We start from the raw sequence: 72,089 nt of genomic DNA on the forward strand, positions 1-72,089 counted from the left end.
GACCATTATGCATGAAAGGGTTAAAATCTCAGAAAGTTTTATAAATTCTTTGTAAATCTGACTAACAGAGGACTTATATTCGGATGTGTGTATCAAATGGACGTTATTAATTCCAGGTGTTAGACAGGTCCCTGTTCCCGTTGTGCCTGGTCTCCCCAAAGTCGTGTGGCGCGTGTTGATGGGCGTGTCCTCGTGGTCCCGCCTCTGTGACGTAGGGTGCGGTTAGCGGCGGGTACGCGTCTTTCATTCAGTCCGGTCTCAGTCCGCTCCGGGTCGGGTCTATCTCATCCACACCGAGCCGGTTCATGTAAAACACGGACCCGGGACCATGTATGTCCGGTCGCGGTCCACATCCGCGTGGATTTAACTTGAGAAAAGTCCAGTGGAATCTGCCGGCCCGTGGTTTTGCAGAGTTTGTGTACAATGTGACCTGTTGTCTGGATCCTGGACTTTTCCGTGGATTAAAGCCGTGAAAAGCTGCTGGACTCCGGGTATAAAGTTGCTCGTGGACGTGGGTTCTTTTCCGTGGACGATGCCCGTTTCCTGACGCTCGTGCTCGTTTGGTGTTTGCGTGAATTCAAACGGGTTGACCATGATTTCAGAGGAGAGAAGCGTCAATAAACAAGCCCTGAACTTCCCCGTGGGTTTACTCATCCGCTCCCCCAAGAAACGACTGGCCAAGCTGGGCAGGAAACCCAGCAACGGATCCGTGCAGTAAGTCCACCGGACCGGGACCAGGGGGGACCGGACCGGACCTGGGTCTGGTCTGGTCTCCACACTGAAACTTAAACTTTATATGAGACGTTTAGAAGGAACTGCACCTAAACTGACATTAAAACCCTTTCATGTATAGTGGTCACTGCAGTGGACAGTTATTCTGCATCTGTTCTCTTGTTTATTCATGGGTTTTGTTGTTTTAGTTCTATATCAGCCAACACAGTGGACACTTATGTATCATCTCATACACTGACATTCATACAATTACAGTAACTTTGCTGTTCTTGATAAGGCAGATTTATTCATATAGTACAATTCATACACAGGCTTTACAAAAATGGAAAAGAGACAGGTTAAAAACACACAATTACAATTAAAACATAATCAATAAGCATAAGTAATAATCAAATAACATAAAAGAGAAGAGTGCAGATAGAACACTTACAGTTATGAAATAAATCTGATCTGCAGTAACATGTTGAGTGTATATCAATTGCTAGTTGTTATTAGACTTTAATTAAACGTTTTCTTAAACAAAGAGTTTTTTTTTTTTATATGATCTCCATGAAGTGAGTAATAACTAGTATTAGAGTATGATCAAATGTGAGCAAACATTAGATTAACTGCATTAAAAATAGTTTTTATTTCATAGTTTTCACACAGTTTCTCACTTTGTGTTATTGCATTTTAAAGACATGTTTCTTTGCTTCAAAAATTAAATGTATGGTGTCCAGCTGAGCGGACATTTTTGTAACTCCATAAAAAGTAGGTTCATTAAAAAAATATTCAATCACATTGTTTTTTTGTTTTTTTTTTCATGCCTAAAGAGGAATAAAAACACAAAAAAATCTTGACTAAGGTTTTCATAATTCATGCACCAAAGGGTTAACCATCACTGATGATTATTATAGTATTTAAACTAAAGCTCAGTGATGGTTTCAGATCATTATAAATCATGTTAAATCACTATTTGGGTTTTTGATGATGATGATTTTTTTTATTCAGTCATCATATGACACAACCACCATCAACTCTACAAACATTACCAACAGGTTAGTGACTGAAAAGGCACAGGCAGAAGCATAATGCTTATATTAATGATTGCCCTACATAACAAATTAAGCTACCCAGCGTTCAATACCGGAAAAAGAAAAAAAAATACAAACAAACAAGCAAAATCATACAAAAGTGAAACTAAAACAGAAAACATAACCAACCAAATTAATGGTAATTTAATGTAGAGTAGAAAAAAATTATTTACTTATTAATTATTAGATGTTAAACAATTGTAACCTTCAAAAATTAAAGTTAAAGTTGTTAAAGTTGTTGCTGATTCACGATTTACTGGAGATGTAACAAGCTGGAAATCCTGTAAATGATATAAGAATATGAAAATTATGTGAAAAAGGTGATGTTAAAGGTGAGAACTTCATGAGAAGTAAAGAGAACATGAAAAATACAAGATCTAAATTATGTAAAACATGTTAAAAAGTGCAGCAGGAGGAAAGTGATTATAAAATAAGTGGGGAAAAAAACAAAGTAGAAGACAATAAAATTGTTAAAAAAATAATAAAATGAAAACAAAGTAATAGACAGATGAGCTGAAAATTCCAACAACGTGAAAACCTTTGAACACCAGATAAAAGGCACAAAATGAAAATGACATAAAAGGCAAATAGAAAAAAGATGATGGTGATGTAAAAATACAAAATAAAAATGATATAAAATAATATGAAATGCTTAAAAAATGTCAACTAGCTGCAAAAGATGAAGACACAAGCAATGTAAAAGCTAAACTGTTAAAGATGCAAATAAAAACTAAGGCACAAATAGATGAAAATGATGTAAAAGTTGACAATATAAAATATATAAATGATGCAAAAACACAACCCCAAAATAAAATGACGATATGAAATGCATTAAAAAAAACTTTAACTAGCTGAAAAAGATGCAACAAAGTGCAAACAATGTAAAAAAAAAAAAAAAAAAGTTATAAAAGACAAGATGCAACGAGAAGAAAACGTAAAAAATGAAAACTGTATCAAAGAAAGGTGAGCTGAAAAAGGTGTAACGAGACGATTCGATGCAAAAGACACAACAGGACAAAAACTGTTTAAAAAATATAAATGATGAAGACAATGTAAACAATGACAATGATGCAAAGATGAAAAAAGTCCAAGACCAAACTTTGTGACGATGTATTTTCCAGTGAATCAGTGAAAATGATCCCACTTCATCTTCACTTTATCATAAACTTGATGCAGAGTTTTATCTGGAAGGGAATCTAAATCAGAATAGACATTATTGTCATTGTATGTGCAATGAAATTAGGAGTGCTGTTCCAGTTCAATGCAAATGATATGAATAAAAAAAACAATACGTCAGGAAATAAGAATATAGTGAATATAAAATCGCAAAAAACTAAAAAATAAAATAAAAAAATTTAATATGAAATTTAACAAGAAGTCAAATAAGAATAGAACTAAAGGTAGAATAAAATAAAAATAGACCTAAAATATGAATAGACACAATATTTACAATATTAACAGTATGTATGTCTATGAATATTAGTAATATTAACAGTGTATATGAAAATCTATAAAAATAGTGCATTTATGTTTGGAAAAAAAAGAGGATGAAAATCTGTAAAAGGATCCAATGATCAAATGTACTGGAGTAAAAAGTCTAATATTTACTATTTATTATGTATATATTTATTTATGATAAAGCTACAGAAATAGATAAACTCATGAAGCCCTGACATGTTCACCATCTTCTTCTTCTTCTTCTTCTTCTTCTTCTTCTTCTTCTTCTTCTTCAGGTCCAACACTTCGGACAGCACCGTTCGCTCTGCAGAGAGCGTTGGCGTCCGACAACCCGCCAAAAGCAAAATCCGCCGCCATAACAACCGGCTTTCCACCGTTTTCAACCACAGCCCCAATCTTCGTGATGGGGGGTGCCGCGGTCCGACTTCGGGGGGTGTGGACCTCCAGGCTGCCGATGACCCTGCAGAGCTGTCCAGCCAGAGGTCGGTGCCCGGAATCCTCAAGATCTTCGGCAGCGACATCTGTCAAGGAACCAACTACAAGAGCGTGTTGGCCACGACTCAGTCCAGCGCCAAGGAGCTGGTGAAGGAGGCGCTGGAGAGGTGAGGGTGGGGGTGGAGGTGGGGGTGATCTGTATTGGTCATGTGATCATTTTCAGGAGGGGTCATAGAGGTCACAAACAGTTAAGGCTTTCCTACATAGGCTTTCCTACATATTCTCCATTAATTTTAGATGCCTGCTTAATCAGTGTTTTACGGTATTTTACTGTTAGTATTGATGCTGCTAGGCTAACATATGTATAGCGATTCTTTAGCATCTTTCTGCACTAATTTGTTTGGTTGTAGTCCACTTTAACCTGCAGAGTTTGTCACGTGTTGTTTTTGAAGAAATAAATTACAAGAAATGACAACTTCAGACAGTGAAGAATTATCAAAAATCTCTGGTTCTGACCTTTGACCTCTGATGTGCCAAGAGTCTTATTTTAGAGAATGCCCAGGGAAAGCAGGCCACAGTCTACAGTTAGAAATATGTGGACTAGTGTTTACTTCATCAGATAGTGTCGAAATATTGTAATAGAACAGTGTGAAATGATGATGAAGCATCAACACAGACTAAACCTGCAGAAACCAGAGGAAACTGGGCCTGGTTTGGTCACAGGGGGCATGAAATTGTGGTTCACATCATGGATCATGATTCTACGTCTGGAGATCTTTAGCCCAGATCATCCAGATCTGTTCGTCAGTTGGCAGAAGAGAGGAGGTTTGTGGTTTAATTGATTTGTAGAAAGAAAAGATAATGCTATGAAGGGCAATAAGACATAAAATAATGACAGAAAAAATTAAATTAGTCCAAAGTCGCCCAAACGAGTCACATAAAAAAAGATAGTGTAAGAGATTCGTGTAGTTGAAATAGCAGAGGTGATATGAAATTAAAACAAAGTGATAAACAGTCCAACCTCACTGGTGTCTTAAATAATAAAATATAAGGTTATGGACTTTTTCGTATTCAGTTTTAAAAGAAAACCAGTGAAAATCAAACCATTTGTTGAATTTCTCATCATTTTGGACATTGAAAAACAGACTATATATAAGCTGGTGGGTGTGGCCTACTCCGGCATCTGTCCGTCTACCTGTCTAAACGTGGTCTTGTGTCGTTCAGGTACTGTCTGGAGAAAGAAGACCCCAGTGACTACGTGCTCTGTGATGTGATTGGCCAGACCAACACAGACAACCAGTGGAAGCGGGAATGTTTCCGAGTCGTGGGCGACAACGAGAAGCCGTTGATGCTACAGTCGCTATGGAAACCGAAGGAGGGTTTCTCCAGGCGTTTTGAGATCCAGCGGCGAGCATGTGTGGAGGAGCAGAGTCTGAAGGACCGCGACACGGTGACGGCAGGTATGTGTCCACCAACACCTTCACGTCCTGGGTGATCGGTCGGGGGCGTGGCGAGCCTTTAGCCGCCGTTATTGTGGGGCTTATCAGCGGCGGGAACGGGGAGATGTCAGGCATGTGACAGAGGTCAGAGGAAACAAAAGCTGCCGTGAGGGCCACAGGAGGTCAGAGCGGCCCCTCTCTTATCTTTGTTTTATGTCAAGGGCCCATCAGGGTCCGGCAGAGCACCACGGCACCAGGCGGAGCTTCCCACCGGGCCCTCAGCCGCCACAGAGTGGACGCCGGACGCTCTGTTATTCTTTCTGTCACAGCTCACTTCCTGTCCACTGTGGATCTGCAGCCTGTTGACTTTGGCTGCTGAGGCTGATGGGACTTTCTAGTCCCGTCCATGGAGGCCTTTCAGGAAACGTGGCTCAGTTTGTGACATGGAGTTAAGTTAGTGATTATCATGGTATGAGCTCTGGCAGTTAACAGGCACAAACTAAAATGGAAGAAAGTAGATCTGTGATTTTCAATTATTCATAAATGATGTAACGGGACAAAAAAATCGCAAGATGTAAAGTCACTGCAGAATGAAAAAGACAAATGTTGTAACAAGATGAAACAAGGTTAAAACACAAGAGAAAATGTAAAAAAAAATGTAAGACAGAAACATTTGAAAAGACTTAACAACATAAAAGATGCAACAAACAATGTAAATTACACAACAATGTAAAAGCCGCAACAAACAATATAAAAGATGCAAAAATGATGTAAAAGATGTAACAAACGATGTAAAAGATGTAACAAACAATGTAAAAGACGCAACAAACAATGTAAAAGATGCAAAAACGATGTAAAAGATGTAACAAACGATGTAAAAGATGTAACAAACAATGTAAAAGATGCAACAAACAATGTAAAAGATGCAAAAACGATGTAAAAGATGTAACAAACGATGTAAAAGATGTAACAAACAATGTAAAAGACGCAACAAACAATGTAAAAGATGCAAAAACGATGTAAAAGATGTAACAAATGATGTAAAAGACACAACGATGTAAAAGACGCAAAAAATGATGTAAAAGACACAACAAATGATATAAAAGATGCAAAAAATAATGCAAAAGACGGAACAAACAATGTGAAAGACGCAACAAATGATGTAAAAGATGCATCCAACAATGTAAAAGACATCACAAACAACATACAAAGAGGCAACAAATGATGTTAAAAATGCAACCACCATTAACCTCCTAAGACCCACTGTCCACATTTGTGGACAAGATTTTCACAACTTTATCAAAAAAAAAAAAAAAGAAAAGAAAACTGTCCACCACAAAGGACATTCCATAAAAATTTTAAAAACTGCATCTGAAAAAACTGTTGCATCATGATGTTTCCAATATAGGCAGTTATTTAATAAAAAACAAAAAAGCTTGTACTTTGCTGATATTTCCTGGGTCTTAGGAGGTTAAAAATACAACAAATGAAGTGAAAGAAGCAACAAATGATGGTAAAGATGCAACAAGACAAATGCAACAAAACAAAAATGACAAAAGACAACAGGATGAAAACACGGTAATAGAACCAACAAATGATGTAAAAGATGCAAAAAGATGAAAATATTGTAAAAGTCAAAAACTACATAAGTTTCAACAAGACAAGCAACTTTAATGATGCAACAGGACGAGGTCTCCATAAAATCTGGTCTGAATGTTTGTCTTTGAACGTGTCCATGAATCTGACAGGACACGTGTTCTTCCATCGTCCACATCGTTTATAGTCTGTAAATATTAGTCCAGGTCTTGAAAATCTCACACGAGTCCGTTTGAGTCCCCTTCGTTGACCCTCCTGAAGCCCCTCTACCTCCTGGTTTTCGGCACCGAGCCCGGCCTGTCACCGTGGCTCTGAACAATGTCAAAAACACCCATTTCCACGGTGATAAGGGCGTCGGGCAGCGGTGTGAAGCCGGACTCGCTGGACATTCCACGGCGCTTAATGGCCTCAATGAGCTGAATGGTGTTTGTGTTCCATCAGACTGTTTTATCAGATACACGAGGCCACATCGCACTTTCCAGCCTGGTTTCCTCTGTTTCCTCTGGGTTTGTTTCATTTGACGTCCAGCCAGTGGACCGGACCCCGAGTCCACCGTTTATTTACTGAATTCTACTATTACACTGACTCCAGGTCAGTTTTACATGTTTATTAAGGTGCGAACAGGACACGCTTATGCAGTTATCACAGTGATTGTGCTTTTTTGTATGTTGTCAGAGACTGTAGGAGCTTTTGTTGTATCTTTTAGGTAATTTTCTTTTTTTAATTTTTTTTTGTCTTTTACTTTGTTTTCATCCTCATTTTATGTCTTAGATCTTGTAACTTTCCTATTTGCAAACAACCAGATGTTTCAGATCAGTGAAAGACAGTACATGTTTTCTGTCTTCCTGATTTTGAGGTTTTTTTTGTTTGTTTTTCTTTATTATCATGAATAAAGAAGCTGAAAAACATCAGAGGATAGAAAGCATGATGCCAGTTCTGATTTATAAAAGCATTTTTAAAAGTTTAGTGTAAATGTTTTGAATAGAGCTGTAAAAATGAATGGAGTTGGTGAATATTTAATTGATTAGATATTGTATTTAATGATCAGTTTGAGTCATGTTTTAATGAAATCCTCTGATCGCAGCCTCTGAAATCTGAATATTTTCTGGTAAATATTAACATTGTGTGCTTTAGGAAAAAGTTTTCCCCATTTTTGACATTTTAGAAACATCGCTTTTTATAAACATTCTTCTTTTTGTTGTCCTTCTACTCTTCCTCCTTCTTCACCTTCTCCTCTTCCTGTTTCTTCTTCTTCATTTCCTCCTCCACATTCTTCTTCTCCTCCTTCTCCACCTTCTTCTTCTCTTCCACCTTCTACTCTTTCTTCTCCTCCTGCTTCTTCTTCTCTTCTTCCTCATTTTTCTCTTCCTTCTCCTCCTCTTCCTCATTTTTCTCTTCCTTCTCCTCCTCTTTCACCTTCTTCTCCTTCTCCTCCTCCACCTTCTTCTCCTCCTCCTTCTCCACCTTCTTCTTTTCCACCTTCTACTCTTTCTTTTCCTCCTGCTTCTTCTTCTCCTCTTCCTTCTCCTCTTTCACCTTCTTCTTCTTCTCCTCCACCTTCTTCTCCTCTCTCTTCTCCTCCTCCTGCCTCTTCTTCTTCTCCTCCTCCTTCTCCACCTTCTTCTCTTCCACCTTCTTCTACTTTTTCTCCTCCTCCTCCTGCTTCTTCTCCTCTTCTTCCTTGTTTTTCTCTATCTTCTTCTCCTCTACCTTCTTCTTGTTCTTCCTATCCTCCACCTTCTTCTACTCTTTCTCCTCCTCCTCCTGCTTCTTCTTCTTCTCCTCCTCCTTCTCTACCTTCTTCTTCTCTTCCACCGTCTACTTTTTCTCCTCCTCCTGCTTCTTCTTCTCCTCTTCCTCCTTATTTTTCTCTTCCTTCTCCTCCTCCTCCTGCTTCTTCTTCTCCTCTTCCTCCTTATTTTTCTCTTCCTTCTCCTCCTCCTGCTTCTTCTTTTTCTCCTCTTCCTCCTTATTTTTCTCTTCCTCCTTCTTCTCCACCTCCTCCACCTTCTGCTCCTCTACCTTCTTCTACTCTTTCCTCTCTTCCTCCTGCTTCTTCTTCTTCTACTTTCCCTCCTTACTTTTCTCTTCCTTCTTCTCCTCCTCCTCCTCCACCTTCTTCTTCTACTCTTCCTCCTTATTTTTCTCCTCCTCCTCCTCCTCCTCCTCCTCCTCCTCCTTCAGGCATCAACGCTCAGGCTCGTAAGCTGCAGAAGAGCCGTTCGCGGGTGGCGTCTCTGTTCGTGGACGGCAGCGGCGACGATGTGGATGGGCTGGGGATCTGGAGGAGTCTGAGTGAGATGGATCTGTCAGCGATGGGGAAGGAGGCGAACCGGGCCCGACAGAGCGCGCTCAGGGAGGACCCGGAAGCCGAGGCCGACAAGGAGGTCCTCCGTCTGGGGATGGAGAAGGAGGAGACGGAGAGCAGCGATGACAACACCACCCAATACTCCATCCACCCGCCCTTCGACTTCCCCTACTTCCTCCTCCTCCAGGGCTACAGCCACCGACAGGTAAGGACAACGAAGGGTTATTGTAGGAAGAAGTAGGGTAGAATCTGTCTGATCAGTCACTGTTTTATTTATTTATTTAACCTTTATTTAACTAGGTAGGTCAGTTTACAATGGTTAACTGGCCAAGGCAGAAGCAGCATAACAGGCAGATAAAACAGTAAAAACTAAACAAAGAAACAACTTACATAACAAGCCTTAATAGCAGTAAAAGAGTGTAACATAGTGTAATACTGAGGTTGGTGATTCGGCCATAAATCCATTTTAATATCGTTCAACCCCAATGATTATAATAATGGATGTCAAACCATCGCATCTTTAATGTTTAGAAACTGATTTTGGTCCATAGTGAAAGAATGAAGGTTTTTAATTATTAGAAAGATGTGGAACAAGATGAAAACAACCAACGATTCAACAAAATGTTGTAAAATAAAACAATGTAAAGATGCCAAAAATGTGAAAATGGTATAAGAGATAAAACAACATTAAAATATACAGGAATAAATTGAAGCAATGTGAAAATAAGTGAAAAAACTGGCTATGTTTTAGCTTTGAATGTGAACTAATGACAAAATAATGCATATCCTGATAAATAACTTTATCACCCTTTCAAAATATATCACGATAATTATTATTTTATGTTGATTTTCTGTCATATTCAGTGTAAAGTTTCCCACGTCTTTGCGGTGTTTAGTTTAGTTTCTAATATTCAACAAAATAAGAATAAAAAGGAAACTAATTCTTGATATAAATGAATAAATATCTGTTTCAACAACGTTACACATTTATCTTTTCAAATACATCTGTTTGTCCAACATCATGTCTCATTTTCATGGTTTATCCATGTGTGAAAACATTAATTTATATTATAATCCACTTCTGCAATCGGAGCCTTTTCAATCAGCCTAAATCTGACTCACTGGTTCTCTAATGGTTTGTCAGAACAGTCGTAGGTGAGGTTCTTTGACCTGAGTTGGTTTGAGAGTCTCCCGATCGGTTCCAGATGGACCCGGGCCAACACAGGCTTATGAGACCAAACATGGACACAAACAGGTCCACGACAGTGTTGGATTGAACATCTTACACTAAGACGTAAATCCCCGATTCAGAGAGCAGGCTTTGGATGTCACCTGTGTTATGTGAAGCCAGAGAGACGGTGTAAACACTTTCTCAGAATGGACTCCTGCTGGGCCCGTGGACCTTCAGCCGGGTTCGAGATGAGGATGAGGACGAAGATGACCTCTCAGAATCACAATATTTTATTAATCCCAGGGGAAATTTTTATGTGTTACAGTTGATCCCTGCAAGTATAATTAAAATAACAGGGAAGAAATGATCACTACAAAAATATATAGATACATATACATACAATATTGGTGTTTATAAACTATATGGACAAAAGTATTGGAACACATCATGTCTACAGCTGTAAAATGTCCTGTTCATGCTGATTTGAGATAAAAACATAAATATTTCCTGAAGTTTAATTGGAGATTTTTCTTCCTAAGTGAGATGTGAAGATAGTGGATGGTTAGTTGTTGTAGAAAATTATTATTTACAATCAGAGCATGAAAAATATTTTAGAAATTCAGAAGTAGAACATTTAAAATCATGCAAAATGCAAAAATTAGACTGAAGATATTAACAGTCAATGGTGTTGAACTGGTTTTAGTTCAGGTTCCACATACAGACCCGTATGATCTCAAGTAAGATAATAACATAATAACCTATAAATAACTACTTTAATGTTTCTTCTTGTTTAATGTGAAAAAAAATTACATCATGCCTATAAATAATGACAACTCCAAATTTCTGTCTTTATTTTAGTGCAAAAAACCCATTAAATTATAGAAATATTTACATTAAGAAGCTATCCTTTTACAATAAAATGTGAATAACCTGAACAAACATGAACAACCTGAAATGCCTAAAGTAAATTTAGTGCAGTTTTAACAATGTTCTGCCTGTTACTAAATGTTTTGTGCCTTTGTAGATCTGATCTGTAATGCATATGTATTAATGATAAGTTGAGGTAGAATATTGTTAAAATTGCACTAATTTTTCTGAAGAAATTTCACTTTTTCAGGTTATTCACATCTTTTTTGTTTAGATAGTTTGTAAATGTAAGTATTTTCATAGTTTAATGTTTGTTTGTTTTTTTGCACTAAAACAAAGAGAAAAATTTGGAAATGCCATTATTTATAGGTTATTATGATAGTATTTTACCTGACATCAAATTGGTCTGTATGTAGAACCTGAAAGAAAATGAGTCTGACATCCCTGTCCAAAAGACGCACATTATTACATCATGACCTCAGAGACACTTGATCATATGATGGGTCACGTCCTCATGTTGTGACCCAGCACTTCTTTGGAACCATTTCAACTGATTCTCGCCTCAGATTCCGAGTTCACCTCTCATTTTTTTTTACTCTTGAAGCCAAGGCTGTTTGAGGCTGTGGCTTTGACTCAACTCGTTCCCACGAACAGGAAGCCTCTTGTGTTTGTTCCGCTGCTGGAAAGTGCTGACCACGCAGAAACTGGCAGCAACACGGCGAATCAGGCCAAAACGCGCTGCGACGACGGGTCAACGCCTCGCAACTCAGGGCCTCGTCAAATACCCGAAAATAAGGCATACATGAAGAGAGGAATGAGACACAGGGTCTTAAATATACACTATATGGACAGAAGTGTTGGGACACATTGAATTCAGGTGTTTTTTTTTTCTAACAGGGATCTAGGATACAAAACAATAATGACCAATCTCCCATTAAACTTTAAGGAAATATTGAAAGAAAATTCAAAGAAAACTTAAGTCTTAGTCCAAAGGGGGTTTTTTGTCTCAGAGCAAAACACTGTCTGTACTTTACAACATATTCACTTTACAGGTTTTTTATACTGGAACATGTATGAATCTATTGTACAAATGGACATAAACCAATATATATGTGGAATTGAAAACATCAGATAAACAGCACTTTTTTCATTTATCTTCATCTGATTAAGGTATGTAAGATTTAGCACCTTTATTCTCTGAGGCAGATAATTTATTAAAAAAATGTAAACCAATGTAGAAAATAGTGATAAACAACATACAAATGAAGTAAAGGTTGATCTTGGAGAAGTCAGATTGAGCTTCAATGATCTCCAATTATTTCCTCTTTGTTTTCGCTCATAAACCTTTAACTGTTTTTACTGTAAAAGTCGTGTTTTTACCCTATCGGTGGAAACCCTCCGTCTTACCAACGCTGACTGAGCCTCTCAGGCCGCTCGGCTTCGTCCAACACCTCTGATACCGTATCATCCTCCACTAATAGCCTTACGGCCGTGACCCCAGGGTCGTGGACATCACCAGCGTCTCGTTCATAAGCCCTTCTGTTCCTGTTTGGCTTCTCACTGCCAGTACTCACCTTTTCATCAGCTCATCCTGATGGGTGATTTCCAAAATGTTGCGTAAGGAAATGAGTGTGGCTGACAAATTAACCCTCAGAGACCAAGAAGTGTTTTTGTGGTTCCTGACCTGTAGTAGTTGAAGTATTTGTATAGCATTGGTCAGAATCAGGAGTCAAACATCATCTGAAGTAAACAAACAATTATAGAGATAGTGTCAAAATGTAACTCAAACAGAACCAAAACAAGTTGTTTGTTACATAACTGGCTGTAGATGTTTTCAAATTCCACATAAATTACTGTTTCCTCCAATTTGCCTCAGAAAGGAAGCAAATTAGAGCCATTTATTGGCTCAAAGTAGGAAATAATGATGAATCAATGGACCTGTTTACGTGACCATGAAAATCTGGGAGTAATCGGATAAGTGTAATAATCAGATGGGATGTGTTTACATGCACTTCAGGAGAACAATAGTGGAAATAGTGGTTTCAGTCCATTATGTTCGTTAACCTTTATTTAACCAGGAAAAATAAACTTTAAGGTTGTGTTTATCTCAAATCAGCATGAACAGGACATCGTACAGCTGTAGACATAATGTGTCCCAATATTTTTGTCCATATAGTTTATAAACATCAATATTTCCATTAAGTTTAATGGGAGTTTTTTCTTCCTAAGTGAGATGTAAAGAAAGTAGATGGTTAGTTGTGGTGGAAAATGATTATTTACAGTCAGAGCATGGAAAATATTTTATAAGTTTAGAGGTAGAACATTTAACATCATAATCATGGATAAAAAAAATCAAAATCAATGTTGAGAGAAATTAAATAAAAACAATCTCTGAGGCCTTTTGGAAGCAAAGATAACAATTTAAACCAAACTAACCAATGTAATTATGTTTATCCAAATATAAAACTATATAATGACATTTGTCATTGTTTTGTATCCCAGGCCCCTGTTAGAAAAGAAACACCTGAATTCAACGTGTCCACATACTTTTGTCGATATAGTTAATGTAGTGAAAGTACTTCCTGTCATTGTCTGATATTCACTGTGATCAAGGACTGTTTTTCTGTAAATTATGCTGTAAAACGTGTTTTTCTGTGGCAGGACTTCGTCATCTACTTGATGAGCGGGACCACCACCATCTTCGGCTGCTGCAGGGAACACTGCAACGGTGAGGACGAGGAGCGGCTGAAAGTCGACATCCTCCTCTTCGCTCCGGACGTGTTGCCACAACACTGCTGCGTCAGACGCCTGGACTTGAACGGCCCGCCCACCGCTGCCGGAGACGCCAAAAAGACCCAGACAATGCTGAAACCCCTCCACGGGGCGCCCGTCACCAGAAATGGGTCCCTGCTGAAGGACGAGGTGGAACTGAACCCCGGGGACCTGGTGGGTTTGGGGAAACACTACCTGTTCATGTTTAAGGATCCGACCAGTGCGGCGGGGCCCGTCCAGACCCCCCCGTGGATGACCAGACTCTGTCCCAACACGGATCCGAAGGGGGCGCCGTCTTGTTTGTCGTGTGGTTCTTCAGTTCCTGTCAAAAGGTTACCGAGGAAACCTTTACCGCCACGTTGGAGGGATCTGGAAGGTACAGAGGCAACACTAAGCTATAAACTGGAACAGGAGGAGCAGGTTCTGCAGAAGGTTCTGGACATGATGGACCCGTGTGGGAGCGAGCCTAAGCTGAGCCCTGCCTTCCTGCTCAGCCTCTGCATCCAGCACTCGGCGTCCACATTCGAGCTGACACACTTTAGGCAGCTGCTGCTCCGGATCGCCAGTCAGATCCAGCTGGTGATGTGGGTAAGCTTCGCTCTTTGTGTCAGGAAATCTCACACAAACCTGGTGCAAATGTGTCCATTCAGCCTCCAAATCCCCAGAGTTCGAGGAAGAATGTAACACAATCAAATGTGCCATCAGGGCCGCAGGTAACGCGCATAAGATGCTTGATATTTGCTGCGAACGCTCTTATGAAACAGATGTATTCTTCATGTGCCCCCTCTCTTAGGAGAAGACAAAGGACCTCGCAGCGATTCAGCCAGAAACGTGAGTAGTCCAACCACAAGTGTTTTCGAGAATGTCCCAGAAATACACGACAATGACCTGCCACCGGGCCAAGAACGGCAACGGGTGATATATGACACCTCCAAGCCGACCGTCTGAACACTGTGGTTTCACAACTTCAGAAAATCCTCAATACGGGCCTTCTTTCTATTCTCTAAGACTCATTTAAACACCGTCCTTCTCTTGATTCCAGTGTTTTATCCTCAGGGTAAAGAGATTGAAGGTGTTTATTCAGGAGGTGATGAAGGTTATCATAGTTTGACGAACTCTGAGTGAAGGCGCAAAGGCATTCTGCTGATTTTCAGAAACTCAAGGGGAAGTTTAAGTTGATTATTCAGGTGGAATAGAGAATTAACCAGACAGTTTGGTTTTGTGATACTTTTCATTTCATTATTAACCCTTCAGTATCCTGACTGGGGGGGGGGGGGGGGGGGGGCTGATCACCTTAATCACCTAAAACGTATAATCTGTGCAGTACCGTACTAGTCAAAATATTTTTCATACAGTTTGTTTTAAACTTACTTTTTAAACACTTTTTTGTGTTTCATCAACTTGAGCCACAAACAAAAATACCAAACACTCAATGAATGTCATATTTTATTTCAACCCCTGAAATGCCATGTTGTAATGTAAACAAACCATATTTTTTATGCATAAAGTGCAAAAGATGAGTTTTTACAATAACCGACATAAAAAATAGGATTACTTATTTTTTGATTTTTGCAGCCTGGCATATGCCAGTGATTAACAGTAACATTACATAATATGCATGATTATTTTTTGTGCTGTAAATGTTCTAAAATGTGTCTATGTGCAGTTTTTACTCACTTCGGAGACGAGTGCTAGTGCAGTAATTTTCTATTGTTTACAATGTGCTGATTTTAGTGGCTGGGTCAGAATTTTCAGAATCACGCAAAAGCCTCCCAGATCTTAGGTTGTATTATTTAGGTTTTTAGATGGCCAAAATAGCAAGATACTGGCAAGCTACAGAGGATAAAGCAGCTTGGATGGACGTAGACAAAGGGATATGCTCACCTATCCAACCCATGGAGGTATTATCACAAAAATCATGCAAAAATGAATAACTTTTGAATTCTGACCTAAAATAAATTATGAAAAATATGACCTTTTATAACATGAAGTGCAAAGTGTGCATAATATGCTCACCTGGATACTGAAGATATGTGATCGAATGTACATGCATTAATATTTTTTTGTCCACAATGAGAGAATGGAAAACATTGTCTTTTACATTTGATCTTTAAATATTAAAAAGACAAAACAACAGAGCAGGGAAAATCAGGGTTGGATAAAGTAAATCACAGTTATGCCATGTCGAAAAAGTAAAAATTGATCAGTATATCATTATATCAAGAAATGTTTCATGTTATTATGTCAAAGTTTTCATGGTGTAAGTCTGTGATTTTCATGTTAAAACAACATAAATTTATAATATAACTTATCTTGTGAAAATGTGACAGTGTATCACATTATAATGAGAAAATTTCCACATTATAACAAGATAGTGCTTGATTTTTATTTTTCTGACTTCTGTGTCAATGTTGCTTCTGACATGGACATAAATACAGTCCATAGACACCACATTTGTTGTTTCAGTTTGTTGCTGTGAGACATCAACATGTTCACCAAACAGGTCTGGTCTAAACTCTTCTGTAAACACATATAAATAAACAGGCCAACTGTGGTTTCCCAGTAAAAATCACAATGTCTGCATTTCTCAACAGGTTTTGGGGTTGTTTATGTACTCTGATAAAAAAACTGGTTTACATTTCAATCCCACCCATCATCACAGTGTGACTTAAAATAACACAATGTCTTTAAAACTCACTTTGTTGTTACAGAAAACAGTGAAGGAAACAAAAATACAACAGAAACTCCCACCGCATAAGTTTTTAGGAGAAACTGGAGGGTTCAGTAGCCTATATTGAGATTTGTTAGATTTGTTGTTTTCCTCGAATGTTTAACTCTACAAGCTTCACAACTTATATAAATGACAAGTGAAATGTAATTTTTTTTTTTTAATTTTTCAGTTCCATGTTAGATTGAGTTTCTGACACCAACTGTTTTTTTGTCAGTGTCCACATAGAAGTCATAGTTTACTGAAATCCGTCTGATGTGGTCTAAGCTGCAGGTTTTTAGGTCTTTTATCCACAAAACCACAGCTCCCAGTTTACTCATACATGTTTGGAGGATGTCCGATCCATTGATGAACACAGTGTCTGAGTTTATGTAAATGTCTACTGTCTGGGTTTGGTGTTTGATGGACAGTGATTGGTCTTTACAGCTGTCAATCATCTGTTTTTTCCTCTGAAAAGATGTGTGATTGGCTACAGGTTTCTATTATTAATTCAATCAATCAATTTTTATTTCTAAAGCTCTTTACAACAACCAAAGCTGACCAAAGTACTGTACAGTAGAGGAATAAAGATAAAGGCATCACAAATAAAAAACAATAACAACAATACAGTGCATTCTCCTATTAAAACAAAGTAACACAGTACTAAGTGTCAATGGCCATTCCGAACAGATAGGTTTTAAGTTTTGCTCGAAAAGTCTGAACCAGGGCTGTCAAACTTCTCATAATTTGACTAAATTCTGAAAATGACCTGAACAAATATGAACAACTTCAAATTTCTTAAAAAAATAAGTGCAATTTTAGCAATATTCTGCCTCAGTCTATGATTTACAACTCAATTACTGTGCATTTGTAACTTACAGATCATAGTGGATCTACAAATACACAAAACATTTAGTAACAGGCAGAATATTGGTTAAATTTTGGAGTTTGGTGTTGTCATTATTTATTACCTCTGCCAAGGAGGTTATGTTTTTGCCAGCGTTGGTTTGTCTGTCTGTCTGTCCGTGTGCAAGATAACTCAAAAAGTTATGGACGGATTTGGATGAAAATTTCAGGAAATGTTGATACTGCCACAAGGAAAAAATGATTACATTTTTGTGGTGATCGGGGGCAAGGGGGCACTGATCTGCGCTCTCCGAGTGCTTATCTAGTTGATTATATTATAATTTTACTGGTCTGACCCACTTAAGATCATATTTTTCTGTTTTTGACCCCTGAACTAAAATGATTTTAACATCTTTGATTGTTAATATCTTCAGTGTACTTTTTTGCATTTCACTAATTCTTCCCACGGCCCAGATTGGTCCCTTTGGCGGTCAGTTTTGGCCCACGGACCATATGTTTAACTCCCCTGGATTAGACCTAAAGCCTGAAGGAGTCACACACTCTAATAACAAGATGCTGAAGCTCATGACAGCTTTAAATCCAGGACAGATTTGTCATGAGTGTTTTAAAACCTTCCTAAAACATGTTCTTGCTTTTCGGTTCCGTCAGGAGCTCCGATGATCAGCCCGATCCACTGCAGCTGCTCAGCACCGACGAGCTGATCCCAGGTCTGCAGCCGCTGGTATTCTGGATGGCCAACTCCATTGAACTGCTGCACTTCATCCAACACGAAGTCCCTCAGCTGCTGCCCTGGAGGCAAGACCAGGAGGACCAAGGTACACGAAACCAGGACCACAGGCACCTGGGCCCATCTGTGGTCAAAGACCCCAAAATCAGAACTGAACCCGGGTCATGGCAGGGCTTTACTTTAACAAGAAGTTCATGGGAACCAAGATTGGACACTTTAGATCCAAGATGACAGATGTCTGTAACAAATAAGAATAATAATGTTTATGTGGTCGGTCTTGGTGTAAAAATGGAGGTTTTGTTACAACATGAGGTTTAATTTACATTTATTTCTTAGAGTTTTATCTATGATTTGAAGCATTGTTATGTTTTTCAAATTTAATATTAAAATCATTCTATTTATTTTACTTTAAAAAAAAAAAAAAAATTTAATTCAGTTTAATTTAATTTTGTTTTACATTTATTTTACCGGGCAAGACGGATTAAGAACCCTTACTTAACTACTGCTGTGGACTGGTAAAAGGCAGGGCCATTTGAGGAAATAAAATAAAAACAAAAACAAAACAAAAAAAGGAGATTAAAATTAAACAAATTAAACAAATAGTATGATACAATGATTGTATTATATGTCCTGCAACATTATTATTATTTATTCATGTCATTATTTACCTTCAAAGGATTTTTACTTGTACCAAAAAGGTGTTTCTTTAGTAAAATGGCATCTAGAACCTCAAAAAACATATTTATTGCACAAACGCAGAGTAGATCCACTGTTTTTAACTGGAATGGATTTACTGGAATCACTGGGATGCATTCAGTGTTTGTGTAAACATGTGTGTGAATTTTCGCCAATCTACTCCACTATATCATGTGTTTTCAGCTAAATTTCCTCATCAACATGAACTCGAAGCCTCACTAGTTGCTTCTTTTCCACAGAACTGAGTTGAAATCTGCACCGAACATCCCAGACACACTAAGGATGTGTATGTTTTCCTTTCAGGTGTGTTAGATGCTGAGATGTCGTCCACTCGAACAGCCTGTGAGGAAGCCATGACGGTCCTGGAGGAAGTCATCATGTTCACCTTCCAGCAGTCGGTCTACTACCTGACCAAGGTAGGATCGGACAACCGCCGTGTTTCACATCCTCTAGTCGGTCGGTCACATGTGAAGCAGGATATCAGACTGTGTCAACATCTCTTTGTGTTTTGATTGAGTTGTTTCCAGACAGAAAAGGCAGAAACCTGGTCTGGAGCTCGGACTCAGGAAAAGGCCTGGAGATAGAGCGACTTTTCCACTGAGTCAAACATAAACAGACGCAATCTTTGTTTCCAGAGCGAAGACCAGTTTGTGGTGAAGGAAGTACTGAAGCTTAGTAATTAAGTAAAAGTACAAATATCCTGCAAAATGTATACTCAAATAAAAGTAGAAGTACTACATCAACAACCTTACTTAAATAAAAGTACTAAGTCCTTACTTTAAATTTATTTTAAACTGTTTTTTAAAGTAAAACTACTCATGCAATGGGTAAAGTATGTAGATAAACTGACTTATGTCTCTGCTGATGTCACTGCTATAATAATTACAACCAGCTATACAGTATATGTGTATTTTAAAGGTTGGTCTACTTATTGTTCATGCTCTCTGCAGTACTGTATGTACTGTAACTTATAATTCTGTGGATGACAAGTTATCTACAAGGTATTACCCACTAATTTACCATTAAGTTCAACCAATTAATACATAATATATCTTTAAATCATTTATTTACTGGCAAAACTATTCAAAACATTGTGTGTTAAGAGCAGTAACAGCGTACCACACACTGATTATACAATCAAAAAACGTTAAATATGCACAAATCTTGAAGATCCATAATCCTATTTCTGTCTCTTTTCCATCATCCACAACTTTCCTGGTCACACAGCTACCAGATTACACGCAATGCAGTATGGACTTCTCTGATTGGTCCGTGTGATGCACTTTTCCACCAATAGAAATGCAGTGATATGTTGTCTTTCATGCAAGCACTTCCTGCTTGCAAGAAATTCCCTTAGAAGCCTGTTTTTACTGTCTACAGTAAGTAAGTACAGTACAGTACAGTAAGTACTGTTTACTTCCTGCACCGAATGTGCACTAAACGCAATGACACTATTGACGAAAAATGTTTTTGTTGTTAAAATCTAAAGTACACATTATTATTTTTACTTAAGTAAAGTACAGATACACAAAGAATTTACTTAAGTACAATAACAAAGTACAAATACTTTCTTACATTCCATCACTGGTTAAAAAGCAAAATGAGCAGCCGCTTCCAGACCAAAGACAAAGCTGTGAAACGCAGAACTCTCCCAGATGGGATTTATACGAGTTTCCCACGTTAAAGTTCCCCATTAAAAGCGTCTGGTTTGCGCAGAAACAGCCTCTTAATGTGTAGAAGGCAGCGACTGGAGGATCACAACATACATGTGGAAAATAGCTGTTAATTCAGCCCAGTTTGAACCACGTCTGTTATGTGGCTTTGCAGACTAACATGAACAAACGCCTGCTGTAATTTCCCTTCTCAGTGTATTATTTACGTATGTGTTTGGTATCTATGTTATATTTTCGGTGCAGACTGTGTTTCCTGTCATCAGTGAAACACCCAGAGGACGACAGGAAGGGAGGAGGATGAGTATTTTTGTTAATTTCCTGTATCATGACTGAACAATTGTCATGTACAGAGGCCTTCGCTTCTTCTTTTTCTGTTTCTGTTGAAAAATAGAATGGGTATGAACCTGGGCCAAAGAGCAACAAAAATAACTATTGTAGTAAAAAGAGTGTTAGTAAACCTAATATGTTTCAGTATCTCAGCAAAATTTACAATATCTTAATGAAACTGTGATTATGTTGAATCATTTAATTTAACAGCCAAAAACAGTCTGACTAGAAAGACGACATATAACCATAATAAAGTAAATTATCTTGTTTTATGGGGAAAAAAATCTGGCATTGGGGATTTGGTGTCTGGATTTCTTAAAACTAGAATAAAACTCATGCCAATAAAAACCTCTGTGATCAGTTATTGGAGTCAAGGTTTATAAGGTACAAATATAATTATAGCAGTATATGGTTCACTTTATTATCATTTGTGCATGTTGACACGTGAAATAACAAATTGTGACTCAGGTTCTGCAGCGTACAATAAAACAGTGCATATTGCAATTAATAATTCAATAGTCATTACAAAATAGCTTAAAATTTGAGATGTATATTTTGTAAATCATGCTGTGTTTTATAAGTTTTATATTAAACCATGGCTTTATGTTGAATTAGAACTCAAACTGCACTAATTGAAAATACAGAAACTTAAAAGAACAAGGACAAAATCATCATATTTCAGGTGTTTTTTGTGGTGTTTCATCTTTTATATACATTTCCATGTATGCTAGCTTTAACAAAATCCAATCAAAATACACAAAATGAACAAAAATAAACTTTGAATGAAAAAATTAGAGATGTCATTTGTATTTTTGCACTGTAGTGTGTTTTATAAACATTGTCACAAAAAATGACCGTCTGCTTCCTTCAACCTTGACTCAGAACTAAAAGTGATTTTTTTAGTGAAGTAGAATATCTCAAAATTTACATAAGTAAAAGTAAAATGATGTTATTATCTATGAAACATGAAATATCAAATTTTGTGAATATTGCATCTAATAAGTCATTAGTCACTACAAGATAACTTGAAGCCTGAGATTTATTTCTCATGACACATAATGTCACATAGAACTTGATGATTTAAAAGTTAAACCACACGGATTGAAAATAAATGAAAATGAATAATAAGGACAAGATCATAAATTTGAGGTGTTGCTTTTGTTGTTGTTGCATCATTTATATGTATTTCCGTATATGCTAGCTTTTGCCGAATTGAGTCAAAATACACAGAATTAACAAAATAAGCTTTGTATCAAGAACAGTTAGGGACATTATTTATGTTTTTGCCTCATAGCATTTTTTCCAAATAATTTTAAGCCACAAAAAATAACTCAGTTTTTTTCAGCTTTGACTCCGCGATTAGCATTAGCTTTAGCATTAACATTAGCATTAGTGTTAGCATTAGCATAATAGGAACAGTGAGCTGCCATTGAAGGAGCTTTGAGACATTTTGTGATATACTTTTAAAATTTTCCCTCTGTCACCAACCAGGCTAAATCTAGCAAAGAAAAACTTAGATATGTTATTTTAAAATGTTAATATAAATATGAATAAATATATAGTATCTTAAACTGAGATTTCTTCTGTAACGACGTGCTTATTATTTTAGAAGTCGGACACAGGGCTTTTTTACTTGATTGAATTTCCCCTCATGCACTGTAAAATGTGCCTGTTTTCCTGGCATTGTATAAAGTCTTACAGTGTCTATTGAACCCTGTGTGACCTTTAACCTTTCCCAGGTCTATAAACCTGCTGAGCTCTCTGTGAACAGCTGACCTGCAGCTTACACTTGCCTCTACTCTTTCTTATTTGGTGGGAGGTCTCGGCCTTAGTCATGGTGTACATATCCAACAGTCGACGTCATGCACCTCAAACAATGGTACCATGAGTCTGAGGGAGTGGAGATAAGAGCCGGATCTGTGTGAAAACCTCCTGCTCAATAAAACCGCTTCCAGGACGAACCACAGCGTTCACACCACTCAGTCCTCTGTTGTTTAGATGAGCATTCAATCCTCATTTTCTCTGTTAAATACTTCCTGAGCTGTTTCATTCAGTAGATTTTAAGCCACATGAAGTGATTTTCAGTTCTATAAACATACTTTAACCCTTGAAGACCCAAACCTCTACCAGCGACCAAAAGCATCTAAAATGTTTAATATCTGTTGATCCATGAATATTATCAATCCATGTAAATAACTGGTGTAAAATGCAGTTTTTCGTCTTTTCATGGTCATCAGATATGACCCATTTGGACGTTCAGAGGCTCCATAGTTACTGTGGAAACACCGCCATCTTCTACAACATTGATTCAACAGTAAAACCCATAGAGTTTGAGAAATAACAGTGGTTAGAGATGCTTGTTTTTACTTTCAGATATTGATATCTTTGCTGAAAAAGTCACTTGATCCTCAGTTTTTGCTGTTTTGGTATAATAACCACTGGATTTACTCATTTTCATGAACATCTAAATTTAATGTACGGAACTAATTATAGCAAAATACATGATTTACAGTGAAAAATGCAAAATACAGAGGATAATATTATAATAAATGACTTAAGAAAGGTTAAATAGAGGTAAAATTTAATTTGGGAACTGACAAAAGTAGTGCTAGGTCTTTATGGGTTAATATAAACTCACTGCTGCAGCGTTAAAAGTGTTATTTAACAGGTTTTTTAAAAATAATTTCCCACGTGTTTGCATCATTCTAGTAAATCTAACATTCAGAATTTATTTCCAAGTCCGTGTAGTTTGTTAGTTGACGGAGTCCTTTCGTTTACTTTGTGTCTTTATCTCGTGTCGATACTGAGGAATTCAGAGCAGTGAAAACAGGACTTGGCTCCAGACTCGGTGTTGATTTTCTCAGGGTTTGGCAGCTCTGTCATTAGATTATGGTTCTGGCGATGGTTAGACATGTTTTCCAGACTTCCACTGACCACATTTCCCATGAACATTGCTGCTCTGTGTCACAAGAAACAAAAATCTCAAGACAGAACAATGTTTTGGACTTTTACTCTTTTCTGCATCTGTCAGACAATATGCTGACTTTTTATGTTTGTCTTAGAATAAACAATAACAATGAATTTACAGAAGCCTCTAAATGAGCAGTGTGGCGCTTGTTTTGTCAGTGTAAAACTGACTAATATGAACTGGGTCTAAACTTTGATTTAATCTTTATTTCATGCTGTTAGATCTACTCTGAGTCTGTAAAATGACTCTGATTTTAGTAGGGTTGTGCTGTTCGTTTCCCAGACCGACCCTTTGTGTTGCTAAACATCAGCTTTCCTGCACCGTTTCCTGTATATTCTGTGAATGCCTTCCTCTTTTTTTCTACATGGCAGCGCTAAACAGATCAGCCATGTAAACACAACTGGCCCACTGACATTACTCAGCTCTACTTTTACATAATCAGCAGTCGTATACAGTATATGTTTGTTCAGTAGATCAACACGGCCTTATCTCCACAGAGTATGTACTCGGCGTTGCCTGGGCTCCTGGATGGAAACCCGTTCTCAGAGAGCGGTCAGCTGCGAATCCCTGATGGGCTCAGCGGGATCCTGGAGGTCCTGAAGGAGGCGCTGAAGCTCCTCACGGCCTTCCATGTGCATCCAGACATCTCCCTACAGCTCTGCGCCTACCTCTTCTTCTTCATCAATGCTTCGCTGTTCAACACTCTCATGGAGAGAGGTGAGATACCGACCAAGGAAAACATAGTTCTGACTTTGATTTTCCCAAACTCGATCTGATTTTCTTATTTTCATCTTGTTTTGTTGTGTTTGGGGCGATGAGTTTGTGTTTCCAGCCAAATGTGATTTATTGTGCTCTTCTCTGTTACTGCACTGCTCATAGTGTGTGCAGTTCTGTCTGAGAGACAAAACTCTGGGTAAAGCAGGAGCATGTGCTTCACTTGCATTTCCTTCTAGAACCATGAGTTTATAAACCTGAACAGAGTGTCTAGTATGTTTCACTACAGCAGCAAAAGAATGACACTAATTTCTTTGAGACTGGGATAATGTTGAATCAATAAACTTAACGATAACTGTAATAAACTAAATTATCGCCCAAAAAAAGAGAAAAAAAATGGGATTGGGGATTTGATAGTAGTGGGATTTAAAAAAATTTTTTTTTTTATGTTGGAATAAGTCAAGCTAATGAAAACCTCTGGGATCAGTTATTGGAGTCGAGGCTTATAAGGCACCAATTACAGTGATATATCATTCACTTTATTGCCATTTGTACATGAAATAACAAATTTTGTGACTCAAGTCCTGCAGCATAACATAAAAAAGCGCATAACAAATCTAATAATTCAATAGTCACTACAAAATAACTTAAAACCTGAGATTTATATCTTGTAAACCATGTTGTGATATAAATTTTATATTAAACCATGGCTTTATGTTTAATAAGAAATCAAACTGTACTAATTGAAAATACAGTAAATTAAAAGAATAAGGACAAAATCATCAAATCCCATGTGTTTTTTGTGTTGTTTCATCTTTTATGTATATATTTCCATGTATCCTAGCTTTAACAAAATTCAATCAAAATACACAAAATGATTAAAAATAAACTTTGAATCAATAATTAGAGACATCATTTGTTTTTTTGGCTTGTAGTGTCTTTTACAAATAATATTAAGCCACAAAAAATGACCTTCTGCTTCATTCAACTTTGACTGATTTTATAAGTGTTGTAAAATATCTCCAAGTAAACAAATGTAAAGCAAAATGACCTTATTATCTACTTTAATTAGTTTCTTCATTCCCTATGTACAGAATTAGGTGCTGTGTGATGTGGTTTGACATGGACCCATTGATCTTAGATGCGTGTCCTCCTCAGGTTCTGTGGGTGGGTTCTACCAGTGGTCCCGCGGCGTGCAGATCCGGGCCAACCTGGACCTGCTGATGGACTGGATCCAGAGCATCGGTCTGGGTGACGTGGCCGCCGAATTCTTCCAGAAGCTCTCAGCCGCTGTCAATCTGCTGGCGACGCCCAAAGAAACCCTTCTGCAGGTCAGAGGACATCCGCCTCTCCTTTCCTGTTTTTCTTATCCTGGGCGGCGCTGCCTCACATGTCAGCTCATGTTTGCGTCAGTCTGAGTGTTTTCATTGTCTTAAAGGTGTAAGTACAACATCAGTTTTACATGTTTATGGATGAGGTGTAGATCTTTCCATCGTAGGAAACCTGAACTTGACTTGACCCTTCACTCTGTGGCAGTTTCAGATGCATCTACTGCGTCTTCTTTAAACAGAGCAGACCCATCATTATGTTTACTCTGAACAAACAAAACCGCATGAAGCTGCTTTACTATACGACTTTAGATAACAGGTGTTACACAACAATGTTGGCATCCAGTGTGACATTCAGGGTTCCTGTGGTCAAAGGAAAACCTGGAAGAGTGCTGGAATGTTAACCCTTTAAGTGCCAATGTCTCAATATAGCGACAAGCAACATAACTGAATGAAACAGACCAAAGCTCCAGGTAGAGTTACCAAATCTTGTTACCACCTCCCACCAATTGATGTGCGGACATGGGCCCCTTCAATCCTAACACCATTTCAGGGCACGTTTCTATTCAAAGTGAAGAAGTAAATCCAGTCTGAGCTGGTTTAGTAAGTAAAGTTTATTTAGTTTTAGTTTGGATAGATAAGGACAGATTTGGCTACTCTGTTGCTTGGATAAAAAACTACTAAAACTTACTGTTATTCTTTAATTTCTACTAATGTTTAAGTTTATTTATTTCAAAGATTAGAGGAGAAAAAACAAAGAAAACTTCTATGTAAATTTGTTCGATGTTAAATTTTACTATAAATTTTGGAATCCAATATGGCTGCCACCCTGTGACATCACAATATAGAAAGTAGATGAGTAAATTTACTTTACTTTACAAGTATTTTTCTCATCATTATTATTATTATTATTATTATTATTACAGTAATATCATTAATATTATTACAGTATGACTTTATCTCTAAACACTTCCAAGATACAGCTTTTTGAAATCTTGATATCAAAATTGAATTTAAAAAAAAAAAATTAACTTAGGTGCCTAATTAGTTAAAACGTTATTTTCTGGGGCTGGAATTAAGCAAATAACTTTCAAATCATTGAAAGAGCAAATGACTACATTTTAAGTCTTTGTCACTTATTCATCTCCCTTTTTACCCCTCATGAGTCTGTATCCTCTAATTTTTTTCTGGAATGACAAACTGAGGCTGGGTTTTTGAAGTTTTTCTGTATGTCTGTGTAAGACTGAGGTGCTCGGACTGCTTTTGTCAGACAGATCTATTTAGAGGAGTGGGTGTTGCCTCTGAAGGAGGTGGACTAGTGAGACAGGACTTACAGGAAAACAGCTGATAATACCTTAGCAGGTGAACTACAGTCGTAAATACTGTGAATAACACAATATGTTCTAAATCCAGCCTGTTGTTGAGTCTCAGGTGTCACCGTCAGTCAGGGATAGATAGGTAGGTAGGTAGGTAGGTAGGTAGGTAGGTAGATAGATAGATAGATAGATAGATAGATAGATAGATAGATAGATAGATAGATAGATAGATAGATAGATAGATAGATAGATAGATAGATAGATAGATAGATGTAAATGTCAAATTCATAGATGGATAATTAAAACAATCAATAAAATTCAGTAAAAAAATTAGCAAAATAAGGGAGAAAATTGTCAAAAATGTACAAATATAAGTATGAAAATGTGGAAAGGCAAAAAATAAGCAGCAAAAAATGAGAAATGAAATGAAAACTTAGTGAAAAATTAACAAAATAAAAGGAAATGAATCCTGTCCGAATCCGATCAGTGTTGCTGTGAGTGTTTGTTCTGACCTGGGTTTTATACAGATCACAGGTGGAATAAAGGTGTGACATTCTCACCTTTTTATTGTCCAACTTGGTGTCAGGGCTGTGAGGTTTGTAGTTTGGGATCATGACACTTCCATCTCTGACACATGACTCATTAATCAGAGGAAACAGCCTCGTTTCCCTCCGTTAATGAACTCATGACTTCACTTATGTCATCAGCACTTTCTGTGAAACCAAATCACAGTGTCATAGTGTCATATTTCCACCTCAAATCGTAATGAGCCCTGTGATAAAACGCTGTAATGTGTTGCCAAATATACTCAGGCAGCTGTTAATTTACCTGGCGACGTGCCTGAGTCTGTGTGGGAAACAGTGAATATCATATGAAAGCCTGTCACAGACTGTGTCGCTCAGACAATACAGCGGGAGTTCGTTTACTGTGTCTGTGTTTAGATTTCGCTGTACAGTCGCTGCGTTGCCAACCCGACAGGTAATCCCTCCTTAACCACCACTTTCTTAGTTACACATTCAGATCTTGTTTACACTTACTGCCAGAAAATGAAGCTCTGACCCAGTGCTAATTTTGTGGCAGTTCTCAAATGGATTTTTCTTTTTATTTAACCTTTCTCAAATGATTTGTCACCATATTATATTTTAAAAGGGAAGTGAAATCTGTTTGTGTTCATGTGTGTGTGTCTGGGGCATCACACAAAATTTGGAAAGAGCTGACTGCTGCAGTTTGGCATACTTCTGTATTTTTGGTCAAGGAAGAGACTAGTGAAAATGGCGAGTTGATAGGACCAATATTTTGGGAGATATGGTAAATGGATTTTGGAATTTTGGAATACAATAGCCTTACATTCATACTGCCATGCCCATGACAGTTGATGGGAAGTGCAGTGTCACACTGCATGATGGGAAATGAAGTTAAAAACAGGAACGACACACTTAATAACTTCAGTCCCTAGATATCAATATTAATATATTAATTGTCATTTAAATTTGAAACAATGATTTACTAAACAATTTTTATATTAGTACGTATAAAATATCGGTAGACTCACATTTTCTCCCAAAAGTCAGCTCTCCCCAGCAGAAAAGCTACCATATCTAGAGCCCAAGGTCCCCCACAGGTCATCGCACTAGTTTATTATATTATTATCCTCTGTATTTTGCATTTTATAAGTGTAAATTGTGTATTTTCCTATATTTAATATACTGATCATATAGATGTTCATAAAAGTTCAGATTAAAGTTGAGAGTTGTTTTATCAGAAACAGAGAAAACTGAAGAAAATTGGACTTTTTCAGCTAGATCAATAACTGAAGGTAAAACCCAGTGTGGCCTTCCACTGTCATTGATCCAACTCCATGGGTTTTACTGCTGAATCAATGTTGTAGAAGATGACGGTGTTTTCACTGTAATTACGGAGCCTCTGAATGTCCAAATGGATCATATCTGATGACCATGAAAAGATGACAAACTGCATTTTATCTGAATTATTTACATGTTTTGATAGCATTAGTGGATCAACAGGTATTGAACATTTTAGATCAGTAGATGGTTTTGGGGGACAGTCGCTGTTTGGGTCTTTATGGGTTAAACACAGTAAGGACAGAATGACACATAAAACCACCAGGTATGATGGATGACTTCTATAAACCTTCAAACCTGCTCCTGACTCAGATTCATGACGTCTGGTTATGTTTCTTACCTCAGTTCTTGAGTTGCTGGATATCACTAATAGCAGATGTGGTTTGCTTTAATTTATATGTCATCAGGGATCAAAAGGATGTAAAGAAAGATCTGATGTGAAGACTGATACTTTTGCCGTCTTGTGCAGCTTTATTTCACATTTAATGATTGATCTTTTCTCGTAACGAATGGTTTTCCAAGAAGCCTGAAGGCTGGATTATTCCAGTAAAGAACCGGTTTATTCTGCTGCCCTTCAGCTAAATGGCACAAATACGACCATAACAGTTAAACTCTGATCTGAGACCAGCCAATGGGTTGATATGACAGAGAAAAGTTTACCTGTCTACAGTATCCTAAGGCCAAAGTCGTGGAGTTTGTTGCTTATTTCGGGGCCAAATCCACACAGACTGAACTGTGAATGCCAGTATCACCATGAACTGTACTGGTTTAACACCTGTTCATGAAGATCCCATGTTCATAAGAAGAGATGTTTGTAATAATCAGCCAGATCTCTATGAGCAGATTAGATAGATGACTTAATTTATCCCAAAGTGGGAAATTACAGTGCAGCAGCAGCAGCAGTATGACACTTTTTTATGCTTTTTTTTTTTTTTTTTTTTTTTTTTACATATTTATGCCGTTAGGGTTTTTCTTTTATATTTCAATTTTTATACTTTTTTATATACATTATTTATACTTTTTATGGCACCTAGGATGAGTTCACTTTTTAATTTCGTTGTACCTGTACAATGACAATAAAAACATTCTATTCTATTGTATTCTATTCTGTTCTATTCTATTCTATTCTATTCTATTCTATGACACACAATGAAAATAGAATATAATAAGAATAATAAATAGATAATAAATTAGAAGTAAAAAAAAAAAAAAAATTGGATAATAACTGTAATGTGCCAAAATAAACCCGTAAGTTGCAAAACAAACTGTAATATTCAGAATGAGAAGGTGCAAAATGACATTTAAGTGCTCATGATATGAGACATCAGACGGAGGTGTTTGGGTATTTTTAGTTATTTGAAAGTCCAGGATCAGCCCCAGACCCAACGGATCGGCCTAATCCGCTCAGGTTACAGATTATGAAACAAAGTGAGTTTTTGTGCAGACGTTAATATTTTAATTCAGACTGCATGGGAATATCTGCACCAGACTTTTGGGAATCAGGGTTTAGGTGTACATCCAGTATATTTTTGTCTAATTTTCATCAGTTTAGTTGTTTTAAAAGCTGCACAATCATTTCATGGATGTGGAAACACTAGATTTACTTCCTCTGATGTCTTTATTTAATGACAGGTTGAAGCTGTTTTGTTTTTAACCAGACTAAACATGAAGCTGCTGCTCTCTGATCTAGTTTTGGGGTTAAACCAGGGCTGTCAAACTCATTTTAGTTCAGGGGCCACATTCAGCCCAGTTTGATCTCAAGTGGGTCGGACCAGTAAAATAATAACATAATAACCTATAAATTCTAAACTTTTCTCTGTGTTTTATAGTGAAAAAGGTAAATGTACAAACTATCCTTTAGAAAAATGTGAATAACATGAACAACCAAAGAAAAATAAGTGCAATTTTAACAGTATTATTTCTCAGTTTATTATTTACACATGTGCATTGCAACTTACAGATCACAGTGGATCTGCAAATACACAAAACATTTAGTAACAGACAGAATATGGATAAAATTCCACTTACTTCTCTTAAGATGCTTAATGTTGTTCATATTTGTTCACATTATTCACATTTTTTATGAAAGGATAGTTGGTAAATATAAAACATTTTCATGTAATTTTACTTTTTACACCAACACAAAGAGAAAAGTTTGGAGTTGTCATTATTTATAGGCTAATACGTCATCATATCCCTAAAATGGAGCTTCAGGGATATAATGGTTTTACCCCAACCGCCACCACCGGATATCCTTCATGTGAATGTGATAACTAGAACAGATTTGGTTGGATTTCTTCTCCCTTGATAACCAACATAGTGGACCCCTAGTGGAAGAATCATATGATTTCAGCTTCTCTGTCAGTATTATAAGTCATCCAAATGGGAGTGCTTTAGTTAGAAAAATTTTTTTTGGACATAAATCAAGCAATATCAGGCCAATTGAGGTAAAATTTGGTTCATATTGATCGTCTAACAAATGCCCATTTTCTGTCTACCATCCAGAGTTCATATGGTGTCATTTTCATTCACTAGGTGGAGTTTTGAGGGGAAAAATTAGTTTTCTGACCATTATTCAGGTCAATGTAGCTGTTCATATCGATTGTCTAACAATTCTCTTTCTTCATGCCACTACCTTGAGTTTACATGAAGTCATATTTTGACAACAGGTGATGTGTTTTTTCCAAATGGTTGTGGGATGTTTGATAATGTTCTTAAAATATCAAATGAACTGTTATGGGTATTTCTATTCAGTGTCACATTTCCTATTAAATCCACAGTCTGTTTTCTGAATAACAATTAAGTTGGTATCTTTTGTGCATTGTGTCATTTATTAGCTTATTATATAGCAGAGGATTGGGGGGATTTTGTGGATATACCCTTGCTGTAGGCCCCCAACTGTGTAAGCCTCATTATTTTGTTGGTTCCGACCCACTTGCGATCATTTGGTCTGTATGTGGAACCTGAACTAAAATGATTGTGACTGCTTTGATTGTTAATATCTTCACTGTAAAATTTGCATTCCTTAAATTCCTCCCACAGGCCAGATTAGACCCTTTGGTGGGCTGGTTTTGGGCCACGGGCCGTATGTTCTCCACCCCTTGGTTAAACATAGACCCCTTCCTCTGCTCCATATGCCTCCTGGTATGACACATCTCCGTATTCCACCTGTACCACACTGTATCTGTTGACACCAGTGTCCGGTCTGGTCACAGGACGCTTCCACTGAAGGGAGCTGGCAGTTTCCCGTCTCCCTCCCCCGTCATGAGGTCACTTTGCAGTGGTTGCAGCAGAGGCCACACCCTCATCAGATTCAGCGTTTTCCATCTGGAACTCTGGCCTTTAGGAGCTGAAGTGGCACAGCAGTAAATTACACCAGAGGGATGTGGCGAAAACAACACGTGAGCAGTTATTTCAGGAGCTAGAGCTGCCAAACATTAAATGTCAGACATAACAAACAGACTTTTTAAGTTTCTGGTGTTTATAAGCAGGATTTTGTCTTCACCTTGTGCTGAGCTCAGTCTGTGGATTTGTTCCGAGAGAAGGGCAGGGACTGAGCAGCTTTTAGCTTGTGGTTTGTGCCGTGGCCCCGGGATGTCTGGGCCAAGTCTGAACTTCCACCAATTCAGCTGGAAACACACTGATCCGACTGTGAAACGTTTGTGATGTTTGTGTTGTAATAATCACACAAATGTCGCTGTGTGTGACTCACCTGTTTCCTTATCCTTCAGCTACTTTCCATAGTATTCCAAAGATCAAATATTGTCTTTCTCAGACATGGCTGAATGAGATCTGCTAGAGGAAACGGTTACGGCTGATGATAAGGACCTGAGTGTAACCTGAGAGGAACCGTAATGAAAAGTTTACACTTCTCACGCTGAACTGAACAAAGCTGATGTGTTAATTTTTCGAGTGAATGTTTCTCCACATTTACATTGACAAATATTTTCCCAGGAGACTTTGTTACCACGTCTGGCCCCGGGGTGACGGAAACAAAAACAGCTTACCCGATCATGTAATTGGTTTAAAATACTTTGCATACAAATGAGAGAGTAGCGCTGACTGTGTTTCCTTTTATGGATGATGCATGATGTGAAAACGCTGGTTTGTCTCACCCTGTCATTCTCCAGAAGCCTTTGTGCGTCTGATGTATTGTGTTTCCGTCCAGCATCGAAGGGCCAGATTCTGCTTCATATTAAACTGTTTGTTTTCTTGTGTTTTGTGTCGTCCAGGCATCCTGGTCGGCTCTCAGGTCTGAGTTCTCGGCGCTGAATCCGGCTCAGCTTCACCACATGCTGAGGGAGTACAGCGCCGGTAAAACCTGTCCCGGAGGATGGAGCCCATCGGTGGACGACACTGACGACGCCCTCCGGACAGGTCCGTCACTTTCTCATTTACATCTTGATTTATAAGCCCCGCCCCCTGGATGTTCTGGTGTCATGGAAACACCTTATTCTTTTCTGATCAATTAGGGCTTTTAGCCAATAAAGCCTCATCCAAATAAGGCCTGACGGATGTGGTAGGTAGGTAGGTAGGTAGGTAGGTAGGTAGGTAGGTAGGTAGGTAGATAGATAGATAGATAGATAGATAGATAGATAGATAGATAGATAGATAGATAGATAGATAGATAGATAGATAGATAAAAAAAATCCCAGATTCATAGATGGATAATTTACAAAATGAGTAAAAAAAATGAACAAACATCAAAATAAGTACAGATAAAAAATACACCAGTAAATTTAGTGAAAAATGAACAAAATGCGACTTAATTAATCCTGTCTGAATCCGATCAGAAATTCATCTTTGTCACAGCTGTAAGACAAAATTTAAAAACCACACTCAGGCATTAAAAACACCTCAACACACTCAAAAGCATAATACAATGGATAAAAACAAGTAAAACACATAATATGAGTAAAAACACTACATGATACACTACTACTACTTGACACATTCCAGTTTAGAGGATTATGAAGGTGCATCTAATTTTCAGTTTTGTTTTGTTTTTTTAATTTAACCCGGAAAAAAAACTTTAAAAACTCTTTTGCAAGAGTGTCTTGGTCAAGACAGCAGCAGAAGTAGGAGTTACAGACAGTAGAGATTTCATCCATACATCCACACTAAAAATGTACATAAAACACATAATAAAACTCAGTTGTAAAACCACTGTAAACTATTTTATCACCGGTTGTGACACATTCAGCCTCTGTTTACAACCAACTGGGGTAGAGATGAAAGCTGCAGAGGTCGACTGATCGTGGATTTATAAGGTTGATATAAAAACAATCACAGATGCATGGCCAATATCGATTTCTCTGTTTCTTTATAGTGTTATTGTTATTTATGCTCATGATAAATATAAAAATAGTTCCTGCCTAGTTTCAGTTCTTCATCACATTAACTTTTAATGAACAAAGGATTAAATACATTTATGAAGAAACCATTAATATATCATGACTCTGCTGTCGATGCAGATATCGGTCACTATCTGCAAATATTGATTGATTTCGGTATCCACCTAGTATATTGGTGCATGACAGATGATCGATTGGCCAATGTCATCGCTGTCACTTCCCAAAAAGCTTTCAGCAGTTGAAAACATGACTTTATTAACAAGTGAGCAACTATGTCAAAACAATTAATCAATATATGGGCAACTTAATACTATAAAAAAAAAAAGACAGATATTTCAATTAAGATTTTAATCAATTGTCTTCTGACAAATAAGGATGCAAAAATACTCCTCCACTTTACATATTATCGTACTAAAACAATGTAATAACAGACTATGCTGACTTCAAGACCAAACTGAAAATGGTGTTTCTGAGACCTGATCTTGTCAAGTCTTTCTGACCAGTTTGTTTTTTAGTCGGTTTTAATTAAATAACAGCAGATGATTGACAAGGTGTGATGACTAATCACCATGAAGGAGTACCAGGATTGGAGTACCAGTCGGTAATGACCTGTTATGATGAAGCTGACCTCTGCTGCATCATCTGTTAAAACTCTGTCAGTAAAAATATTCTGTAAATGAAGGCTAATTAATTATTCTCTGAGATCATACGTATCAACACAATGATAAAATCGACTCCTGTTACAGTCGTCGTTTCGTCTTCGTGTCTGATCTGAGCCCGGACAGACCTGATGTGAACTCCAACATCCGCGACACTGTAATTACAGTTTCTGTTTTTTTTTTCCGGGACCAGAATCATGGAGTCTCTGTTCTACAAGACGACTGTGTTTACTGTAAACTCCGGTAACCAGACTCTTCTTGTAACAGAAACCAGAAACGTCTGTTGTGTCTGTGGCATGTTTTAACCTGACTGGATCAACACGAGGCTGCACCAGACGATACATAAGAAACTCAACAAATGTTTTTATTCAGTCAGGTCTGAAGAGGCTGCGCTTTGACAATAACATCTGCACCAGAACTGGAATTATTATTATTATGATTATGATGATGATGATTATTATTATTGTTATTATTAACCTTAATTTAACCAGGAAAAAAAGACAAAAGTGCAAAAGTGTCCAGGCCAAAACAGCAGCAGAAGCTACAGAAAATACATACATAAAAACACCACCAATAGATCAAAATGTATTAAAAGTATTCAACAATTTATTTATTTTATTTTATTTTATTTTATTTATTTGCACATCCTTAGACAGCAAGAGAAAAATGTAAAAAACAATTTTCATGCAAGTAAGACCATTGCAACAGAGGATTGAAGCCAAAAAAAGCTTATGTAAATACCCTCCCGGAAATAAACAATACACAGGAAAAAAAAAAGAATTAAAAATGTGATATAACTAAATCTAAAATGAAAACAATTGAAATACAAATCAAATGATACGCAGCCTTACATTTTTTTGTAAATTAGAGTCCTTTTTAGATGCTTTTTAAATAATGATAAAGAAGATGTTGATTTAAGTTCAGGTCGTAGATTATTCCAAAGAACAATGTTCCTTAAAAGCATCTCAAAGCAGAAATCAACTCAATCAGTTAGAAAAACATCTACATGCACATTTATACTTTTTCATTTAGAATGACTTTGAGTGTGTATGCGCATGTCTTTCATGTGTGAATGATTCTAAATCTTAGTGTTATTATTATTATACCCAAACAAGATTTGAATGGGGTCATATTTCTCTAAACCCACTTTTATTAGTCTGTGGTTCATTTATTTGTGTATTTGGACCCTAATAGTTCATATAGTTTGACATTGAACCCTCCAGGTGCTGCAAAGCTATCTTTATATTCATTTTGGTAAAAACTGAGTGGATTTCTACAACCTGTTTCAATTCCTTCTTAATTTGTTACATTTTATAACTAGTTACATCATGACATTAGTACATATAAGGTCAGGAACGGTCAACAACCTGGAGGAGGTGGGTCATGTACATTTAAAGGGCCAGCGCTCAAAATGACCTTCCTAGTGTCATTACTCAAAATAGGGTTGAAGATGGACCTGTGGAGTTGAATTAATGAAGAATTCAGACCCAAGCATAGAGCATACAGTTTATATAGACCACAGGGAATGTTTTAAAATGCATAATTGCATTTAAAAAAGCAAAATGTCACTCCTTTAAATGTGTCCAATTGGATTATTTTGAATGTGATACATAGTCAATTGTTTGTAACAGCTTAAACACAACTTTGTTGTAAAGACATATATATATATATATATATATATATATATATATATATATATATATATATATATATATATATATATATATATAATCATAATGTACAAAAGCCTCTTTCCATAAAGAAAACGTATGATTGATTTAGGAAAACTTCATCTAAAAGCTATCTGTCGTGGATGTCATCAGTGGTAATATTAAATATCTGATGATGTAGTAAAATGGTAAGTTAATCAGACACTATATGTTGAAATTTTGGTGTTTTGGTGCCAATTAGGAGTCATTATTGCAGATATTATTGCTAATATAAGTTGAATAAGACCATGTATGAAAGGGTTAAACACTTAATCTGAGGAAAACCGGATATTTAATAAAGCTAAAAATAAATAAAGTAGTTGTGATCATCAGCTTTATGTGTCAGTAAAGCAGCAACAGGAAACGAGATGAGAGAAATTTCCCTGAATAACATGATAAAAATAAAGCAGCAGAGGAAAAGTATATAGAACGAAACAAAAAGATGTGAGATGAAAACGAATGAGGAACAAGAACAGGACTTATTTTGTTAATTTTGCTAATTTTTATTTATTTTTGGCTGAATAAAATGAGTGCAATGTGAGTTCTTAAACACAAGATGTGCTCGACCAAAATAAACCAAAATAAAGAACCTCAGTCTAAGAATATCCGTCTGTAATTATCGTCCTATTCGTGGTCATGTGTGTTTTTAAGTGGATGCTCGTGTTTCCCTTTAGAGTAATCTCAGCCTTTAAATCTGTCTACACCAATCAGCTTCAGCCCCAGGATTTGACCCCCCCCTGCCCACCCAGCAGGAGGTCCACACCTTCATGGCCTCGGGTTGATTACTCCCCGCTGGATAAAACACCGGCACTTAATCCATCAACGCGCCCTCGGCATATCTTTATTTACCGTTAATAAGGTGTTAACCCAAATACGGCGGCTGTGCATCAGAGTTGAATTTCATTAGACCGCTGCAGTGAAGGCTGGGTTCGCGGTGGTGTATGACGGTGCGTTTTTTCGTTTTTCACTACAGCCGACATCCTGGAGAGCTTCGACAATCACCCGCCGCTCATCCTTCCCAGCAGCACCTTCCACCTGGAGCTGGGGAAGGCCGTGGTGGAGCCCGCCCTGTTCGAGCAGCTGGCCCGGCTACAGGACTTCATACGGCAGCTCCCCTGCACCGAGCATCGGCCTGAACCTGATCCGGTGGACCAGGTACCCTCACAGTCCACCACAGTCCACTTTGATGTCTCTACATCTGCTAATGATTGGTTTTATTTTCCCTGAACTCAGACTCTCGAAGGAACGACCGCAGACAGCCAGTCTACGACCTTGGCCTTGCAGGATCCGACCCATCAGGGGGTCCCGGGTCCGGATCCCTGTCCCTCCCCAGAACAGGATTCGACCTGCCCCTCCGAGCCGTCCCTGGCCCGGGGGACTCATGGTGACCTGAGCAGCTGCGAGGCGGTTCTGACCCAGAAGCTGAAGAGTCTGGAGCTGCAGAACGCCCTCCCAGGCCAGGCTGATCTGGTCTACCACAAAAGCCTGGCCCTGGACCCGTCCTGTCTCCTCACCCCCCCCCAACACCCCCCAGGGCATGGAGCTGGCGGAGCTGGCGGAGCTGGAGGCGGATCTGCAGGAGGGCACTCGGCAGCAGAAGAGAGGTAACAGAACCGGAAGACGTAAAGGTGGAGTGTAGGAGAAAAGGTTCTGGTTTAATGAAAACGGCACAAACCAGGTCCGTGTTTGAGGTTCTGTGAGTGCAGGGATGTCAAAATCTGTTTATTTCAGGGGCCACATATAGTCCGCTACAATCTCAAGTGGGCCGGACCAGTAAATTAATAACATAATAACCTATAAATACATCAACTTCAAATTTAAAACACAAAAAATTTAAGTCGTTTTTTTTTTTTTTTTTTTTACTGTAAGACATTGTTTTAAGGATTTGTTACATATTTTTAGGCTGAATCCCAATTCACCCCTCAGCCCCTCTCCCTTACTCCTACCCCACGGTTTTGCGTGTACACGTGAAGGGGTAGTGTTGTTCTGATTCTCAATTAGATGGAGGGAACGGCTAAGTGGAGGGCCGTATAGCAAACAGAGATATTTCAGGACCACACTACGAACAGAGGGGTAGGAGAAATTTCCCATAATTCTGTTTAAATCATTGGCGAGATGGAGGTGAACACAGCAAAAAAGTGCAGCAGTGTGATGAAAGAAACACACAAATGCACGGATTTTCTTCGTAAACAACTTGATCATTTGATCGACCATTTAATGCTGTTTCAATGTGTAATAGATCACATTTCTGTGGTTTATAGTTGGTAGACGTAAAAAGTTGACCAAAGCCCATGGAACACAGACGGTTACAGCTGCTGATGGTGTGGTGAAGACTTTCAGAAACAAAGTTTTCGCATGTGTTTGTAGTGGCATTGATAACTGCTGATGACGTAACAGGTTGCAAAGGGTTGTCCGATTTCATAGAAGAATGTTTCAAACCCTACCCGTTGTAAGTCCATTTCAAGGGGTAGTGCCAAGTGCAAAGGCCAAGGGGTAGGGGTAAGGGGGGGGGGGGGGGCTAAGGGGTGAATTGGGATTGGGTCTTATACTTTAATTGCAAAAACAACATAAAGAAATCTAGGCCTGTTATAATAGTTGTCTTTAAAAGGCTTAAACTGTCAAAATAAATAGATAAATAAGTAAGTAAGGTTTTTTGTTTTTTTTTTTAACTGAATTTTTATTAAATTTTCTCTCTTTTTTTCAGTACAGTACAATTATACATTCAATTATACAGTTCAATTAATTTCTTTTCCCCCTACACAGCTGCAGATATATTCTCATACACCTCCACAGACATATAATGAAATTTAAGAAAGCAGTAACAATTATAGGAAACAATGATCACTTCAAAAAAAAAATAAAAAAAAAAAATAAAAAAGGCTGTAGACATAAATCTTCGTCAGAGGTAGATTGACAGCACTTTGATAACATGGAGTGTTCTTGCAACACCAGTAAATATTATTGCAGTAGTAAAGGTAACATAGGTTCCCATCTTTTAGTAAATATGGTTTTCTGAAGCCGAAGCAAGTGTGTGATCTGCTCCATCTGGTAAATATCCCAAACTTTTTGAATCCATGTATTATATGAGGGAGGTTCTGGTTTCATCCAGTTGATGGTTATAGACTTTAAGGCAGCGGTGAATAATATATTCAAAAGGTATTTATCTGCTTTTCTATCCAGACCTTCAGGTATTACTCCCAAAACTGCCACTGTGAAGCTTTGTGGGATGTTCATTTTAAAAACCTCCTTCACGGCATTGAACACCTCCCTCCAAAACACACTTAACTTAGGACAAACCCAAAATATATGAGTGTGATTAGCTCTATGGGCTCCGCAGTTCCTCCAGGATGAACTGGGATGTTGGGGATCCATCTTAGACATTATTTCTGGTGTTCTGAAATATCTAATGATTATTTTCCATTTGAATTCCCTCCATGTATTAGAATTTGTAACCAGATGTGCCTCTGTACATACATCGCGCCAGTCATCCTCAGATATGTCCACGTTCGCCTCTGCCTCCCATCTCCCTCTTATCTGCGAGGAGTTATTTTGATTCATAAATAAGAAAATATTATACAATTTAGAAATTACTTTCTTTTCTCTATCACCAGTTTGTAACTCTATCTGATACTTTTCTAGGGGTGTAGGTTTTGCGAATTTATCCCATTCCTTGTGAGTCATCAGAAAAGTTCTAAGTTGCAAATACCTAAAAAAATTTGAACTGGGGAGATCAAAGTCATCTTTCAACTGCTCAAATGTCTTAAATATCCCACCATCAAACAGCTGATGCAGGTAAATCAATCCCTTTTCTGACCATTTTTTAAAGCTGTTGTCTAGATTATTGGGTGTAAAAGACTTCATGTAGCCAATATTTATAGTAAGTAAGGTTTTGACATGTATGTTGATAGTTATTCTGTCTAATCCTTCCACCGGCTGTATCTCTGTCCTTGTTACACTGAATATTTCTCTGGAACAACTGTTATAGATGTTGTTGTGAAACTGCAGTAGATGCAAGACGAAGATGTTCCTCGATGTTGAATCCAACTGAGACTGAAAAGGCTGCTGTTTAGTTTCTGTACAATAATTAAGAGTCATTGAAAAATTGCTTGTGGGTGGGAATGTGGGTCGGTGTCGTAAAAAACTGGTATCTAGTTTCAGCCTAATTTAAAACACACTGGACAGAACAGTATTTCTGTTGTCATAAACAGGCTTTAAAGCCGCACTGACAGCTGAAAAACATTAAGGCGAAGCTGACGCCGGACCGTGATAACCCAGAGGAACCGGAGGATAAACCACAGCGACGGCAGCTCAACGGCCCATTCACATCCTCCACACATGAGGTTTTCATTCACATGACACACGGTTCTGTCACCGAGGGCCTGGCCCAGCCCGGCCCCTGGAATGAGCTCAGCGGCGCTCTTTTCCGCCCAGAACCTCATTTAGCCACCGCCACTGACGGAATCCATTAAGGAAAGTATTTAGTGACTTGACCCCTGGACCTGCTGCATACTTGTCCCCGGCGGATCCAGGTCCACATGAAGGAGCCTCAACATAAAAGCCACGACGCCGTCCTCCTCCTTCATGAGTGGACGTCTGGAATGTGAAGTGGAACGCTGCTCGGGTGGACTCGCACAGGAAGGAGTGTTTCCTCTCACACCCCTATTGTTTTTGGACCCCGCCATCATGAGGTCATACGGAGGAGTGAGAAAGTCTGAAGTCAGGACCGAAAAATAACACATGAAGTCACATGTGACCAGAGCAGAACCCCTAGTCTGGAATCAGTCTGTTGATTATTATCAAGGGTAACGTCAACTCACTGCTTCTGTAAAAGTTAGAGGATGGATTTTAGCTCCTCAGCCGATAGATCATGAGTGTATGTGAAGGCGCTGTGTCTGTCCCAGTCTTTGTCATTGTCGTCTTTGTCGTCGTTGTCATCTTTGTCTTTGTCATCATTTTTGTCGTTGTCGTCTTCGCTGTCATCGTTTTTGCCATTGTCGTCTTCGCCGTCGTCTTTGTCATTGTCGTCATTGTCTTTATCGTCGTTGTCTTTGTCATCATCGTCTTCATCATCTTTGTTGTCTTCATCTTTGTCATCATCATCTTTGTCGTTGTTGTTTTTGCCATCGCCGTCTTTGTCATTGTCTTCGTCTTTGTCATCGTCTTCATCGTTGTTGTCTTTGTCATCATCATCTTTATCGTCTTGGTTAGAAATTTATTCAAACACCTTTTCCGAAACTACTTCTCCGAAACTTTTCTGAAACTTCTGGTTTGATTAATTTCGAATTTTATATGTATCTTCCTTGGGACAATGTGTACACACTTTGTTCACAGTTTGAGAAATTTTGCTTATTGAATTTTTGTCAAATTTTTAAAATACTAAAATTTTTCTTTACTTACAATGGTCCATATTTTGATGGTTTATTACATAGAAATTGTTAGAGATATCAGTATAGTTACTATTGAGCACTGATAGGAAGTCATATATGGACTTTCATTTGGGTCCATGACCTTGAGTGACCTTGAAGGGTCAAACTTAAGGTCACCACTGTTTACATTTCAACAATCTTCCTCTCTGAAATTACTGGCCAGATTTCTTTAAAAATTTTATATGTAGCTTCCATGGGACAATGTCTACAATGTTTGTTTACACTTTTCAGAAATTTAGATTTTTTGAATTTTTCACAAATTTTTGAAGTATTAAAAATCTGCCTTTAAAAAGGGAAGAAACCGAACCTTAAAGACAAAAGATGATGATTATTATCCAACCCTACTCATCATCAATATCATCATCCTCCTCATCCTTGTCCTCCATGTAAAGTTTCCACTGGAACCTGAATCTCCACTGAACTGGGGCATCCAGAGACCAGATGGCCCAGTTCCACTTAATCCTCAACCCATTAAAGCAAATTACAGTTAAACAGAGAAAACACAACAGGTGACCAATTAAAGTAAAGATCTGATGAAGATCCACACTATCCTGCAGCTTTAAACCTTTGTACACAAACAACGGAGTAAATACGAACACAGTAACTGACAGGAAATACAACTCAGATCTCAAAAGAAATGTTCTATTCTATCATAATGGTTTTCAGCTTTGATTAATCTGTTAAATCTTGTAAACCAGGGCTGTCAAACTCATTTTAGTTCAGGGGCCATAAAATAATAGCACAAAATAATAATATAATTATGTATAAATAACAATGTAGAATAACATCACCTATAGATAATTAACTCCAAATTTTTATCTTTGTTTTAGAATGAAAAAAGTAAAATTAACATCATGAAAATATTTACATGTACGAACTATTCTTTAAAAATTTTCTTTGTTAACAAGAAAAACCTGAATTTTCTAGCAAAAAATAAGTGCAATTTTTACAATATTATGACTTAGTTTATCATTTACACACATACATTACAATGTACAGATCACAGTGGATCTACAAATGCACAAAACATTCAGTAACAGACAGAATATTGGTAAAATTCTACTTTATTTTCCTTAGACATTTCAGGTTGTTCATATTTGTGCAGATTATTCAAATTTTTTGTGAAAGGATAGTTTGTAAACATGAACATTTTCATGTAATTTTACTTTTTCACATTAGATCAAGGAAAAAAATCGTAGTTGTCATTATTTATTTATTGTTATCTTATTTATAAGTTATTATGCTATTATTTTACTGGTTCGATCCATTTCAAATCATATTGGTCAGTATTTGGAGCCTGAACTAAAATGATTTAACATCCTTCAGTGTAAATTTTGCATTTCTCAAATTCATCCTCTGGATCGGATTCGACCCACTGGACGGCCAGTTTTGGTCCACAAGCCATATGTTTGACACCCCTCCACTGCACTGTGAGATCTCCTGTGATTAATGTGAGTATTTGTCAGTGAGTCTGGACCCAGGACCTGGTCTGAAGCCGGTGTGGTGGTCTTTTGGCCCACCTTGGCCCCCGTCGTCCATCCGTGGGCCACTGTGGTTTTGCCGAGTGGGTCGTGCTATTTTCAAAGTTTGTAATCCTTTAATCTGGGCCCAAGAATTACACAGAGGTGGTGATGTCAGGAGAGAAAAGAGCAGCGGCCGATCCGTCATGGGAATTTACAGTCGGCTTGGTGCGTGGAATCTTAATCGGCAGTGGCTTTGTTCGCGGCCGGTCCTGCATGGGGGGCAGACGGGCCCGGGAGGGGGAGGGGCCCCGGGGATGGCTGGGAACAGGTCTAGGAACGCCATGGTCTCTGTTTCTATTGGACCATGAGGACCACGAGGGCAGGAAGTCCCCGTCGGACCGTAAACACCGTCATCAGCGCTGATGAATCCCACCTCTATGAATTTAGTTCAAAACAGGGGTGTCAAACATACAGCCCCAGGGCCAAAACCAGCCCACCAAAGGGTCCAATACGGTCTGTGGGATGAACTATGGAAATGGAAAGATTACACTGAAGAGTTTAACAATCAATGAAATCATTTTAGTTCTGGTTCCAAATACAGACCAATATGATGTAAAGTCGGTCGGACCAGTAAAATAATAACATAATAATAACCAATAAATAATGACAACTCCAAATTTTCTCTTTCTTTTAGTGTAAAAAGTAAAATTACATGAAAATATTTACATTTACAACCTCACCTTTCACACAAAATATCAATAACTTCAACAAATATGAACAATATGAAATGTTTTTTGAGAAGTAAGTGTAATGTGAACGTTGTGTATTTTAGCTTAATCTTCATGTTCATGTTCTGATCTACTGTCCATGTCGTTCTAGCTAACGGATGTGCTGAGATGAAGACGGAGAACGTGGAGGGAAGAGACGAGGAAGAGGAGGTGTTCACGGTGGAGCTCCAACGAGGTCCTCATGGTCTGGGCCTGGCCCTCGTCGACGGGATGGTATGACGTCTGACACCGACACCACATTTATATACATTTATTTATAGAAATCTAATCCATTATTATTATTATTATTATTATTATTATTATTATTATTATTATTATTGTTATCATTATTATTATTATTATTATTATTATTATTATTATTATTATTATTATTATTATTTACCCCGGGGCTGTCAAATGCATTTTAGTTCAGGTTTCACATTCAGTCCAATATGATCGAAAACAGGCCAGACCAGTGAAATGATGACAGTGAAAAAAGTCAAATAACATTATGAAAATGTTTACATCTACAAACTATCCTTTATTAAATGTGAATAACACGAACAGCCTGAAATGTATACATAATAATGTAAAATAATAACATAATAATGTATAAATAATAACATAACGTAAAGTAGTAACATAACTTATAAATAATTAACTCCAAACTTTTCTCTTTGTTATAGAGTGAAAAGAAGTAAGATTACATCATGAAAATATTTACACTTACAAACTATCTTTTTAAAAAAGAATTCTCAATAATATGAACAACCTGAAATTTATTAAGAAAAAAGAAGTGCAATTTTAACAATATTCTGCCTCAGTTTATCATTTGCACATGTACAATATAAATTACAGATCACAGTGGATCTACAAATACACAAAACATTTAATAACAGGCAGAATATTGGTCAAATTACACTTTCTTCTCTTAAGACATTTCAGGATGTTCATATTTGTTCAGGTTATTCACATATTTTTATGAAAGAATAGTTTGTAAATGTAAATATATTAATGGAATTTTACTTAAAAATTGAGTTGTCATTATTTATATGGTATTAAGATAGTATTTTACTGGCCCGACCTGCTTTAGATTATATTGTCTGTACATGGAACCTGAACTAAAATGATTTTAACATCCTTGATTGTTAATATCTCCAGTGTATTTTTTTGCATTTTACAAATTCATCCCATGGGTCAGATTGAACCCTTTGGAGGGTCAGTTTTGGCATCTCTGATTTACAACAACAGAACACAGAATGTAGAGGCCGGTCCACATCCACAAACACATGGGTTCAAAGGTTCATTTAATCTGGAAAAGTAGTGTAAAAACCTGGCGTAGCTGCTCAGATCTGACGTTGAAGACTAATCAGATCAGACGTTAAACTGTGGGATTGAATGGAACACAAATACTGATCACACCGTCGGGTCTTAATGAAACACCAGGGCTTTTCAGTCCAGTTCAGAAGATGAAGACCAGTACAAACCAGTTCTAACTGCACTGTGGTGACGGCCTTAATGAAGAAGTTTTAGAGAATGAATGTAGTTGAAGTTAGAGCAGTTTTACCCTCAAACTGTGACCATTAATGCTAAATATTCTACAGTATTTTACAGTATTATACATATTGTACAGTGGAACCTCGCAGTACAGATTTAATTCAGGAGGAGGAGGAGGAGGAGGAGGATTATTATTCTTGGGAGGAAGAATCTCCTTCCAGTAAAGCGTCAGGTAGAAGAATGGTTGGGGTTTTCTCTCTCTCCAGTTAATTTGTTCTGTCTGTCCTCACTTTCATCACTGTTCACACCTGCAGGTCACTTTATTATAAACGTATCCAGACAAATCTGCTTTGTTCTGCTTTTTAAAATGTTCCAAAAATGTGCTGGACCATTGTCATTAAATAAAATAAAGCAGCTGCAGGACCTGAACTTAATTTGCCTGGATGATTTTTTTTCTACTAAATCATAAACCTCTGTCCACGTCACTAACACTTTTTTGAAATTATTCATAGAAATCTCCTCCTCCACTCCACTGTCCTCATTGGGGTTTCCTAATCTCCTCCTCCGTCTGAACGCTGATGCTCCTGAACCTGTGGAGGTTCCCCATGAGTTAGGAAACACCTGCTCCTGCTGCGGATTTACACTCTTATTTCCAGACAAATATTCTCAAGAACCGCGGCTCATAACGCAAACTTCTCGTACTTTCTTGTTTTTTGGGACTGGAATGGATTAATTATAGTTCAGTTATTTTCAGTGGTGAAAAATGTTTCATAAAGTGAGTAAATTGATAATTGAACTCGTACTGCGTGGTTCCACTGTAGTGTATCAGTCTTTTCTAACTTTACCAACATTCCAAACAGCGCCTCCTACTGGTCACTCCACACCTGGCTGTAACAAACCGATGCAAACAGGTCTTTTTTTTTTTTTTTTGATAATTTTTCCAGAAAACTCCTCTGAGAATGAGTGGGATTTATGTGAAGTCGGTGGTTCCAGACTCTCCAGCTGCTCATTGTCAGAAACTGCGAACGGGCGACCGGATCCTGGCGGTGAATGGTGTCAGCCTGGTCGGTATGGAGTACAACATGTAAGTCAAAACACACCTGGGAACGCCTCGTCTTCTTTAATAATAACAATGATGATGAACTTTTGTCCAAACATAGGCAAGAATAAAATATAAAGGTGCACAGAAGGCAAAAAGAAATTACAGATTTAAACAGAACACTCCTGAATATTCAAGGCAATAAAGTAAACAAAAAAAGAAAAGAAAATGTCACAAAATTATCACTATTCTATTGTGGCTCTTCAACAACATGTGAAATGAAGTAGGAAGAAGCCGGGCTTATATTGTCCTACTCCAAATTTATACAACTAATGCATACAGTCCATTAAATTAGATTAGATTACATTATTGTTTATTGTTTATACGGATCTCCATCAGCTTCCACCATAGCAGTTGCTACTCTTCCTGGGGTCCATTAAAATACAGATACAGATACAAAATACATACATAAAGACAAGTTTACTATTCATTGTTATCATCAGCAAGATGAACATTTCATCTCAACAGACAAACCTTAAAACATTTAAACTTTTATCCTTACAGCAACTTGGATTGCGAGAGTCAAAACAATCATTTGCATTACTGTATTTCCTTGAGTAGCTCCTGTTTGAGATTAGATTAGATTAGAGCCAATTTTATTGTTATTACACATTATTAGCATTGAACCAGAAGTGTAATCAGTAGATATACAGTATGTACATCATATACAGCAGTGGTTGTCAAACTTTTTACACTAGAGTACCCCCTGAAATACTTTTTTAGCCCAGTACCCCCAACTCTCACTTCAGCATTTCTGATTGAAAAAATTTGTTACTGTGCCAAAGGCGTCTGTTTATATTTTCAAAACTTTGTAGACAACATATATTTAATTTAAATTTCTTAAAAATAACTAATCTTTATGAGTAAATTTTGTGTGCAAAATATAAACTGAAAAGTACCCTCTTTCATTGATAAGAAAAAAAGTAATTTATGAATAAATGAATCTTTCATCAACAAAAAATAATTACTGATTTACTGAAATAAACTGATCTTGAATAATATAAAATAGAAATGCTCTTAAAATGTTTGTAAAGTTTAGTATATGAATGTATTTATTGTGTTTTATGTTTCAGCATTAATTCTCATTATTTATTTTGTATTCAGTACATGATGACTTATTAAATGTATTTATCTCAAAAAAATGTCAAGTACCACCTGGGCTTCTTCCAAGTACCCCTGGGGGTCTGTGTACCCCCATTTGAGAAAGACTGATATACAGGATAGATTTTGAGGTGCTATAAATATACTATATGGATTATTATATACAGTAAAATATATATTTATATACAATAAATAAAGAATAGATCTGTTATTCCCAGAATCAGAATCAGATTACTTTATTGTCATTCAGGCAAATTACATCAAAGATGCACTGCAGAACGGAATGACGATGCAGGGTCAACACTAAAAACACATGTAGTTTTAAAAAAAAAACACCTGAGATAAAATAAATTATAAAATACCAGTGAGGTAGTGTAGTGAGTAATAAACAAATATAAAACGAGAGAATAAATATGTACTTATTGCACAAATAAGTAAAAAGTGATTGCACAATTTTCAGTTGAAATACTGAAGAAGAGAACAAGTGATATCATACCATTAATAACTATTACTCTTACACTCTCGTTTATTGTTAATATATCGCTGGAAAATAAATAAATAAATAATTTTGTGATGCTTTCAGACTGTTTGATATTTTGTTCCATTCCATTAGCAAAGTGTTGTTTCATATTTCTTCGTATTTGCATTGGAGTTAAATTCTGATCGTGTTCTGTTTTGTTACAGTGGGAGGGAACTGATCCGATCGTCTGGAGACTCGCTCAGACTCCTGGTGGCGAAAATCGACTCCAAAACCACCCACAGGGCCTCGGCGACCACCAAGTGCTGATGGGAGGAGAGGGCGCCGGATGGTTACGATGTGCAATCGGAAACGCCGAAGGACGAGGGGTCCCGTGGCATCGAAGTCAGTATTTGTCACGGGGTGGATTCCAGGCCAAAGACGAACTCGACTGTTCAGAGCATCGAGACGATCAGACAAAGCTGCGCTGGTTTCGCCGCCGTGAACGCCACCTCCAACCAAAGTTAGACTGTGGGTGTCGGACGCTGTCGGTTCCAAACCCATAAACCACAGGACTGGACTGGACCGGACCGGACCGAGTGGAGCTGAACGTCTGCAAAATGGAGTTGGATCAACGCGCTTCTTCACGTCTGGATTCAACTGGAACTATTTTTACATTTATTTTTAAATCGTTACTTTAGGGATATTTTAGAAACTGTGAAACGCTGCAGAAACATGTAGTCTGGTAGAGATTCACCATGTCTGAAAATACAGGTTCATACATTTCCTATAAAAAAATCTCCATGTTGATATTTAATTTGTCTCGGTTAAAGATGCTGACGAGAAATATTTTAAAGATTCCTGATTATTTACAAAGACGCGCAGTGATTCAAATCCACACAAACGACACTGATCTGATACTGAAACAAAATACAACTACTTTATGGAACAACATTCACTCAAATAACGTCTCAGAGATTTTGAGTTTATGCTTTTTACGTCTTAAGGTGTCTCATTCCAGCACATTTACCTTTTCCTTTTACATTTTAACTACTTCAAACATAAACTATATGGCCAAAAGTATTGGGACACGTCATGTCTACAGCTGTAAGATGTCCTGTTCATGTTGATTTCAGATAAAAACATCAATATTTCCTTAAAGTTTAATGGGAGATTTTTCTTCTTAAGTGAAAAGTGAAGAAAGTAGATGTTTAGGTGTGGTAGAAAATGTTTATTTATAGTCCGAGTATAAAAAATATTATAGAAATATTAGAAAATATCTGCAGAATAAATGCAGAAGAGGGTGACAGTTGAATTTAAACAAAAATTAATTTGGAAGTCACTACAAAAATAGTTTTTAAATACACTCAGAGGTTGTTGAACTCCTCAATCTTTAAAAGTCTCATAATATTTTTCTCAGATCATATAAAACAACATAAAACAGTTTCATCTTGTGTTGTATTTCCCAACAAAACAGACATAAAAACAGGTGATTTCAGTGAAGCCAGTGTAAACCCACCGTTCAGAGCCAGACTCTCATCTTCAGATCAGTCAATACAACAAATAAACTGTTCTTTTCTGCTGGTTTCATGGTGGTTTTGTTCTAACCAACGCCTGTTAACGGTGGTTCATACATGGGATTATTATCCTATGAGTCTGCTTTGTTTGGAGGTAAATACTGCCTAATATGCCTTTAATATTTACACTCAAAATCTCTGTGACGTTATTAGCACATTCCTAAAGCCTTAAACCCTTTAATGCTCTTTAAATAAACCCAGGAATATAAGAGCTGATTTCCTTTTGGTTAAAGGAAACCAGTACAGTAATCAGTACCAGTAATCAGTACAAACACAGATTCACATACACTGTAATAATAATAATAATAATACGACACAGTATTTATGGTTATAGCCAGTGGTTTTGGCCCAAATTCAAAACCACATTCAATTTTTTCTGCTCATTTTGAGTCTGTATTTTCATTCCTGTAAACCACGGGTGTAAAACTCATTTTAGTTCAGGGGCCACATCCAGCCCAATGTGAGCTCAAGTGGGCCGGACCAGTGAAATGATAGGCATTAAAACCTATAAACAGTAATCCCAATTTTTTTCTTTGTTTTAGTGTGAAAAAGTCAAATTACCTGAACTACCATGTACAACCTGACATTTTTAAAGAAAAATAAGTGCAGTTTCAACAATATTATGTCTCGGCATATTATTAAGACTTATTAAATACACAAAATGTTTAGTAACAGGCAGAATATGGTTAAAATTGCACTTTTCTTTACAAATTACAGGTTCATATTTGTTCAGGTTATTCACATTTTATTGTGAAAGGATAGTTTGTAAATGTAAATATTTTCATAGTGTAATTTTATCTTTTTCACATTAAAAATGTGTAGTTGTCATTATTTATAGGTTATTATACTATTATTTTACTTGAGATCACATTAGGCTGTTTGTGGCTCCTCAACTAAAATGAGTTCAACACCATTGTCTGTTAATATCTTCAGTGTAATTTTTGCAAATTCATCCCACGGACCGGATCGGACCCTTAGGTGGGCCAGTTTTGGCCCATGGGCCGTATGTTGGACACCCCAGCTGTAAACAATGACACAAAGTATTCAGTTTTGTTCTATTTATATCTGTCAGTATTAAATATTATTTGGACTTTGCAGATGTTGCATTTTGTTGATGTGAAGCGGCCCGGTGCCGTCTGGTTCTGGTTTTACTGCAGCGTTGTGTGTTTTAGTGAAGTGGATCTCCAGCTGGTGGACTGGGTGGACTGGGTGGAGTCTGGGTGTGGTGGCTGCATGGCACGCTTTAGCGGCTGTTTATAGCAGCTCTGTGGTTTCCACAAGCCCAGCACTTTCCACCGCCTCCCCCTCCAGCCCCGTTCTCCCTCTGACACCCCCCACCCCACCCCCCACTACTACCACCATCACCAGGACCCACTTTATGTCTGTATTAAAACGACTCCGTGAACACGCCGGCCTGAATTATGAGCCTGAAACAGCATCATTAAAGTGTAAACATGAGCCCCTGCAGCGATCGGCCATAAATCCTCTGATAGAGGGTTTTTATGTCGATTCTGCAGGATCCGAATGCAGCCCCATGTGATGTAGAAATATAAAATATAGAGTTAGAGCCTGAAAAACAAACAAAATACACTATATGGACAAAAGTATGTGGACATGTTGAATTCAGGTGTTTCTTTTCTAACAGGTCTGGGATACAGAACAATAATGACAAATGTCAGAATATTGTTTTATATTGGGATAAGTGTCATCGCATTGGTTAGTTTGGTTTAAATTCTCTCAATGTTTTTTTTTGTTTTGTTCTGTTTTTTATTCATAACTATGATTTTAAATGTTCTACCTCTAAATGTATAAAATATTTTTAGTGCTTTAACTGTAAATAACAATTTTTCTACCACAACTAAACACCTACTTTCTTCACATCTCATTGAGGAAGAAAAATCTCCAGGTAAACTTTAAGGAAATATTGATGTTTTTATGCTATATGGACAAAAATATTGGGACACATCATCTCTACAGCTGTAAGATGTCCAGTTCATGATGATTTGACATAGAAACAGATATTTCCTTAAAATTTAATGAGAGATTTTCTTAAGTGAGATATAAAATTATAAAACTATATTATAACATTTGTCATTATTGTTTTGTAGCCTGGACCCCTGTTAGAAAACAAACACCTGAATTCCATTTCTACAAGATTCACTTTGTGTTTCGATCGTTTGGAAAATGGAGTGAAAGAAGAGAAGCTACAAGAAGTGGACGAACAACGATGTCCATTTGACAAATATTCATCTCGTTCCTTAAAGGTCTTAAATTAAAGTTTAATTTAAGAGCTGATATTTATTTCAGAGCTGATATCTAGACATTTTCCATGTTTTCTTGATAATAACTAAAATCACTTGAGTTCTTACATCAGTATCTATGGCACTGTACTGACAAAAACAGTGCTTTTAGGCATTCCATGTTTTCTTTTCTGTCTGTTGTAGTCACATGATACACACAGGAGTTAGTACTTGATTACATAACCATTGTTTTTGATGACTTGTGATGGTCTAATAATTTTTTTTGTGACTGTACAGTGACACCAGTTATCAAAAGCATCCATTTTGGTGCTGTCATCGCAGACGTCTTTAGATGAAACTGACCAGATCTGAAGTCACTCTGGATTATTCTCAGCAGGAGTTTGTTTTGTTTTTTAAAGGTATAACAGCAAAAATGGAGCCAAAATCACTTCCTGTTGTGTTCAGATTGTGGCTACAAGAGGCTTTTTTTTTAGTCTGATATATGTGTGGATCTGGTCTACATCAAACCTCAAGCAGGGGCTGAATTTTAAGTGTTGAAGGGGGTGCTACTGAGCCAATTCTGCCAAAACATACAGCGACAACACTTATAAAAAAGCGTCCATTTTGGTGCTTTAATTGCAGATGTCTGACCAGATCTGATGTATTTTTAAGTATAAAAGAACAAATGGACCAAAAATCACTTCCTGTTGTGTTCAGATTATGGCTCCAAGAGGCTTTTTTTTGTCCATTTGGACCTGATACGTGTGTCAACCAAAGCTGGTGGATCTTTTATGTGGCGCTATTGAGCTACCTGAGTTATTCACTGTGTAACCATGGCAGCACCAGTCTCCAAAAAGTCACCATTTATTTCCTCCGCCAAGGAGGTTATGTTTTTGCCAGGGTTTGTTTGTCTGTCTGTTTGTTTGTCTGTCCATTAGTGTGCAACATAACTCAAAAAGTTATGGACAGATTTTGATGAAATTTTCAGGGTTTGTTGGAAATGGGATAAGGAAGAAATGATTAACTTTTGGGGGTGATCCGGAAGAAATCCTGGATTCTGGATCACTTTGAAATTTTCGTTAACATTGTGGTAAATGGGGCCAAAATTTTCGTTTCCCAATATCTCGCTTAATTATTGACCAAAACTCATGAAATTTAACTCAGGAATTGACAATGGGGTCCTCTATCACATTTCAAAGGTTGATCTGGATCTGATCCAGAAGGCGGATTTTATCTCAATTTATATAAAAAATGGGGGTGCCCTTACTTTTTGGCCTACTGTGCCTTTAATATTAAAGGTAGAAATTTCTGACAAGCGCCATCGTGTAGCTCAGTCAGTTCTGCATCGGGAGTATGCCACCGGATTTCATGTAGCTTTAATACTTAAGGAGCTGGATCCAGAAGAAAACCGCCATTACGAGAAATGTGATTTTCGTGAATAACTACTGAACTAATAAGGATATAATTATGAATCCAGTTGCTAATGGTATGTTTTCATGGTCAAGGAATCTTAAAATATAGGTAAAATAAATATGGGACTAATATTTATGGTGGAAATCACAATATGGGGGAATTGTGCAAATCTCATGCAATTTGACTCAGGGATTTACAATGGGGTGTTCTATCAAATGACAAAGACTGATCTGGATCTTTCAAAAAGTTATGGACAGATTTGGATGAAAATTTCAGGAAATACTGATACTGGCACAAGGAACAAATGATTAAATTTTGGTGGTGATCGGGGGGGGGGGGGGCACTGATCTGCCTTGGCGGAGGTCTGCGCTCTCAGAGTGCTTTTCTAGTTTATCTATGTGAGATTAAACTGAACAAATCTGAGGTTGACCTTCAAGGAGGAGTTTGTTAAACTATGACTTAGGGAATCATCTAAAACAGAGCTAAAACAGCCCAGGATGGTGGACTTCCTGTCAGATTTGGGGTTCGGCTCCCAGGCTTGGTCCATTTATCGACTGCATTTAGAGAAACTTAATGTGGGGTTTAATATTATCCATTTTCTTTGTGGAACCGTTGAACCATTTTGCCACAAGACACAGATAATTTATATTTTTGTAACGTCTGATGCAACTCTGGAGTTTTTAAGCACAATTCGCCCTCAGAAATGTGACTGTTTTCATATTTTACAGGACGTTTCTACTCGAACTGTAAATATAAACCTGAACCACAACAGTTTCACCAGTGTCAGGGTGGAGTTTCACAAACCACTTATGTCATTCAGTGCCAGTGTTGGTCCCAGGATAATTCAGCTCTGACCTAAAGTAGCCGTGGAGTTTATTACAGGACAGTCTGTTCTGGTCCAGGACACCGTGGTCTGGAGGACTCTGGAAAACCTCCGGATTCCGACTGAAGACCATGATGTGGATCGACAGGGATAGTGGTTAATGAACACGCATCAGGATAAAGGACAAACCTTAGCTTCATTCTGGTTTAAAGGATGAATGATGGAGAAAGCAGACGGATTATTTTGGTTTTAAGTTATAAATGAAAGATGTACGAAGTCGACAGATACAGAAAAAGACTGAGATGATGATGAGACACAACAAGATTGAAATTTCAGAAGAAATGCAGCAAAACAAAGATGATGTAAAACAAAAATAGCGAAGCAAGATGGGAAATACGTGAAAGATTAAAAAAATGAGATGTAGACAGTGAAACAAGACAAAACCATGAAAAAGATGAAACAAAAGCTCATCTCTGATTTTGTGATTTAATCAAAATAAAGAACATGAAGGTTCAGACTCAAGAAGATGAAAATAATGAGACGTTTATTCAACATCCACCGGCAACCAAAACCATCTACTGATCTAAACTATTTAATAACTGTTGATCCACTAATCCTATCAATCCATGTAAATAATTGGTGTAAAATACAGTTATTCAATTTTTCATGGTCATCAGATATGACCCATTTGGACGTTCAGAGGCTCCGTAGTTACCATGGAAACACCGTCATCTTCTACAACATTGATTCACCACTAAAATCAATACAGTGGATGGTCACACTGGGTTAATGTTCAGTTAATGATAGATTTGATGAAAAAGTCACTTTTTCTTCAGTTTTCTCTATTTCTGATATAATAATCCTCACTTTCACGCAGCAATCTGAGCTTTTATGAACATCTACATGATCAACAAATTAAATATAGGAAAATACATGATTTTCTCTGACAAAACACAACATACAGAAGATAATGTTATAATGAATGGAGATAAAAAGTTTAATCTAGAGAAAAATTAATTTGGGAACTACAACAAAAGTAACACTTGGTCTTTATGGATTAAAGTGACAATGAATATTTTATTCACATCTGACGGGTAAGATGTCAAACATGTAGTGACTTATGTATTTAACCCTTTATAGTGCACTCAGAAATACTCTGAAATTCAAAATTTCAACCTTAGTGTGTCATTGGAGAACATAACAAGACTATTACTGAAGTGAATTTAAAAAAAAAATGTATTGTTAGGTAGAAAGTCAAGGACAATTAAGTTACCATATTTGGTTCTTTAAGTGGCAAAAAAATACAAATCAACAAGTAAATATAAAAAATACAGGAAAAACACATGTCACTTGAAAGAAACATGTATTTTAGAACATTAGTCCAACATAAGTGCTGATCCAGACCCCTGTCCACATCTACATGATCCCTTTGAACATCATTCCTTACATTAGTACCATTACTTCATGGTACCGAACAAAGCAGGTACACTCACTGTTCATGCAGAGGTGGACCTTACAGACCCTGGAGACCACATTGGACCTTACAGACCCTGGAGACCACATTGGACCTTACAGACCCTGAAGACCACATTGGTCCTGAGATTGTTGACTCACTGCAACTGCTGCGGTCACTGTCCTGTAATATATGCAGAAATTCCCAACAATAGTCACTTGCCGATAAAGGGTTAAGATGTAGAGAGGAATAATAAAGTATAATTTCCTCAGATTTGTGAGTTAAAGAAGATGAATAAATGTCCAAATTTCATTGTAATTTGTCTGAAGTGTTGGATCAGTGGATAAAACATGGCAGGTCTTCGGGTCTAACAGGCTTCAAGATCCTCCATAACATGGACCGACGTGGATCACCCAGACTCTGATCCATGACTCTGAGTCTGAACCAGCTGTGGGAACGGTCTCATCCTGCTCATTTGGACACAATCACAGTATTTTCTGGGTTCTGGATTTGAAGACCTGTCCTTTTCCTTCAGATGGAGATAATCTGGAGGACAAGGAGATTAGACCCAGATATGAGTCAGTCTGAAGAAACGCCTCAGTGTGAATCAGACGTTTGATGATGGAAGCAGCAGTGGATTATTTCCTGAAGGGCCCTCTCATCCCTCTGGGAAAAACAAAACCAGGACAATGTCCCTTTTGTCCCGCGAACCTCCAACTCTGGGGCTAAACTGTGCTTTTGTGTTGAGAGACGTTTAAGGAGCTGAAGTGAACTGCAGGATGGTGGATTCACAATAAAGGTACAGACGGTGATTCAGAGACAGTCAGAGCCTTCACACATAAATAACACAGAGCCAAGCCTGGAAGACCAGCATCAGGGAATAATAGGCCCTGATAATAGGCTTTAAATAGGTACACCAGTTAACTGGTGCAGATAGATGAGGTGAAAAAAAGCCAATACAAAATATGATGAAAAAACATAAAAGACACAACAACGTAAGAAGATGAAAACACAGATCAATCTACCAATTGAAGCGGGCGGGACTTTCACTGGAGGAAATCCATATATGACTTACAGTTGAGGACAAAATTATTAGCCCCCCTATGAAATTTTAAGTTTCTTCAAGATTTTCCTAAGTACTTTTTTAACAGAGCAAGGAATTTTCAACATAGCATTTCTGAACATACTAGTTTTCTTTAGAAGGCACAAATTATTTATATTTGCACACCAAAACAGCATTATTTAGAAAAAAACTAAAATAACCAGGGACATTATTATTAGCCCCCTTTAAGAAATGACCATTTATTAAGTCATGCCACAAACCACTTTTGTGCAATGATGTGCTGTAACTTCACAGGTGATGTGTTTAAAAGTGATCAGGTGAATCAAGTGATTTCACTTAACATTTAAGTTAAAACATGGTATAAAAGCCTCAGTATGGCTGAATGAGCTGTCAGTTGAGAAAGCACCATGCCCAAAACTAGAGAAATCTGTTTGGACCCGAGAAAAATGATTATTGATGTAGACAAAGCAGGAGAGGGATGCACAAAGCAATCCAAGCATTTCCAAGTGTCAAGAACTGGAGTGAGAAGTATAATCCAGAAATTTTAAAAAACAGCCACACAGTACAGAACAAGCCTTGCAGAGATAGGAAGTGAAAGATTTCAAAGACCCTGGAAAGAAAACTAGTGAGAGATGGGTCTAGAGACCCCAGAACAACTGCCAAGACACTGGTGAATGACTTGGCCACATCAGGAATCATAGTCTCTAAGAAGACAGTCACTATAGCTCTGAACTGGAATGGACTGAGAGGATGCAGACCAAGAAAAACTCCACTTTTGAAGAAGAGACACCTTTAAGCCAGACTTAAATATGCTCAGGGCAACCTGGAGAAACATTATGCATACTGGAAGTGTGTCCTATGGTCTGATGAGACAAAACTAGAGCTCTTTGGCCATAGAGGCAGCGTTTATGTTTGGAGAAAAAAGGGAGAGGCATAGAACCCAAAGAACACCGTCCCTACAGTGAAACATGGTGGTGGGAGTATTGTGTTGTGGGGATGCTATAGTGCATCTGGAACTAGAAATCTGGTCAAGGTGGAAGGAATCATGAACAAAGAAAGATGTGGAGATTTTGAAAGAAAACCTTAAGCAGTCAGCAGTAACACTGGGTCTGGGTCATTGCTTCATCTTCCAATATGACAACAATCCAAAACATACATCTCTCTTGGTGAAGAGCCATCTTCAGAAGACCAAAGTGAATGTAACTGAGTGGCCTGGGCAGAAATATAAAGAAATATTTGTGAAATTACAATGCATTTGCAAATGTACTTTATTTTTCTGTGAAAAAAAAAAAATCTTTTAAAAAATGGAAATTTTATGGTTATTCACAGTTAGTTTTTTCATGTTATTTTAGATTTGACATGTAAAATCAGTCTATTCTTGTCATTTCATTGATATTTTCCTGTGTCTTAAAAATACAGGAAAAATCTGTAAAATAAACAGTGAAAATCCTGTTAAATTACAGATTTTTTTTTTTTTTTTTTTTTTTACAGTGTACTGTATTTTACACCCTTTTAACCCATAAAGACCCAGTGTTACTTTTGTGGTAGTTCCAAAATATTTTCTCTCTATTTAACCTTTCTTAAGTAATTTATCACCATTTATTATATTATCCTGTGTATTATGTGTTTCTTCAAAAAAAATCAGGTATTTTCCCATATTTAATTTACAGATCATGTAGCTGTTCATAAAAGCTCAGATTAAAGTTTGTCATAATATGAGAAACAGAAAAATTAAGAAAAAGTGACTTTTTTTTTTTTTAAACAAAATTTAACATTAACTGAACATAAACCCAGTGTCTCCATCCACTGTCATTGATCCAACTCCATGGGTTTTACTGGTGAATCAATGTTGTAGAAGATGACAGTGTTTCCACGGTAACTACGGAGCCTCTGAACATCCAAATGGGTCATATCTGATGACCATGAAAAGATGAATAACTGTATTTTACATCAAATATTTACATGGATTGATAGGTTTAATGGATCAGAAGTTATTAAATCAGTAGATGGTTTTGGTGTCCAGTGGTTGTTTGGATCTTTATGGTTAAGTTGTCTTTTCTCGTCATTTTCATCTTGTTATTTTGGGTTTTTGTGTTGTTTCCATGTTGTCTGATGGTCTTTATGTCATTTCCATCTTTCTTCTCTTGAATTGTTTTCATCTTCTTACATCTTTTGGGTCGTTTTCATTTCATTCCTGTTTTTTCTTCCATGTTCAAACCTAAGGTCAGTTCATCCTTAAAGGTTTCCACGTCTGATCCAACTGATGCAGATGTTCAACGTGTTACTAATCCCCCTTTTCTCATCCGTCTGTGACTGGACCAACGTTCCTGAAGTGATGACTCCACATTACATTAACAAAAAGACAGAAAAGACAGGACGGCTCATCCTTCCTGTTCGTCTTAAACAATGAAGGCAGGAAGTGAAGCCATGGCGACCACTTTAACTCTATGATGGCACATGAGCTCATGTGGCCCCGTCTTCCTCTGTTCCTGTCCCAGTCCTGGACCCAGGCCCTGGACTGGGATCCGGGGCGTCTCCTGAGACCCGGAGCCCCTCCCTCAGATGGACAGGAAATCCCGTACAGAGACGAAAGTGAATGAGCCAAAACCCTGACTCAGAATACGAATAAGAGGTAAAAGGTGAAACGGAAAAGTACAAGAAAACTGATGGAAAACTGTCAAAAAAAACCAAACAATGAACCAGTTACTGTCAAAATCCTGAAGGGATAAATGAAGATTTAATTATCAAGCATAAAACGTGACAAGATCTAAAGATGGGCGATACTGGGAATTTTGGTATCAAGTAAATACAGGGCTAATATCGCCGATACCGATACTTTTTACTCGAAATGTGATGATCATTGAATAATTTTGTGATTTTGCCTTTAGTTAGTTGATTGACAAGACAAAGATTTTAGGCAAATAAACATGTTTTTTTTTAATTAACAAACTACAATATAAAACAATTTAACAGTATAAAAATAAAAATTCCCCTTTTAAATTTGTGGTGCTACCACAGTGGTGAATAGCTATTGCATACATCACATGTGGCAGTTTCTCTGTCAGCTGCAGTGAATAAGCTCCACACAGCACTTCTCTGTCTCTCCGCCATCATGGGCTGCTCTCAGTCAGTGCTCTGACTCTCCAGTGGGGGGGTGGGGGAGGGCGCTGTTTGAAGAAGCTACGCTCACATGAACTCTGTGAGGAAATTTGCATAATTTCCTGGACGTATAGAAGAGAAACTGCAACAAAAGTATCCACCTCATCATGCTAGTATCGATCCGATACTTACACTCACCTTGGTATCGATACTATTGATATTTAGATCAATATGCCCGGCCCTAACAATGTCCCCTGATATAAAAACACATTTGCTACTTAGTTTGTTATAATTTGTCTTATATGTCTTATATGTTCTTAACCAGTACTGTTTCAACATAACCTATAAATAATAATTCCAAATGTTTCTCTAACAATATTACGCCACAGCTTCTCATTTACGCATGTGCATTAATACACAAAACATTTACTAACAGACAGAATATTGTTAAAATTGTTGAAACTGCACTTCTCTTAATACATTTCAGGTTACTCTTTTTTTTTTGTTGGAAGATAGTTTGGAAATATAAATATTGTCATGTAATTTTACTTTTTTAGGCTAAAACAAAGAGAAAAATTCAGAGTTGTCATTATTTATAGGATATTATAACGGTATTTTACTGGTCTGACCCACTTGAGATTAAATTGAGATCATCAGCCTTAATTGTTAATATCTTCAGTGTCATTTTTGCATTTTGCAAATTTATCCAACGAGCCAGATTGGATCTTTTGACGGACCAGTTTTGGCCCATGAGCCGTATGTTTGACACCCCTGGTCTTAACTCTTTAACATGATCACAACACACTATTTCATTATTCACAGAGACATTTAAAAACATCTCAGGCGTATTTAGCATTTCACAAACCTTTTCAACTCCTTATTTCTTCACTCCTCAAACAGAAAACAGGTCGTCTCAGTTCACAAACCCACTGGACAAAGATTAAAAACTACATTTTATCTGTAGCTGAAAGTTTTTTATTAATTAAAATGACCAAACTTATTGAAAGACATAAAAAAAAAATGAAAGCCATAAAGGTGTAGCTGAAGTGAAGAAATACAACCTGAGTAAAGAGAAGAGCAGTTTATCCATTATAAAACAAAATGTAATGAACCACACTGTCCCCCGGTGGTTAAACACTAAAACTGCACCCACCTGTTAACAGTTGCCTCCATAAAAACATGAACATTTACAGCTAAAACTAACAGGAATTAATGAATTAAATGTAAGCTGTACTCTTTCTCTGCATCACACAAGCTCCAAAATCTAACCGCTTTAATTTGAGTCTGAATAAAATGTACATTTCTGTTTCAAATTAAATGAAAAAGCATAAAATCTCCTATAAGTCTCAGCAGATGTTTCAAATTTATTCAGTTTCTAATTTGTGTTGAGGTTTAGTTCAAGCTCTTAGGCAAGTTTAATGTTCTTCTGTCTCCTCTGAGGATCCAAATCAGAATAGAATAGAATAGCCTTTATTGTCAATTATGTGTACAATGAAATTAGGAGTGCTAGTATCCAGTCAGTGCAACAAAATGAATCAAAAAAACAACAAAAATATGTCAGAAAATAAGAAAAGAGCAAATATAAAATTGCAAAAAATAAAATGAGAAACTAGAATATAAAATTTCACAAAAAGTAAAATAAGAATAGAAAGGTAGAATAAAAATAGACATAAAATATGAATAGACATAATATTAACAATATTAACATTGTGTATATCTCTATAAAAATAGCACATTTATTGAATAAATCTTGCATCGTTATTGCAAGAACTGGATATTTGCATGACTTACTGCACATAATTCACCTTATTCATCAGGAAGAAGAGGAGGGGGAGGAGCCCAAGTGTGGAGGCAGGAAGAGGGCGGGGCAGTGGTCATGAAATCAGACTGTGAAGCTCCTCTGTCATCACATATGAAAACTGCCTGTAATGCTCTTATGATATTAAGACAGACTGAGGTGAGTCTGATCCAGCTCAAACATGAAGGTCACGTTTGCACAAGAACCTGTCAAGTCCACCAACCTGGACCCCAGCCAGTCTGAGGGTGGACCAGAATGAACTCAACAAAACCAGGACCCTGCAAACACATGCTTTGATCAGCACAGGTGGATCAGAGTGTTTGTGTGTGGAAGTAAAGCCACTGTCTGCAGGTACAATATGGGCTGATGGCGCCCTCTGCTGGATGAATCAGGTCAGACAGTTGTGATTTATTTCACAACATTTTCCCGGTGAAATGAAGGAAAACCACCAGTGGCGGCATGGGGGGGCAAATGCCCCCCCAGTCACAACCTTTGCCCCCCCAGTTGCCCCCCCACCCAGATTTTGGCAAATCTTTGGGAAAATTTGGGCAACGTAGAAATATGAAAAATCCGTCAATGAAAGCGTACATAACACATTTTGATCCATTTATAATCCAACCAGGCAGACATGCAGAGGTTGTTTCTTATGAATAATATAATTATAGGTTCATAATGATATGTGTGCCTTCAGTTCTGGAATGGATTCATACCTCTGCTTGTACTGCATTCATCTTTCTTCTACATAAGAAATGTAAAGCAAAGAATTAGCACGAGTAGCATAAGGACTAGTTTTTTATGTTTTGAACCCACCTATTAATTACAAATAGTTTTGTTAACTGTTCAGGTCTGTTTTACCACTCAATTTAAATTTCTGCTAGAAGATTATACTGGTCGGTATGAAAGTGTACCTGAGCCTACAGATGTTGTCAGTGATTATATGCATGTGCATGTAGTGGAAGCCATTGTATACATACGTTTTGTTTGATTAGTTCGTTAGGCTAATAGTTTTATTTTGTTTTTCACATTTATTAACTTGCATACATTGGCATTGCTGTTTGTAAAGAAGTGAAGAAAGATGAGAAAGTAGATTGTACCTATTAAATAATCATAACAGAAAGTCTGAGTTGTTCATGCTGTAGTTTTAAAAAAAATACCTTGAATACATTAAGTTTTACCTGATTTTGCCCAAAATTGCCCTCTATATAAAGTGTAACGGATAGGCTATACAATATATATATATATATACAGGGTGGGGAAGCAAAATTTACAATGAACATTTAGTTGTTTTTTCTCAGCAGGCACTACATCAGTTGTTTTGAAACCAAACATATACTGATGTCATAATCATACCTAACACTATTATCCATACCTTTTCAGAAACTTTTGCCCATATGAGTAATCAGGAAAGCAAACGTCAAAGAGTGTGTGATTTGCTGAATGCACTCGTCACACCAAAGGAGATTTCAAAAATAGTTGGAGTGTCCATAAAGACTGTTTATAATGTAAAGTAGAGAATGACTATGAGCAAAACTATTACGAGAAAGTCTGGAAGATACTATTAAAGAAGAATGGGAGAAGTTGTCACCCGAATATTTGAGGAACACTTGCGCAAGTTTCAGGAAGCGTGTGAAGGCAGTTATTGAGAAAGAAGGAGGACACATAGAATAAAAACAATTTCTATTATGTAAATTTTCATGTGGCAAATAAATTCTCATGACTTTCAATAAACTAACTGGTCATACACTGTCTTTCAATCCCTGCCTCAAAATAGGGCTGCTCGATTATAGAAAAAAAATAATAATCACGATTATTTTAGCAATAATTGAAATCACGATTATTAAAAATGATTATTTGTTAACCTTAAAGTTGTTTATTTTTTTTCTTGCAAAGCAATGTAAAATATACTCTTTAAACATAAATAAAGCTTTTAACCACTAAAACAAAGTATGTTCACTTTTGTATGAAACAAAAAATCTTTGAATGCAAATAAGTGTACTGTAAATTCAAGTATGTTTCCTTTTGTAAACAAATAGTGCACTGGAATTAAACTGCTATAGACTAGAACTGTAGCAATAAAAAAAAAAACCTCACGTAAAGTGCAAATTATAAATTCAAATATGTTCAATGTAGTATGAAACAGTAAATTCAGTGGCGTGCCGTGAGGTTTCAGTTCAGGCCTTCTGTATACATCAGCCATCTAGAATACGTACGTTAGGGTTATATGGGTTCGGGTTAGGTTAATATGGAAGTTACAGCATAAAGAGATTCGGAGACTGAAGATTGCATTGCGGACGAAGTTCTTTTTATGTGTTTTAGTTTTTCATAAGATTACAATAAAGGTGGCGGTTGTTAAACTTTAGATGGTTAAAAAGGTTTGTTGTGTTAGCGGTCGGTGCGGACACAACTACGAAACACTTTTTGCACATGATGTGTTTTTGCTCTTCGTCTTCTTCATCAAACCCAAAGTGATTCCATACAATTGAAGTTGACTTGCCTTTTTTGTTTACCAAGCACTTCTGCTGTGATTCTCCCGCCGTTTTTCCAGACCGCTAGGTACAACTTTCCTCTTGGGGTTGACCTGCCAGCTAGCAGGCAGCTGTAGCTTAGAGGGGGGCGGGGCAGAGCAGCTCATGGTGGCTTGCGTGCGCGTGAATTAAAACAACTCAAAATTAATAATCGTTTTTTCTCGATTACATAATTTTTGTAATCGTTGCGTGTAATAATTGAAATCGTAATTGAATTTCGATTAATTGCACAGCCCTACCTCAAAATATTGTAAATTTTCCTTCCCCACCCTGTGTATGTATATATATATATATATATATATATATATATATATAGATAGATAGATAGATAGATAGATAGATAGATAGATAGATATATCAGCCGCTAAAGTGCAAAGCGTTAATTTCGCACTGTGCACAAAATTTTTTTGTCCGCGCCCCCCAACATTTTCTTTGCCCTCCAGCTGCCCCCCCCCACTTTTAAAATCCTGGTGCCGCCACTGAAAACCACAAACCACAAAATGATCCAAACTTACTGAAGTCACTCAGAATTCAGTGAGTAATTAATAGGGTTTTATTTCTACCAATATAAGGCCTAAATTCTCTCACATAAACCAGATTCATGTCAAATCAATGTGGAGAGCATCAAAACTAAAACAGTAAAATACTGTAAGTGATGCTAAAATATACGGAAACACATATTTTCTTCTGTAATATTTTCTCTGAAGCTGAATTTACCTTCTTGTTTGACTCACAACCTCCTATTTCTATCATATTTGTCTTAATCCTAACAATTTTTGACCAGTTTAGCTAAAAAAAAAAAAAAAAAAAAAAAAAGAAAGAAAGAAAAAAGGCAATTCATCTGCTTTTTACTTTATTAAATATAAACTTCTTTAGATATCAGAGAACTGGAACAAGTTCTTATGCTGCCCCTGCAATGCGTTCACTTGTGCAAAGCCCGACAGCTAGTTAACAGTGCAAAGTCCTCCAATAAGCACACAAGGCTTGGCTTTTCTTGTCTTTTACTGAGGGTTTTTGTATTGCATTGCATTACACTCCATTTCGCTCTTTTCGTTTCACTTTACTTCATTTCGCTCTTTCATATCACTTCGTTTCATTTCACTTCACTTCACTCTACTGTAAAACTGTAACACAGAAATACAAACATACATCAGTGTACTGATGTAGAAATTATGTCAAACACAAATTAGCGGTCATGACTAACACTGTATGCCACATGGGCTAGCTTATCCAAACGGCTACAAGCTAAAACGGTTAGCAATTATTAGCTAGCAGGAACATTAAACAGAAACATATATCTATAAACCACACTGCGGTCTACAACATGACATTTCTCTAAACATAAAGTATGAAGCCTTAATGACTATCGCTGCATATTACTCACAGACACAGAGTCTCCAAGGCCGAAGCATATCAGACGGCATTCAGCAACAACTGCTATCAGGAAGTCTGTCTCGTACTGCGCATGTGCGCATGACTAAACTGTGGAATTACGTGAATAATTACTGTGGCCAGTAGGTGGCAGCAGAACATCAATTATCTCAGAGCAACTACTACTTTACATTTGTAAAAAATTCATTTTTAACCCTTTTTTAACCTTTAATTACATTATGAACATGACTTAGAGACAGCACAGTTCTATTTGCGTCTAATTCTTTTCGATTAGTTGGTATCAGGCATAAAACATAATTTTATTCACGAAAATCATAATCTTAAAGTTTCACCTTATATAAATTTGATGTATTTTATCTAAATCTTTAACAGACACCAGCAAAAATGTAGTGTTTTTACACTGAATTGGTAGAGCCTCATTTATTTATTTATTTATTTGTTTGTTTATTTATTTATTTATTTATTTATTTATTTATTTATTTATGTCATTGTATTAAATAGTAATAAAAAAAAAATGTTCATATAATGTTATTCTCTTATTCTAAATAGTAACAACGAATAATAGTCTAAAAAACCCTAAATCAGAAAAGCACATATTAAGTACCACAGACTTTTATTTAACATTATGTCATAGATTTAACATTAAACTTCAATATTGTGTAAATTATGAGCATCATGTCTTCAAATGAATTTCAATCCACTGATTAAAGGCAGTTTTGTTTTGTTTTTATTTATATTTTGACTGTGATTTCATCCATTTTTGTAACATACATTCATTAACACCATCACATTAAATCATCAGAACATGGCTGTGAAATGTGTCAACACATGGACGACCTTCTGCTCTATGTTACATGACATTTACACTTCATGGATGTTGTAGCTGCAGCGCATGATTTTTTCACTATTTATACAAGAAACAGGTTATTTACTTCTTTTATTAATGGACCTCTTTATTACTAGAGGGTTGTTTTTTTTTCGGAATAGTTAATAATAAGGTTATTTATTGAGTTGTTAATACATCAGAAATCATTAATAAACATGATTCAGATGGATGGATGATAATTCCAGGTAAATATTACGGTATGTAACCTGCACACTTTACTAGCATTAACCCTCTGGTGTCCGGGTGAGCATATTATGAACACTTTGCACTGCATGTTATAAAAGCTCATATTATTTTTTACAATTTTTATTAGGTCAGAATTTAAAAGTCATTCATTTTTGCATGATTTTTAACAATTTTTATTGATTTTTTAATTTTATTTTTGTATTATTCTGATGCAGCCACTTAAATCAGCACATTGTAACATACTTGTCTGTGAAGTGAGTAAAAAATGCACATTGACGCATTTTAGAACATTTGACCTAGCCCAAAAAATAATAATGCATATTAACCAAAGTGCTGTCAGTCATTACGGAGCCCCCTAAGGGACACTGGAGGGGAAAAGAATGATGAATGGAAAAAAGAGACAAAATTTTTGTGAGATCTTGCAGTCTTCCCGGTCATCTATGCACACAACGGAGACAAAACAGACATGATGATAGAGTGGGAGATGTTTATTGAGTTTTATTTTGACCTAGGCCTAAAATACAAAGTGCAAAGTTTTTTTTCTCCACCCCATTTTGCAAGATCTTGCAAAAATTTGTCTTTTTTTTCACCCATCATTGTTTTACCCCCAATGTCCCTTAGGGGTCTCCGTAAGTCATTGACATATACCAGGCTGCAAAAAAATAAAAACTAGAAGCACTCGGGGAGTGCAGACCTCCGCCAAGGCAGATCAGTGGCCCCCCCCCGTGGGCCCCCCCCCATGCCCGATCACCACCAAAATTTAATCATTTGTTCCTTGTGCCAGTATCAACATTTCCTGAAATTTTCATCCAAATCCATCCATAACTTTTTGAGTTATCTTGCACACAAACAGACAGACAGACAAACAGACAAACCAACGCCGACAAAAATGTAACCTCCTTGGTGGAGGTAAAAATAAATAAGTAATCCAATTTTATATCGTTTATGTATTTATGTATTATTTATTTATTTATTTATTTATTTTTTAGTTTAGTTTATTTCGAATATGCAACAAAACAAAGTAATCTTACTTTGTCCTTAGAAATAAAACAGATAGTAAGAAATCATGGGAAAAAAAACTGCATACATATACATGAAAGCAAAGCATGACTTCATTTACATATTCAAAAAGGAGCGGGAGGAAGTGTAATTCATTATACTTATTTAATCCCACCTCTTCTCCATACAACGGTCTATCTTTTAGCTTCCTATCAGCATAATATATGAGAAATCAAGTCCCTTAGATCTCTTATGAGTAATTAACTTCACTTATCATCCTCACATACACATACATACACCCATATTGACATACCAGAAAAGTAAATAAATAAATAAATCAATCAATCAATAAATAAGTACTACATACATACATACATACATACATACATATATAAATCCTTGTAGGCAACACAAATGAGTAAACAATAGGACAAAGTAAACTTTGAAAAAAAGAGAAATTTTTTTGGATCAAAAAATAAGGTTGGTTTACATTACAAACGTGTCATTTCAAGGGTTAAAAATAAGACAATTATTGAGTGTTTGGTATTTTTGGTTATGGCTTGAAGTAGATGAAATACAAAAAAAAAAGAAATTAAAAAGTAAAAACTAATTATATGTTCATGAAGGGCCTCTGTGGGCGGGAAAGCAGAGGGTTAATGTCCAACAGTACAAGCAGTCATAACAAGAACATTATAAATATCATTACCTGCATGTTGGTAGAAGTGACATGTGCTGGTTACCATGGTTACAGCCTCTGAAAGGTGAAGATGTTTTCAGGAAGTGACTCATTCACATCTTAAAATGTCTCATTCTTAAAAAATCAGTACATCCTGTTTATTTCTGCATATAAATTAAACATATAAAAATACCTGATTTCACTGGAAAATGCCAAATGCAAATGATAATATTGGAATAAATGGTGATAAATCACATAGGAAAGGTTAAATGTAGAGAAACTGATTTGAAAGTTGTCAGTCTTACATGCTCAAGTTAACTTAATGACTCTGTTTGTCTCATTTTCTCTGGTTATAATGAGTTTGATGCAGCGACACAGTTCCTTCGAACAAGCATCAAAAATAGGAAATGTACAAATCTCATTTCACTGAAAAGCTGTGAACTTGTGTTTAAAGATGGATATGTGTCTGAGTCAGTTTCTTGCTCTGGAACTCGTTTGTATTCACGGCCTGTGTTTTTCTGTTTTCCACTCGTCTTTGTTTTCTGCCTCGGTCTGTTCTGGGTCGGTCTGTCTGGACTCTGTGTGGATGGACTGGTGAGCAGACGGTCCGGGTCTGGACTTGTGTTTCTGATTTTAGTGTCCTCTTGGGCCAAGCATGGTCATAAAGAACACTTTATTCAAGAGTCAAGATTGAAGACTCCTTTTATTGTATATATAAAACATACACAAAAAAATTCTGATGTGCTTTATAGAGATGATATTTCTTCGGTAAAAAAAAGAAATACACAATGTGAAATGAAAAATATTTAAATAGTGTTAACCCTGTAAAACCTGACCCATTAAAAACTAGCCACAAAAGTCACATTTTTTTGGAATTGACATGTTTATTAAACCTTTTTGCAAAATCCAAGCAAATCATTTTGCCATATTATTTTGCTTTATGATATATTTTTGGATCGCATTTGATACACTGGGCGTTTTTATAAAGCACCTTATACACCTGCACTATCAAATTTAATACACGTTTTAACACAATTAACTGAACTATAAACAATCAGTTATCAAGTAAGTATGCATTGCTTCAGTACATGAAGTAAAATAAATAAATAAATAAATAAATAAATAAATAAATAAATAAATAAATAAATAAATAATATCTATCTATCTGTCTGTCTGTCTGTCTGTCTGTCTGTCTGTCTGTCTGTCTGTCTATCTATCTATCTATCTATCTATCTATCTATCTATCTATCTATCTATCTATCTATCTATCTATCTATCTATCTATCTATCTATCTATCTATCTATCTATCTATCTATCTATATCTATATATATCTCTCTATATATATATGTCCTTGCTTGAAAATAATTGAAGACCTTCCTGCAAAAAGTGTGTGTATGATTTAACTCTTTAAAACCTGATGTGTCATCGCTGATACACCCTGTGCATATGCAGTTTGGATGGATGTAACTCTTTCACTGTTTGTGAAATTGAAAAAATTCTAACGGTTTCTGAAACCTGAGACATTGCGCTTTATTGGTTTTATTGAGTCATTACGGTAATTTCACTCACACCTGTACTAGAAGCTGGAGAAGAAATCGTTTTATCAATTTTATAACAAGCACTAAGTTGTAAATGATTGTTAGATTTTGACAGATCTGGGAAAAAAGTACTTTGGAAAAATGGGCAAACTCACTCACAGCATATTTTTAATCTTTTTATAGTCAAAGACAAAAAAAGTCCAGGCAGGCCATTTTAGGCTTTGGGTTTAAAGGGTTAACAATAGCGACCATATTGAAAAAGACAAAAAAAAACCCAAAAAAAACCCCAAAACAAAACAGTCCTTCCACTGGCTGCAGTAGGATGATAATCCACCAGGGGACAGAAAACACGTACTGGGTCATATACAACAGGTTTCTAAGGCAAGTGTTGATCTTGTTGACAAGATAGAGGTCTCAGAACCTGGTGTAGCAAATATGATACAAATGGTTTTATAGGGTAAAAAAAAAAACAGTTAAAAAACAAACACAAGCACATTGTTGATTTGTCATTATTACACTTTGTTGATTATGATTATTGCATATTGGTGGTGTTTCAGTATTATTATTGTCATCATATTTTCCAGCTCTACATGGTCCATACAAACCCATGTGTCCATTTCCTTCTTTCCTTCCACTGGGGTCAAACTGGCCTTTACCTGAATTAACTGATAATTACACACATCAACCCTGACATTAGTTCAAAGTGAGGTTTCATGTAGCGCCTTCATCTCTGTGAACATAAATTAATAAAGGTTTGAAGAAAAGGGCAGGAGGCAGCGTTTCATCGTCTGTCTTTGATTCTGCCGTTGAAGATGATGCCGATTCAGACACAAGCTGCTCAGAGCATCATTACTGCCTTTGACCTGAAGCTGCTTCAGTGGATGGATGTTAGAACGACGATCTGAGGGAACGGCCATGAGGTTTAGAGGTGTTCATCATAGAAACAAAGGCTGGTCTGAGTGAAGCTGACATGGCGTCATCAACGTAAACTGACTCAGAAACAAAATGTTTCAATTTGAAGCCAAAACTGAAACGGTCCGTCCACTTCCCTCCAGGACACTGAGGTGGAATAGACCTGGGACACCCTTAACCCTCCTCTGTCATAGAGGCCCTTCAGAAGTGTGTATTAATATCAAAATATTATTCATGCAGTTTTACCTTTTTTACATTTTATTGTATTACATCAACTTGAGCCATAAACAAAAATACCAAATACACAATCATATTTTAATCCTTTACATGTTGTGTTTGTAATGGAACCATTCAGTATTTTTAAATGCAAAAAACCTCCTATTACGTTTTTTCTTTCAATATACAAAGTAAAAATTTGATTACTTGTTTTTTTAAATTTCTGCTGCCTGGCATATGTCAATAGTTGCTTTTCCATTGACCCTCAAGTTGTGCGAAGATAAGCTGCGTGTAAAAATTTACCTAATGGAAAAATGACAATTTCGCCAAAACTCTTGTTTTTCGATTACAAGTTTTTGCGCTGGCAAGAGGTGGTTTTTCAGGCGTAGCGCAAATGGTATGTCACACGAAACTGCAATGGAAAGACCTTGTTCCGCAACTAGAGTCACGTGAATAAAAAACGAAAAACAGATGTTGACGGACGTTACGACAAGCAAAGAAGAGTTTTAAAAGAAACATGGTGCGTATGTGTGGACACACCAGAAAACAGAATCCTTTTTTAATTTAGTATCAGATAGAGGGGTAATATATATTAATAATGAATATATCTATAGCTTGAACTAAGCAAAAAAAAATAAAAAAAATCTTGAATTAAGTTAAAAAAAAAAAAAAAAATCTGCCAATGGAACAAATGAAAATTATTTTGGTAAGATTTCTTGAAAT

General features: G+C 37.0%; 1 protein-coding gene across 1 annotated transcript; it reads left to right on the forward strand.

Moving 5' to 3' along the window:
* The first annotated feature begins 246 nt into the window (after nt 1-246).
* LOC115424037 (ras-associating and dilute domain-containing protein-like) lies at nt 247-50,696 on the forward strand. Its single transcript, XM_030141118.1, is given in 17 exon segments — nt 247-714; nt 3,539-3,865; nt 4,923-5,158; nt 8,918-9,246; nt 13,741-14,439; nt 14,645-14,682; nt 18,074-18,240; nt 19,152-19,264; nt 24,314-24,533; nt 25,689-25,861; nt 33,269-33,413; nt 37,732-37,913; nt 37,992-38,273; nt 38,275-38,362; nt 44,527-44,648; nt 46,856-46,995; nt 48,796-50,696. Coding segments are annotated over 17 exon segments (3,486 nt in total). The 5' UTR covers nt 247-592; the 3' UTR covers nt 48,899-50,696.
* Nucleotides 50,697-72,089: the final 21,393 nt, after the last annotated feature.

The sequence above is a fragment of the Sphaeramia orbicularis genome, chromosome 8 (assembly GCF_902148855.1).
Source record: "Sphaeramia orbicularis chromosome 8, fSphaOr1.1, whole genome shotgun sequence".
In the NCBI taxonomy this organism is placed as follows: Eukaryota; Metazoa; Chordata; class Actinopteri; order Kurtiformes; family Apogonidae; genus Sphaeramia; species Sphaeramia orbicularis.